This window comes from Oncorhynchus mykiss, chromosome 14 (genome assembly GCF_057628025.1).
Source record: "Oncorhynchus mykiss isolate SJ-2025 chromosome 14, ASM5762802v1, whole genome shotgun sequence".
Taxonomy (NCBI): domain Eukaryota; kingdom Metazoa; phylum Chordata; class Actinopteri; order Salmoniformes; family Salmonidae; genus Oncorhynchus; species Oncorhynchus mykiss.
In genome coordinates, this window is record NC_143035.1 from 28,299,647 (window position 1) to 28,360,594 (window position 60,948).

Here is a 60,948-nt window from a genome sequence, read left to right on the forward strand (position 1 = left end):
TGTTACATATGTCTGTTACAGTAATGACACAAAGCAAACTACCCTATATAGAAAGGGACAGTCTGAGAAAACCCCTGAAAACCCCAGTTTTCTGCTTTCACCTAATGGGTGAAGTTTGAACTGGGAAAAGGGAAGCGGATTCTAGATTTTTGCCAAAGGGCAACGTTTACCTGGGGCTACTATAGTGTGAGGATATAACTTCCAACTGAACAAGCTCACAGGGAGAGAATCAGCATTCAAGTACCAAGATTTAAAACAACCATTGAACATCCTATAATTGATTTAGTGTTAAGCTCCCAGTGAGAAAGACGAGATGAAGTCAACTGCTGGAGGAAGTTAACTGAAGGAGTGGAGGTGACTAAAATAATGTTGCTGTTTTAGTCTTTGTATCTAACTCATTCTCTCTCTCTCTCTCCAATTGAAGTGCTCTATTGGCATATGTTAACATTGCCAAAGCAAGTGAAGTAGACGATAAACAAAAGTGAAATAAACAATACAAATGTACATAAATTATTACACACAATATTACACGTTCCAAAATAATAAAGACATTTCAAATATCTTATTATGTGCAAATAGTTTTTACAAAGGTGTTTGTTCTTCACTGGTTGCCCTTGTGGCAACAAGTCACAAATCTAGCTGATCTAATACAGTATGGCCATACATTTGGCAGGAGGTTAGGAAGTGCAGCTCAGTTTCCAGCTCATTTTGTGGGCAGTGTGCTCATAGCCTGTCTTCTCTTGAGAGACAGGTCTGCCTACGGTGGCCTTTCTCAATAGCAATGCTCACTGAGTCTGAGCCTGTACATAGTCAAATCTTTCCTTAAGTTTGGGTCAGTCACAGTGGTCAGGTATTCTGCCACTGTATACTCTCAGTTTGGGGTCAACTAGCATTCTAGTTTGCTCAGTTTTTTTGTAAATTCTTTCCAATGTGTCGAGTAATTCTTTTTTTTGTTTTCTCATGATTTGGTTGGGTCTAATTGTGTTGCTGTCATGTTCTGTGTGGTATATTTGTGAATAGAACCCCAGGACCAGCTTGCTTAGGGCCTCTTCTCCAGGTTAATCTCTCTGTAGGTGATGTCTTTGTTACGGAATGTTTGGGAATCGCTTCCTTTTAGGTGGTTGTAGAACTTAATGGCTCTTTTCTGGATTTTGATAACTAGCAGGTATCGGCCTAATACTGCTCTGCATGCATTATTTGGTGTTTTACATTGTACACGGAGGATATTTTTGCAGAATTCTGCATGCAGAGTCTCAATTTGGTGTGTCCCATTTTGTGAATTCTTGGTTGGTGAGCGGACCCCAGACCTCACAACCATAAAGGGCAATGGCTGATATGACTGATTCAAGTATTTTTATCCAGATCCTAATTGGTATGTCCAATTTTATGTTCCTTCTCCAGGTTCATCTTTCTGTGGGTGATGGTGATGATCAATTTGTATAGCAGACCCTCATGCCAAATTGAGTCAAAAGCATGAGAAGTCTTTATCTTTGTTATGTTTGTTAGTCGAACAAGGTGTACAGGGCGAATATGTGATCTGTCGTACGGTAATTTGATAAAAAGACAATTTAGCATTTGGTCAGTATATTGTTTTCATTGAGGAGATGTGCAAGTCTGCTGTTAATGATAATGCAAAGGATTTTCCCAAGGTTGCTGTTGACGCATATCACATGGTAGTTATTGGGAGCAAATGTATTTCCATTTTTGTGGATTGGGATGATCAGTCCTTGGTTCCAAATATTGGGGAAGATGCCAGAGCTGAGGATGATGTTAAAGAGTTTTAGTATAGCCAATTGGAATTTGTGGTCTGTATATTTTAACATTTCATTGAGGATACCATCAACACCACAGGCCTTTTTGTGTTATAGTGTTTGTATTTTGTCATGTAGTTCATTCAATGTAATCGGAGAATCCAGTGTGTTCTGGTCATCTTTAATAGTTCATTCTAAGATTTGTATTTGATCATGTATATGTTTTTGCTGTTTGTTCTTTGTTATAGGGCCAAAAAGATTGAATAAGTGTGACATGGTTAGGTTGAACCCAGGTGCAGAGAAGAGACCAGACGAGGAATCAGTGGTTAAGGAGAAATATAATACTTTACTGAGAAACGGTAGCCACAGGATCACAGTACACTAGAAAAAACAAACACTAAGTCTCAAAAACTCACTCAGGAAACGAACGCACACGGTAAACAATTACATTTTCTGCAAATCATAAAACACACCTCTTTTAACACACCCCCCCCCCCTTCTAGGAGTGGCTTCAGCTGTGGAGCCAGGGCAACCACCATGTAGTTGGTTGAAGTACCGAACAAGTCCCCAATCCAGGATGTCCCGGGCAGGCACCCATGTCCGCTCCTCAGGGCCATAGCCCTCCCAGTCCACCAGGTGCTGCAGGGTGCTTCGAACCCGACGAGCCTCCAACAGACCTCGGACATTGTAGGCTGGGAGACCATCAATAAGTCGAGGGGGCAGAGGGGCAGGTGTGGGAGGGAGAGAAGGGACTGGTTCTTACCAGCCTGAGATGGGAGACATGGAAGGATGGACAGACCCTAATAGACCTGGGAAGCTGGAGACGATAGGTGACCGGGTTGATTGATGCGACTCGGGATCTTGAATGGTCCTACGTAACATGGAGCGAGCTTCCGTGAGTCTACTTTTAAGGGAAGATCACTGGTGGACAGCCACACCTGTTGCCCAGATCGGAGGAGCCGAAGAGGCCTTCGGTGCCAGTTTGCCTGATGTTGGTGTTGGTCAGAGGAGAGGAGCGGAGCAAGGAGGATCTCACTCTGATCCAGGTGCGGCAACATTGTTAAATGAACGCCTTGGCTGATGGCACCCCCGCTTCGGCCTTTTGTTCAAGAAACAGGGGGAACCGAAATGACACTCAAACGGCGACAGTCCAGTGGAAGAGTTTGGCAGTGTGATCATACTCCACCCAGACATGTAACTTGCTCCAGTTGCTGGCCTGGGTGGAGACGAAACAGCAAAGGAACTTCTCCAGCTCCTGGTTGGCCCGCTCCATTTGCCCATTCGACTGTAGGTGGAATCAGGAGAGACTCACTGATGGCCCCAACAGGGAGCAGAAGGCTTTCCAATACTGTGCAACGAACTGGGGCCCACAATCCGAGAAAATGTCCTGGGGAAGTCCGTGTAGTTGAAAGACATGGCTAATCATGTTATCAGCCGCCTCCTTCGCTGAGGGCAACTTGGGTAAGGCAATGAAATGGGATTCCATGGAGAACCGATCAACAACCACCAGGATAGTGGTAAGCCCTTGGGATGGAGGTAACCCTGTGAAAAAGTCTACGGACAGGTGGGACCAGGGACGGTTGGGGATGGGCAGAGGGTGGAGCAACCCAGCCGGTTGCTGTCATGAGGACTTGCTTTGGGCACAGGTAGAACAGGCCAGAACAAAGGATCTCACATACTCAATCATGTTGGGTCACCAGAATTTCTGACTCAGGAACTCCAGTGTCCGATTAACCCCTGGATGCCCAATTAATTTAGAGGAGTGTCCTCATTGTAGTTGTCGGGAATGGGCTGATCGCGGAACATAAAGTCTGTTAGTGTCTCCCCCGCTGGGGTCAGGTCTGAATACTTCATATAACAGGGGCCACAATGCGGGAGCTAGGGATGATGGGCTCAGAGTCCTTCTCCTCTTTAGAAACATTGTGTTGGCGGGGAGGGCGTCTGCTTTCTGATTCTTGGATCCTGGGAGATAGGCTAGTGTGTAATCGAACCTGTTAAAAAACAGCCTTGCGAGCATTCAACCTCTTGCCTTCTTGAATGTAGACCAAGTTCTAATGGTCCGTCCAGATAACAAAAGGATGAGGTGCCTTTGGAATGAAACTTGGGTATGTGGAACTCACACTTCTCTAGCTTGACATGAAGTTGGTTCTGCAGGAGGCGTCTCAGGACTTGGCGGACATGCAGTATGTCTTCCGGAAGGGTGTCATTGACCAATGCTTGAAAGACTGCCAGTGAGTTCGAAAACCGAAGGGCATGACTAAATACTCATAGTGACCACTAGGGGTGTTAAAGGCAGGTTTACACTCATCTCCCTCCCTGATTCTCACCAGATTGTAAGCATTGCGGAGGTCCAGGTTGGTGAAGAATTGGACCCCTTGGGCCAACTCCAAGGCAACTGACATCAGGGGTAGGGGGTAACGATTCTTGATCGTAATCTGGGTTCAGCTCTCTGTAATCCATAAAAAGCATGCAGGCCTCAATCCTTCTTACCTATGAAGAAGAAGCCTGTACCAGCTGGCGATGTAGAGGGGCGAATGAAACCTGCCTCCAGCAACTCCCGCATCTAATTGTCCATGACTGCTGCTTCAGGAGGGAATAAAGAGAGTAGGAGCTCTATGGCACAGTCGTATGGACAATGGGGGTAGAAGGGTGGCGGCTTGTCTCTTACTGAATGCCTCCTGGAGGTCGAAGTATTCGGGAGGGAGAGTGGAGAAGTCTTGATCTTCAATGGATTCAGGAGGACACTGCAAGGCTCTTGGTGGGGGTCTTAGACATTTAGTCTGGCAGTCCTTACCCCAGTCTAGTAGGTGTCCCGTGGACCAGGAGAATAGTGGGTTATGTAACGCTAGCCAGGGGTACCCTAGGATAAGGGGGTTCTCGGGAGCAGTGATCAAAAGAAAACTAAGTCTCTGAGTGGTTCACCCCAACCTGCAGTAGAATGGGCTTGGTCTGATATTCCACCTGACCGGAGTCAATGGGCCGTCCATCGAGGGCTTGAATCTGCAGAGGGATGGGACACTTCATGCAGAGGGATGGGACACTTCATTCTCTATGTTTTTGGTTGGATAGGTTTCTCAATTTCTTTCTTAGGTTTTTGCAATCTTCATAAAACCACTTTTTATTGTTGTTAATTTTCTTCAGTTTTCTGTTTGAAATGTTTTGATTTGATAGGGAAGCTGAGAGGTCAAAAACACTGTTTAGGTTTTCTACTGACAAGTTTACACCTTCACAATTACAGTGAAGCGTTTTGTCCAGGAAGTTGTCTAAAATGGATTGAATTTGTTGTTGCGTAATTGTTATTTGGTAGGTTAATACACTACTTTCCTTCCATCTATAGCATGTCTTAATATTATTCAGTTCCTTTGTCTTGAATGCCTCATGATTGAGTATTGCTCTGTTCAAGTAGACTGTGATTTGGCTATGATCTGATAGTGGTGTCAGTGGGCTGACTGTAAACTCTCTGAGAGACTCTGGGTTGAGGTCAGTAATAAAGTAGCCTACAGTACTACTGCCAAGGGACGAGCTATTGGTGTACCTGCCGTAGGAGTCCCCTCGAAGCCTACTCTTTCTCTCTGTGTGTGTTTCTAATGCATCCTCTCTTCCTCTCCTCTCTATGTCTCTCTCTCCACCCCTTATCCCCTCTTTCTCTCCAAACACCAACCCTTTCAGTCTCTCGCTCTCTCTTGAATAAAACCCCCCAGAATATATTCATATTCAGGAGGCAGCTTCTGAACCATCACACCGGTGGAATGTAAATTGATTGGTTGTCGCCGGGCGGAGTGGCAGAGGAGGGTGAAGGGGAAGAGAGGGTTGGGGTGGCGTAGCGGGTTCCATTGTGTGGTGTTTTTTTTAAGTCATGGCATTTTTAGATGATTATACTAATCCACCCCACCCAGGACCTCTCAGCCCCTCAGACCCTTTATCGCTCCTCCAACACACTCTGTCACTCATTAAAAGGCAATCACAGGCGACCAACTCTAACAAACCTTAAAGCTAAAGGGAAGATGAAGGGGGGAAGTGAGAGGGGGGAGATTGGGAGAGAGACAGAGAGAGAGAGAAAGAGAGGGCGAGAGAGAGAGAAATTACAGTTGGTCGGTCATCCAGCGTTCCTTCTCTTCTGAACGTGACACGAGGAACATAAATGTTCTTTCTAATCACTTCTGTTGGAAAACATGTTTAAGAATCTCTTGGTCGTTTTCGTTGTTTTGTTAATCCGTGTTAACAGGCTGTCCTTTAAATGAAAGGGAGGGATTATAGGAAACGTATGGTTGGGGTTTAAGGCAGCTGGTTGCACGTTGATTGTTTTTACTAGGCTTCTGAAACTCACTTGCATTGCACTTTTGAAGTCTCAGAGATTCAGACAATTTCTAAGCTGACTCACCCTGAGCCAAACACCTGAGAGCCAACCAACACCTCTTGATCTTGAAATCCCACACACACACACTGAAGTCCTGGCGTTAGACACACACACATGCAAGCACGCAAGCACCTCTGTCCCCCCTACCACTAGTCTAGTCCTCTAAAAAACTCTGCCTCCCCCTACCACCAGGCTACTCCTCTGCCTCCTCTGACTAACTCAGACTCCTGCAAACAGCACAATATATTCCCTATATATTGCACTACTTTTGACCGGAGTCCATATGCACTATATAGAGAATAAGGTGTCATTTGGGACTCTACTACAGATCAGATCCCCAATCAATCAATCAATTGTATTGATAAAGACCTTTTTACATCAGCCGATGTTACAAAGTGCTGTACAGAAACCCAGCCTAAAACACCAAACAACAAGCAATGCAGATGTAGAAGCACAGTGGCTAGGAAAAACTCCCTAGAAAGGCAGGAACCTAGGGAGAAACCTAGAGAGGAACCAGGCTCTGAGGGATGGTCAGTCCTCTTCTGGCTGTGCCGGGTGGAGATTATAACAGTACATGACCAAGATGTTCAAACGTTCATAGATGACCAGCAGGGTCAAATAATAATCACAGTGGTTGTAGAGGGTGCAACAGGTCAGCACCTCATGAGTAAATGTCAGTTGGCTTTTCATAGCCGAGCATTCAGAGTTAGAAACAGCAAGTGCGGTAGAGAGAGAGAGTCAAAAACAGCAGTTCCGGGACAAGGTCAGGGTTCCATAGCCGCAAGCAGAACAGTTGAAACTAGAGCAGCAGCACGACCAGGTGGACTGTGGACAGCAAGGAGTCATTAGGCCAGGTAGTCCTGAGGCATGGTCCTAGGGTGCATGTCCTCCAGGAGGGAAAGAAAGTGGGAGAGGGAGTGGGAGAGAGAGAATTAGAGGGAGCATACTTAAATTCACACAGGACACCGGATAAGACAGAAGAAGTACTTAAGATATAACAGACTGACCCTTGCCCCTCGACACACAAACTATTGCAGCATAAATACTGGAGACTGAGACAGGAGGGGTCGGGAGACACTGTGGCCCCGTCCGACTATACCCCGGACAGGGCCAAACAGGCAGGATATAACCCCACCCACTTTGACAAAGCACAGCCCCCACACCACTAGAGGGATATCTTTAACCACCAACGTACTACCCTGAGACAAAGCTGAGTATAGCCCACAAAGATCTCCCCCACGGCATGAACCCGATGGGGGCACCAAACCCGGACAGGAAGATTTGCAGGATGCTTTACTGTTGGCATGACACAGGACTGATGGTAGCGCTCACCTTGTCTTCTCCGGACAAGCTTTTGTCTGGATGCCCCAAACAATCGGAAAGGGTATTCATCAGAGAAAATGACTTTACCCCAGTCCTCAGCAGTCCAATCCCTGTACCTTTTGCAGAATATCAGTCTGTCCCTGATGTTTTTTCTGGAAAGAAGTGGCTTCTTTTCTGCCCTTCTTGACACCAGGCCATCCTTCAAAAGTCTTTGCCTCACTGTGCATGCAGATGCACTCACACCTGCCTGCTGCCATTCCTGAACAAGCTCTGTACTGGTGGTGCCCTGATCCCGCAGCTGAATCAACTTTAGGAGACGGTCCTGGTGCTTGCTGGACTTTCTTGGGCGCCCTGAAGCCTTTTTCACAACAATTGCACCACTCTCCTTGAAGTTCTTGATGATCCGAAAAAAGGTTGATTTAGGTGCAATCCTACTGGCAGCAATATCCTTGCTTGTGAAGCCCTTTTCGTGCAAATCAATGATGACGATACGTGTTTCCTTGCAGGTAACCATGTTTGACAGAAGAATAATGATTCCAAGCACCACCATCCTTTTGAAGCGTCCAGTCTGTTATTCAAACTCAATTAGCATGACAGAGTGATCTCTAGCCTTGTCCTTGTCAACACTCACTCCTTTGTTAACGAGACAATCACTGACATGATGTCAGCTGGTCCTTTTGTGGCAGGGCTGAAATGCAGTGGAAATGTTTTTGGGGGATTCAGTTCCTTTGCATGGCAAAGAGGGACTTTGCAATTAACTTCAATTCATCTGTTCACTCTTTATAACATTATGGAGTAAATGCATCATACAAACTGTGGTTGTAGACTTTGTGAAAATGTATATTTGTGTCATTCTCAAAACTTTTGGCCACGACTGTACAACCATCAAGATTAATTGTCAGGTCCAACAAAATATCTCTTTGTTTCTTGGGACCTAGAACTAGCATCTCTGTTTTTTCAAAGTATAAATGTAAAACATTTTCCACCATCCGCTTCCTTATGTCTGAAACACAGGTTTCCAGGGAGGGCAATTGGGGCTTGGTCTGACGCCATCAAAAGGTAATTTTCCACCTTCACGAGTGCAGTCTCAGTGCTATGATGGGGTCTAAAACCAGACTGAAGTGTTTTGTATACATTGTTTGTCTTCAGGAAGGCAGTGAGTTGTTGTGCAACAGCTTTTTCAAAAATTGTTGAGAAGAATGGGAGATTCGATATAGGCCAATAGTTTTTTATATTTTCTGGGTCAAGGTTTGACTTTTTCAAGAGAGGCTTTATTATAGCCACTTTTAGTGAGTTTGTTACACACCCGGTGGATAGGGAGCCATTTATTATGTTCAACATAGGAGAGCCAAGCACAGGAAGCAGCTCCTTCAGTAGTTTAGTTGGAATAGGGTTCGTTATGCAGCTTGAAGGTTCAGAGGCCATTACTATTTTCATGAATGTGTCAAGAGATATAGGATAAGAAATCTTGAGTGTCTCCCTTGATCGTAGGTCCTGGCAGTGTTGTGCAGAATCAGGACAACTGAGCTTTGGAGAAATACACAGATTTAAAGAGGAGTCCGTAATTTGCTTTCTAATGATCATGATATTTTCGTCAGTTCATGAATTTATCACTGCTGAAGTGAAAGCCATCCTCTCTTGGGGAATGCTTGATTGTTCTTATTCTCCTCAATTAAGTTGGAAAAACAGGATGTCGTTTGATGTAACCGATTAATGTACTGTACTCTTTCCTCAGTCTTTCTGCCTGTCTGTCTGCCAAAGGCTTAGGAAACAGTACAGTAAATTTATGGAAATGAAATGCATTAAAAATATGGAGTTGGAGAGCAGTTATCATAGAGTGTGATTCAGAGGTCTCTGAGACCTCTCTCTTTCTCTCTCTCTCTCTCTCTCTCTCTCTCTCTCTCTCTCTCTCTCTCTCTCTCTCTCTCCCCTTCCCTCTCTCTCTGTGTGTGTGTGTGTGTGTGTGTGTGTGTGTGTGTGTGTGTGTGTGTGTGTGTGTGTGTGTGTGGTCTTCAAGCGCTCACAGTCTCACGTCAGAATTAGAAGTCCATGTTTTTCATGGACATCAAAATTCAAAGTGTTTACTGTCAAGTTTAGGCATTAACTATGAATTTTTAGGTTAGGCATTAGCGCTGAATGATTAAGGTAAGGGTTACGTTTTGGGATAGGCTTAAAACAAAAATATCAAAAACAACTTTATATGAATGGATTCGAATATGCAACTTTCAACCATCCACCATCCCCATCCACAAAGCCCCAGCAAAACTGAAACCTACTTGAAGGTAACAGCACTCACTGTTGCCCCTAGTGGCCCGTTTTTATGTCATCTCCCAACGTCCTCAGACATGGATGGATGCGGAATACTGACTTGTATGACGGGTGACCTGGCTGGTACGGTAGGCAGGCTCAGTGCTCAATGTGCCCATGGATGACAGAAATCCTTCCCTATGTTCCCCAAATCCCCCACAGGGAGGAAAACAGACTGGACAGATTGTGTGTGTTGTGTTTCAGTCCAGGCTGTGCTTACTGGCTTTGGTGTGTGTGTATGGTTTATTCCAAGGATTTTGAGAGTGTGTATTCTTCTAGTTCTGAAGAGTTCCAAAGTGTGTGTGTGCATCACGTTCTCAGGCTTTGAAAATATTGTGTTTTGTGCAGCTTGTTCCAGAATTTAAGAGAGAGTACTAGATTTGACTGTTATCATATGCCTCCTCTAGTGTCCTGCAATGCTGGTAAAGCACACACACACTCACACCGCCAGCTCCATCTCCACGACAACAGCGAGACAAAACAATGCTCAAGGAGAAAGACCACAGAGCTATGTGATAATGAAAAGTGTCCACTCTGATAACATGCAGGGGGAGAGACAGACAATCAGATTCCAAGTAGGACAGATATCTTTGTCCTGTTGTGTATTCATTGGAACTGTTTGTTTTTTGGGCATATCCCAACTCTCCCTGAGACACCATCGGAGAGTGGAATCAAGACCAGGTTTTGCAATTATTAACAGCGACCCTGAAGCAATTAGGGTTAAAGGCACATTGACACATTTTTCACCTCGTCAGCTCAGGGATTCAAACTAGCAACCTTCTGGTTACTGGCCCAACACTCTAATCGCTAGGATATCTGCCTTTGGTTAGATACCAGCAGGAGAAAAGTAGCCAATCACATACCAGGTAGGAGAAAGGTAGCCAATCAGATACCAGTTAGGAGAGAGATAGCCAATCAGATACAAATAGAAGAGAGATACCTACTCTTACACAACTATCAGAAGTCCTATCCATTCATCCAGACTAGGCAGGGAGGCTCACTGGGTCCACCCAAACAACCATCACTCAAATCTCTTTTACTCAAACCAAACATAAGCAAACACATATCACAAACCCATAGCCTATTAACAGAGTATGCCAAAGCTACCACAACAAGGGTGAAAGAGAAATGGGGGAGGGATCTTGGGACCCAGATCAGAGAAGATCAATGGTCTGAAATGAATTAGCAATCCCAAAGAGTTTACATTAATACAAGATACAAGCTCTGTCAGTACAAATGTATTTATAGATCGTATATAACACCTTTAAAAATGACTCCTCTCCACCCTGGGGCGGCAGGGTAGGGTAGGGTAGGGCAGGGCAGGGTAGCCTAGTGGACTAGTAACCGGAAGGTTGCAAGTTCAAATCCCCGAGCTGACAAGGTACAAATCTGTCAATCTGCCCCTGAACAGGCCCACTGTTCCTAGGCGGTCATTGAAAATAAGAATTTGTTCTTAACTGACTTGCCTAGTAAAATAAAGGTAAAATAAAAATAAAACACTGCCCTCACTGTAAAGCAGACACAGGAACTCTATAATATCTGACATGAGCCAGCCATAAACATTAACAGTGGCGGCTGAAGATTGAAAATATCCTTCACAGGCAAATTGAACTCCCATGAGGACAATCCTTGATGATCTGTCCAATCTACATCTCACTTCTCAGAAAATAAAGCATTTCTTTAGCCAGAATCAATGTCTGTGGCTCGGCGGAAATCTAATTGCCATAATAAAAAAATCCCCATCAAAATCCGTCTGTTTAAGCTAGAGATATTTTTTTCATGGGCTTGTGTCTCAATCTCCCGCATTGGCCGATGTCAACCTTCCACATCTGGGGTGGAAGGTGGCAGAGCCACAGCAGTGTTTGTCAGACCAGGAGACATCACGAAAACGTCTGTAGCATCTGAATGGCTTGGCCAACAAACTAAAATGAAAAGATGAGACTCTCATGAACACAATGGTGTTCTCCATTTTGCTCTACAAATCCCACAAGTGTCACAGGACTCGTCTGAAGGTAACCCTGTACCGGTACCGCTGATGCGCCAACTTCTGTCGTCAATCCAACTGTTGTACCCCATCAGAACCCCCAAAAATGCTTGTTTTACTCCGATGTTTGTAAACAAAGTAAATGTAAACACTAAATAGACTCAAAACATGGTTAAACTATAATTGTGATGTCATTGACGGTCAGTCCTTGCATCCATAGCTCTGTCTATGAATTTGAGACCAGGCTCATCCCTTTGATATTGTTTGAACTGCTGATATATTTTTTAAATGTATACTCCTGTATACTCCTGAAATTGAAAATAAAATAGCTAAGTGTCCTTGGTATGACCATCTTAAAACAATTCCATATGTTAGCTCAGTAGAAACCCAGGCCCTTAGATCTTAAAGGGGTGGAACCATAAGGATCCTCCTACTATCACTCAATGGATTAATGAGGTCCGTTTTTGCATGCCACTAGAAAAACATGACAAAGGACATGCAAGGTAGTCCTTTCACAAGCCCTGAGATCCCTGGTTAGAATACATAGAGTCATTATAGAGACTTACTAGTGGGTAATGTACGTGTGTGTAGTATGTGATCTGATGTAGCATCTAGAATGGTGTGTTTGTATATGTATTCAGGCATTATTGTATGATATAATTGTGTGATGCATCTATATGCTGTGTGTTGTTTTGTCTCATTGATTGTTGTGCTGGTAATGTGGAAAAACAACATATCAAGTCACACCCACATAAATAGAATGACCAATCATTGGCTTGAATGGGGACGCCTGTTCTATTCATTCTATTTATAGAGTCATACCAATGTCTGATACCTTCGGGTTAGGGTTATGGTTACGGTTGAAGTTGAACTGGGGTGTGGACATGAAGCTAGGGTTACGTTTAACCATTTCCCTGCCCATAACCTTAACCCAAACCCTTTTGTCTGGTTACTTCCTGGTTCAGACAGAATAACTTCCAAAGGAAAACCTAACTAGACTCTTTCTGTTCTCCCTTTGTTATAGGGTTTACTGTAATAACCAAGCCAAAGGCTCAACTGGAAACATTATCTGGGGAACAGGTAGGGGGGAATAGAGAAAAAGGGAGGGAAAGAAAGAGGGAAAGAGTGAGAGAAGGAAGTGAAGTGAAGAGCACTAGCAGCCAGCTGTCTCTCAGCAGGAGTTCACTCAGCCAATCAGTGAGCTGATCAGATGACATCACATCCCCCGCAACGACACAGCTTCCTGTGTCACCCATCCTCCGTCTCACCACGGGGCGGTCCAACTGGCATCAAGACATTCTCTTTCTTTCTCTTCCCCAGTGACAGGTTTGTGACGGAGCTGTGGAGCTCCATCAACCACAAAGGGGAACAAAGTTTGAAGAGTTTTCCACCTGAGTAGAGTTTAAATTCCCCCCAGGGAACAAGTCATAAATCTTAGCTGTTAAAAAAGACGTTTCAAGTTTGACACCCAATGCACAGTGTTTCCTAAAGAAGTTGTCAGAGTTTGTTGCAGCTTTTTTTCACCTGTCTGTGGAGAGGAAAGGAGAAAGCGAGAGGAGAGGAGAGGAGAGGAGAGGAGAGGGAAAGGAGAGGAGAGGGAGAGGAGAGGGAGAGAAAGGAGAGGAGAGGGAGAGAAAAAGATCATTGGGGAAAAAGATCATTGAATTCCTCTCGGGTCTCTCTGAGTCTCTGTAGTTCCCTGATTGCCTCCATCAGTGTGTCTGATTACTCTGTTCCCTGAGCTGTAGCAGAACGTGGTGTTTGATATGTTTACCCTCTCAGAGACACATATAGAGACCGAGGGAGGATGGGTGCTGAGTACTCCAGGGTTTATCACAGAGACCGAGGGAGGATGGGTGCTGAGTACTCCAGGGTTTATCACAGAGACAGAGGGAGGATGGGTGCTGAGTACTCCAGGGTTTATCACAGAGACAGAGGGAGAATGGGTGGTGGGTACTCCAGGGTTTATCACAGAGACAGAGGGAGGATGGGTGCTGGGTACTCCAGGGTTTATCACAGAGACAGAGGGAGGATGGGTGCTGGATACTCCAGGGTTTATCACAGAGACAGAGGGAGGATGGGTGCCGGGTTCTCCAGGGTTTATCACAGAGACAGAGGGAGGATGGGTGCTGTGCACACCAGGGGGTTTATCACAGAGACAGAGGGGGGATGGGTGCCGGGTTCTCCAGGGTTTATCACAGAGACAGAGGGAGGATGGGTGCTGTGCACACCAGGGGGTTTATCACAGAGACAGAGGGAGGATGGGTGCTGTGCACACCAGGGGGTTTATCACAGAGACAGAGGGAGGATGGGTGCTGGGTACTCCAGGGTTTATCACAGAGACAGAGGGAGGATGGGTGCTGGGTACTCCAGGGTTTATCACAGAGACAGAGGGAGGATGGGTGCTGGGTACTCCAGGGTTTATCACAGAGACAGAGGGGGGATGGGTGCCGGGTTCTCCAGGGTTTATCACAGAGACAGAGGGAGGATGGGTGCTGTGCATACCAGGGGGTTTATCACAGAGACAGAGGGAGGATGGGTGCTGGGTGCTCCAGGGATTATCACAGAGACAGAGGGAGGATGGGTGCTGGGTTCTCCAGGGTTTATCACAGAGACAGAGGGAGGATGGGTGCTGTGCACACCAGGGGGTTTATCACAGAGACAGAGGGAGGATGGGTGCTGGGTACTCCAGGGTTTATCACAGAGACAGAGGGAGGATGGGTGCTGTGCACACCAGGGGGTTTGTCACAGAGACAGAGGGAGAATGGGTGCTGGGTACTCCAGGGTTTATCACGGAGACAGAGGGAGGATGGGTGCTGGGTTCTCCAGGGTTTATCACAGAGACAGAGGGAGGATGGGTGCTGGGTTCTCCAGGGTTTATCACAGAGACAGAGGGAGGATGGGTGCTGTGCACACCAGGGGGTTTATCACAGAGACAGAGGGAGGATGGGTGCTGGGTACTCCAGGGTTTATCACAGAGACAGAGGGAGGATGGGTGCTGTGCACACCAGGGGGTTTGTCACAGAGACAGAGGGAGGATGGGTGCTGGGTTCTCCAGGGTTTATCACAGAGACAGAGGGAGGATGGGTGCTGGGTTCTCCAGGGTTTATCACAGAGACAGAGGGAGGATGGGTGCTGGGTACTCCAGGGTTTATCACAGAGACAGAGGGAGGATGGGTGCTGGGTTCTCCAGGGTTTATCACAGAGACAGAGGGAGGATGGGTGCTGGGTACTCCAGGGTTTATCACAGAGACAGAGGGAGGATGGGTGCTGGGTTCTCCAGGGTTTATCACAGAGACAGAGGGAGGATGGGTGCTGTGCACACCAGGGGGTTTATCACAGAGACAGAGGGAGGATGGGTGCTGGGTTCTCCAGGGTTTATCACAGAGACAGAGGGAGGATGGGTGCTGGGTTCTCCAGGGTTTATCACAGAGACAGAGGGAGGATGGGTGCTGTGCACACCAGGGGGTTTATCACAGTGTTGTAGGGATTATACAGCAGAGAAACAAGCCACCTTTATCAGTGCTTTACCCTCACATATGCAAACACACACACGCACGCAGACACACTCAGCATCCTGTCAAATCATTCTAATCCCTAGCGCCGCATAAAAAGGGCAAAGAGTGCCACAGAAAACACACAGATTTGTCAAATTGAGCTCTCGCTCTCTTCCACTGTCTCTCTCTCCCTCGGTCTCTCTCTATCTCATCCCTTCATTCATACCTCCGTACACACATCTTCCTGTATTAGCTTAGTACAAATTGTCTCTCAAAACATTTCACACTTCAAGGACAAAGTTCGTTCATTTTCTAATTGATATTCCTGCTCTCCACTTTGTTTTCCTCTCACCTATCAGCTCTCTGTTCCTATAGCAACTAAGTGGCACTCAGTGTGTGTGTGTGTGTGTGTGCACATGCGTGTGTGAATGGTTTCGTGCTTGACTGACTCTTTAGATGAAGAATACACAGTGTAAGACCTTATTGTCATCCCTTTTTCTCATTTCTGATTGGCACCAAGGAAATTACATTTGTTTTTTTGCTTCTGATGATTTGTGGAATTTTGACACCTGCTCCATCAGACACACAGATAACTGTGTGTTGTTCAACGTTTATTTAGCCATTATTTAACTAGGCAAGTTAGTTAAGAACAAATTCTTATTTACAATGACGGCCTACCCGGACGACGCTGGGCCAATTGTGCGCCGCCCAATGGGACTCCCAATGACAGCCGGATGTGACGTAGCCTGGATTCAAACCAGGTACTGCAGTGACGCCTCTTGCACTGAGATGCAGTGTCTTAGACCACTGCGCCACTCAGGAGCACAATGTACAGGCAACCAGGTGAAAAATCCCAACAGCAATGCTCCCAGGTAGAGAAATAGAGGCTGCGAGAAGAGCCCTGTGGCTTCAAGCTATTTGGAGTGGGAGATGTGGTAAATGTGGGGACCCGTATGGAAAACATTTCATCACAGGTACGACCTAACTTGTTTAGTATAGTTTGTAACTCCACTCACTCATGTCTAGGAGGTGAGAACGGTAGGGAGACGCCATGTTGAAAGGTCCTCTTCAGACATGCTGTACTGTTCTTAAATGTACTAATGTAATTGACTAAAACAAGCAGACAAGAAAATTGTGTTTGAAAAAGGTCAAGTTTTTGCTGTGAGCCAATGGAGTAACCTAGGTAACCATGGGTTTCCTTCCCCCAAAGGCGGGAGGGGCCGCAACATTCTATCTAATACCAACTGGGACTATGCCCAGAAAGCTCAAGGCAATAATATAGTGACATTCTCCCATTCACTTTGGAAGTATTTTCTGTTGAAATAGATTTGCATACATGTTTCTGTCTCATACACACTTGAGCCACACACACAACCTAGTATTGTTTTAATCAGCTTGCCTTCAGTTGTCTGTAAGGTACCCTGGGCTGGTACACTTCATGAAAAATGCACTGCAAGTGGTTTGATTTGGCTTTATGTTGACTCTCTTGAAGAGAGCTAGCCAGTTTGTAGTCCCAAAACCGGAAATAAGCTACATCTGGTTCATTCAGCTATTCCTATGGGGAAAATTAATGGGGAAAGAATATCGTTTTGGAATAAACACCAAAAATGAAGTTAACACACGCATTGATTGACCTTCTACGTTTTATTCTATGAGGTAATGTCAGTCAGTTAACATTACTTTCATGATTTAGGGAGTCTTTATGTGCTCTCTGTGACTGCTTTTATTACATAAATAGTTAAAAATTCACAAAAAAGTCATGTTAGCTGAGGAAGATTATATCATAGAACAAAAATGATATGTATAATATCTCCTAATCCTGTGTTTACCAGACTTTACCATGGAGGAGTTAATGCTTACAAAAAGACGCCATTACTACTGCTCTCTCTTGAACAACTGTTCTCTTCAACAGAGTAATTCGCTCTACTTCCTGTTCCATAGAAGAACTCCAGCTGTCCATCCATAGCTACACACTGACCCCTGGTGGGGGCTTTGGTCATTACATCTGTATACATTTTAGAGAGATTCAAACATAATAATAATAATAATAATAATAATATGAAATGCTATTTAGCAGACGCTTTTATCCAAAGTGGATTATAGGCATGCGGGAAAAGAACACACTAAAATGGCAAGCGCCACACTCTACCAACTGAGCTACAGAGGATATACACCGAGTGTGCAAAACATTAGGAAAGACCTTAATATTGAGATGCACCCCCTTTGCCCTCAGAACTGCCTCAATTCGTCAAGGGGATGGATTTTATAAGCTGTCAAAAGCATTCCACAGGGATGCTGGTCCATGTTGACGCCAATGTTACCCACAGTTGTGTCAAGTTGGCTGGATGTCCTTTGGGTGGTGGACCGTTCTTGATTCACACGAGAAACTGTTGAGCATGAAAAAAGATCTTGGGAATAATAGAATGACTCTACTCCACTTCCTGATGGATCCATAAATGTACGATTGACTTTATTTAAGCCATTGGCTCCTATCAGGAGCATAGGCAATTGACCAATGTCCTCACTCGGATCAAGGCAAGATTTTCCAGGTTACATCAGTCGATGCCACTCAACTATCTCTGCCTGGATGTCTCCACTCCAAGGGTTTCTGGGTAACATTTGATTGCCAATCATCAAACTATCATTCAAACAAACAATGAATCAATCAAATTTATTTAAAAAAAACATAACATACAATTTCATTTGAAAAACTTTATTTATAATATTAACATTTGAAACATCATCCAGGGATATTTGAAGCAAATAAATCCATAAAGTATTGTACGGTTCTTCACCGGTTGCCAGGCAGCTTGTACACAGCAGAACAAGGGTGTATAAATATCAACTGTTTAGACAGAGTAGTGTAGTAGGCTAGAATGGCTTCCTGGCCAATACCTTTCCTCTATCATTTAATGTATATATCTCATTCGATAGAACTACACTGGCCAGAGAACACTAAATTAACTGAAGTCTCTGATGATGACTTGTGTCCTTATGTGTCAAAATCATTCCCAATCATTGGTTCTGATCCAATATCCACACTAGTGTACTAGCTACTTAGTATGAAGCAACGTAGTATGGAAGCAGTACAACACACCTGTCTATGTGTACCTACACAACTGAACATTCCTGTCTGTGTGTACTTACACAAGTGAACATTCTTGTCTGTGTGTACCTACACAAGTGAACATTCCTGTCTGTGTACCTACACAAGTGAACATTCCTGTCTGTGTACCTACACAAGTGAACATTCCTGTCAGTGTACCTACACAAGTGAACATTCCTGTCTGTGTACCTACACAACTGAACATTCCTGTCTGTGTGTACCTACACAACTGAAAATTCCTGTCTGTGTACCTACACAAGTGAACATTCTTGTCTGTGTGTACCTACACAAGTGAACATTCCTGTCTGTGTGTACCTACACAAGTGAACATTCCTGTCTGTGTGTACCTACACAAATGAACATTCTTGTCTGTGTGTACCTATACAAATGAACATTCCTGTCTGTGTGTACCTACACAAATGAACATTCCTGTCTGTGTGTACCTACACAAGTGAACATTCCTGTCTGTGTGTACCTACACAAGTGAACATTCCTGTCTGTGTGTACCTACACAAGTGAACATTCCTGTCTGTGTGTACCTACACAAGTGAACATTCTTGTCTGTGTGTACCCACACAAGTGAACATTCCTGTCTGTGTACCTACACAACTGAACATTCTTGTCTGTGTGTACCTACACAACTGAACATTCCTGTCTGTGTGTACCTACACAAATGAACATTCTTGTCTGTGTGTACCTACACAAGTGAACATTCCTGTCTGTGTGTACCTACACAAGTGAACATTCCTGTCTGTGTGTACCTACACAAGTGAACATTCCTGTCTGTGTGTACCTACACAAGTGAACATTCCTGTCTGTGTGTACCTACACAAGTGAACATTCCTGTCTGTGTGTACCTACACAAGTGAACATTCTTGTCTATGTGTACCTACACAAGTGAACATTCCTGTCTGTGTGTACCTACACAAGTGAACATTCCTGTCTGTGTACCTACACAAGTGAACATTCCTGTCAGTGTACCTACACAACTGAACATTCCTGTCTGTGTGTACCTACACAACTGAACATTCCTGTCTGTGTACCTACACAAGTGAACATTCTTGTCTGTGTGTACCTACACAAGTGAACATTCCTGTCTGTGTGTACCTACACAAGTGAACATTCCTGTCTGTGTGTACCTACACAAATGAACATTCTTGTCTGTGTGTACCTACACAAATGAACATTCCTGTCTGTGTGTACCTACACAAGTGAACATTCCTGTCTGTGTGTACCTACACAAGTGAACATTCCTGTCTGTGTGTACCTACACAAGTGAACATTCCTGTCTGTGTGTACCTACACAAGTGAACATTCCTGTCTGTGTGTACCTACACAAGTGAACATTCCTGTCTGTGTGTACCTACACAAGTGAACATTCTTGTCTGTGTGTACCCACACAAGTGAACATTCCTGTCTGTGTACCTACACAACTGAACATTGTCTGTGTGTACCTACACAACTGAACATTCTTGTCTGTGTGTATCTACACAAATGAACATTCTTGTCTGTGTGTACCTACATAAGTGAACATTCCTGTCTGTGTGTACCTACACAAGTGAACATTCCTGTCTGTGTGTACCTACACAAGTGAACATTCCTGTCTGTGTGTACCTACACAAGTGAACATTCCTGTCTGTGTGTACCTACACAAGTGAACATTCCTGTCTGTGTGTACCTACACAAATGAACATTCTTGTCTGTGTGTACCTACACAAGTGAACATTCCTGTCTGTGTGTACCTACACAAGTGAACATTCTTGTCTGTGTGTACCTACACAAGTGAACATTCCTGTCTGTGTGTACCTACACAAGTGAACATTCTTGTCTGTGTGTACCTACACAAGTGAACATTCCTGTCTGTGTGTACCTACACAAGTGAACATTCCTGTCTGTGTGTACCTACACAAGTGAACATTCCTGTCTGTGTGTACCTACACAAGTGAACATTCCTGTCTGTGTGTACCTACACAAATGAACATTCTTGTCTGTGTGTACCTACACAAGTGAACATTCCTGTCTGTGTGTACCTACACAAGTGAACATTCCTGTCTGTGTGTACCTACACAAGTGAACATTCCTGTCTGTGTGTACCTAAACAAGTGAACATTCCTGTCTGTGTGTACCTACACAAGTGAACATTCTTGTCTGTGTGTACCTACACAAGTGAACATTCCTGTCTGTGTGTACCTACACAAGTGAACATTCCTGTCTGTGTGTACCTAAACAAGTGAACATTCCTGTCTGTGTGTACCTACACAAGTGAACATTCAAAAGAAAGAAAAAAAGGGAAAGGAGAAAGTCTTTTTTTATTTTTATGATGAATAGTCGGACCAAATAACATGGATACCACTGCTGTCAATTAGAGAAAACAGGTCATGCAGATCTATTATACTGTGCAAGAATAGAAGTCTTCTTCTCCAATAATAAATCATTCGGGAGAGGGGAGTCGCCTCAATCAAGGACAAGTCAACTGTAGTCAATTTCCACCCAGTTGTTCATTTTAATAGTCAAGTCTGGTTCCTGGATAGAGCACAGACACTGATCGCTACCTGTTCTCATGTACATCATAATCACCTATGAGGATAAACCATGCAGACTTCTGCCTGTTCCTGATCAAAGTCCCTTTGAGTTGAATTAGCCAGGGGAATTCAAGATGGCCGAAGTGTAAAGTGATCAATGTTTTTGATTGGACCTCAAGTCTTTATGTTTCCATCGGCAAACAATCAGCTGAAGACGTCTATACACACTTCCTGTACATGTCTGACAGCCAGTGATCTGTAGTGATCCAGTCAAAATCTGAGCTTTAGAGTCGGTCTACATTGGACCTCATGATCGTTGCTGTATTGCGCATATTCAGAAAGCTGCTGTGGGTTCTAAGGTTCTGTGTGGGTACTGAACTGAACATAGCCGGTCAGATTGGATTTTACTTAGATGACCCGTCTAAACCAGCTCCAAAAGCGGTTTTCAGGAGTGTCAGCATCAACCACGTCCAACTGAACCAACTGAAGCCAAACTAACAAAAGGCAGGCCTTCCTCAGCGATGTTAGAGGGAAACATGGGCCACCAGGTTAAATGTTTGACTTATCCCCTGAGGTCAGAATAACCTAGGGCCGAGGCCCGGCCTGCCCGTGACCAACCATCCGTCCATTTGTCTGTCTGTCTGTCCTTTGGAGGGGTATCGTCGTGCGTAATGTCAGGCCTTTAAATGTGCCCCTCCAAAATCTAGCACACACACACACACACACACGTCAGTCCAATCACAGAGGGTTATTATCTATATTATAGCTACACTACTGTAGTCTATAAACAGGCGAGTTACAATGCTGAGTCACCTGTCTGTGAAAAACGATATGAGGTCAATCTAATGTGTCAGGTGGTAGCTGGTCCTTCACTGTCCAGCGGATAGAAAACATGGGGAATTCATTTCATCTTAATAAACATTTCATGACTGAATCCAACTAAATCTCTAAATAAAAACACACAATAACAGTATCTATGGCACAATTATTATAGTAGAAAAACACAGCTTGTGTACGTTTTCACCCAGTTCAAGCCTGTCTGTTAGTAAATCATGTTAAGATTTGCAGTTTCAACATTCCATGGAATGTGGCACTAATAAACTCAAAAAAGAAAAACAACGTTTGTCTATTTATTCCCTTCTGCTCAAACACAAAATGCTGCCTCCTAGTGGATGGCCAGGCACTGTAGTCCCCAACACTAGTGGTGAGAGGGCCACATGGGTAGGGGGCGCTACAGGGGGCAGAGGGTGGTGTGAGCCTGGGATGGGCTAGGGAGGCAACTCCTTTCTGTCCTGCCTGTGGGTGTGAAAGCTACCAGACCTGGGTTAAAGGAAATATTATTTGATTTATTTATTTCCAAACACTTTGAACGATTGACTGAGACTGATGGACATGGTGTGCACTTTTGGGACTATTGCGTCAGGCAAAATCACTAAAGTGCAACTCAAGCATTTGAAAGAAAACCCATACTATTTAAACTCAGGAGTGGTAGCTTTCATATTACACAGGTAGTCTCTTCAATACACACACACACACCTCTACTTTCCAACAAAGCATCAACTTGTTTGTGTTGTCAGAGGGAGGACTGCTATCCAAAGACTGTTTACATACAGGAAGCTGCTGTAGGGAGAACGGCTCATCATAATGTCTGGAACGGAGCTAATTAAACGGCTTCAAACACCTGGAAACCATGTTTACTGTTTTTGACACCATTCCACTGATTCTGCTCCAGGTATTACCACGAGCCCATTCCCACCAATTAAGGTGCCACCAGCCTCCTGTGCATACATACATATGCATGTGTACAGAACAACACACCTGTTTACACATGTGTAGAACAGCTAAGCTGTACCACCTGTCTGTCTTTTTCCACTTTATGTAACAAAGACCTGGGACTGAATCCCAAATAGCACCCTATTCCCTATATAGTGCACTACTTTTCACCACAGTCCTATTGCGGCCCTGATCAAAGGGAGTGCACAATGAAGTGATTAGGGTGCCATTTGGGATGGAACCCTGTTCAATACATCTTCAAACACTAAAGAGAAGGCAGGCTTCAGCAGCTTTAATTCACATTACTCTGAAATATTATTATTTTCACCCAGGCGGCGCCTTCTTATGTTTCAATGTTTCATAATAGATCATTACTGCAATAACACACTAATATTACATCCTACTCAATATTAGTAACAAGGCAGTAAAGATACAGTAACTGCAATAGTAATTATACTGTAATGCTTAGTCACTCAAAATGGCTGCTGACTGTGTTTGTCACAATATAGTAGCTTCCCAAGGTTTTAAAGAACCCCCCAAAAATACAATATGATTATTATAAACTATATATAACTTTAACCCAAGCCTTATAAATAGCATATTGTGCGCTACCCAGGAAATCAAGTTGTCAGCTCTGTCAGACTGAACCATCTGTGTCACTTTTTTAAATAGCTTTTCTTCAAGCACTTTACAGCCATAGTAATCAGATCATCTGATTCTGAGATGGTTGGTTATATCATGCATGGGGGTCAGTTGCCATGGCAGTGTTCTTTATGCTTGGCTGATAAGGGAAATAGTGAGAAAATGGACACCTAGTGGTTATCTGAGATATTACCACCAGGTTTGCATCCCTTGGCAAGAATCAGAACAGTTTGAGTTTAACCTTATACTGCAGGGGTGTCACACTTATTTTGCCCTGGGTGCTGATGGACATGGTGTGCAACGAGGTCCGGAAGGCCGCAATGAAAATGTGTTCCATTTCTTTGCCGTCAAAATTTATAAGAAATAGTCCAATATATCCAACGTTAGTGACTGTCTATCTTTAATTTGAGTGATTATTAGCGAGCTGGACACAAACAAGAAACAATATAGTTTCAAGTATTTCAAGCTAGTTTCACCCAAAAAGCACCTTTGATTCAATCTGATTTTTACCTATGATGTATCTACGAACAAACACATTATTCATGTAAGTGATAAAACAATCTCTTTCTGCTCTTGGCCAGGTAAAATGGGTTCAAGCTAGGACATATGATCTCCATGGCGACAGGCTCTAAACCTAATAACATCTTGCTGAAGATACAGGGGTGGGGAGTGGGCCTGACAGGTAGTGTATGTGGGGTCTGTGTGTGAGTGATATATTAGTGGGTGTGTGTGTGATGTTTCACGTTATCCAGTCTGTAGAGCTGATCCTCTCCTCTGTGTAGGGTACTGGATAAGCGGCAGAAAGCCCAGTAAACCTGTATCCCTTTATCTCCTCCTCTTCTCTAGCTCTGGGAGAAGTACTCCAGAACCATGCGCAGGTGTCCCAGGCGGTCGTTGAGGGAGGGCAGGGACAGGACGGTCGTCTGGTAGGCAGGATCCAGCTGGAGAACTGACAACAACCACCAACACCACGCTGGACCGTTGTTGGAAGCCTGATGGAGAGAGACAGGGAGATAAAAAGGAGAGAGAGAGAGAATGGGGAGATACAGGGGATTTTCGATACTAGATGAGTGCTGGTCTGGAAGTGATCGGCAAGGTCCATGTGTGTGTGTGTGTGTACCTGTATGTTGTTATCCTTGTCAGGCATGGTTCCATACTGTCTGCTGATCTGTTCTCTGAGCTGTGTGTTGAGGAGTGTGTACCAGTCCTGGGCCTGCTCATACACACTGTCATGGAGGCTCTGCAATAGCTCCAACTCTGACCCCTCAGCCTAGAAACAAAGGAGGAGATTCTCAATGCAAAATACAATAGATTCTCTTCTCTTAAGCAAAAAGGGTCGTTAACCTATGGTTGAACCGACTCAACTTAGCTCTGGGATGTTTAGATAAGGCAGCGAGGGTTTTCCTGGGTTTTCCATGATCTGAAACTGTCTTTTAAACAGTGATGGATGAAGGTGACCATTCCAGAAGTTAATCTAGATAAGTGTGTGTCTGGAGTGAGCGTGCTAGTGGGTTGGAATGAACTTTTCAACTTTGTTGTGTCCTGGTTGATAGTTTATAAAACGTTTTTTCCTCCTATGACGTCATATGTTGTATATAAACTGTTGTTCGTTACATGGCAGCGTGCTCCGAGAATAAATACTATTATCTAATTTTGATAAGACTGGTCTCTGTCTATTTTATGCAAATAAGAATCTTACATATTCTCATAAAATAGACTAAGTGAATTCAATTAATGAAAACATATTGGAATTATGAAATTATAATAACAATTGGTGACAGAAGCACCAGATCATCAGCAAACAGTAGACATTTGACTTCAGATTTTAGTAGGGTGAGGCCGGGTGCTGTAGACTGTTCTAATGCCCTCACCAATTCGTTGATGCATAAAATTGGGGGGGAAACGCATAGTAACAGCACACTTGTTTGTGTACATGGATTTTATAATATTGTATGTTTTTCCCCAAAACCATTTTCCATCCATTTGAATAGCAGACCCTCATGCCAAATTGAGTCAAAAGCTTTTTTGAAATCAACAAAGCATGAGAAGACTTATGTGTGTTAGTCGAACAAGGTGTGCAATGTGAATATGTGGTCTGTTGTACGGTAATTTGATAATTAATACAATTTAGCATTTGCTCAGTACATTGTTTTCATTGAGGAAAAGTGCAAGTCTGCTGTTAATGATGATGCAGAGGATTTTCTCAAAGTTGCTGTTGACACATCCCATGGTAGTTATTGGGATCAAATCTGTCTCCACTTTTGTGGACTGGGGTCATCAGTCCTCGTTTCCAAATATTGGAGAAGATGCCAGAGCTGAGGATGATGTTAAAGAGTTATAGTATAGCCAATCTGAATTTGTGGTTTGTATATTTGATAATTTCATTGAGGATACCATCAACACCACAGGCCTTTTGGGGTTGGAGGGTTTGTATTTTGTCCTGTAGTAATGTGCTTGGAGAATCCAGTGGGTTCTGGGAGTCTTTAATAGTTGATTCTAATATTTGCATTTGATCATGTATATATTTTTGATAGAGGACCAAAAGGATTGGAGAAGTTGTTTATCCGTGCATCTCTATTTGGGATAGATGACTCGCATTGGTTTTTCATTAGTGTGTTCCAATATTCCCAGAAGTGGTTACATTCTATGGATTCTTCAATTACATTGAGCTGATTTCTGACGTGCTGTTCCTTCATTTTCTGTAGAGTAATTCTGCATTGTTTTAGTGATTCACCATAGTGAAGACGTAGGCTCAGGTTCTGGTTTATCAATTCCTGTCTAAGGTTTTTGCAATCTTCCATCAAACCATTTGTCATTGTTGTTCATTTTCTTAGGTTGCCTGCTTGACAATTTTTGATTTGATAGGGAAGCCGAGAGGTGAAATATACTGTTTAGGTTTTCTACGGACAAGTTTACACCTTCACTATTACAGTGAAACATTTTGTCCAGGAAGTTGTCTGAAAGGGGTTGAATTTGTTGTTGCCTAATTGTTTTTTGGTAGGTTTCTACACTACTTTCCTTCCATCTATAGCATTTCTTACTATTATGCAGTTCCTTTGGCTTTGATGCCACGTGATTGAGTATCTCTTCAAGTAGACTGATTTTGCTGTGATCTGATAGTTGTGTCAGTGGGCTGACTGTGAACACTCTGAGAGACTCTGGGTTGAGGTCAGTGATAAAGTAATCTACAGTACTACTGTCAATGGATGAACTATAGGTGTACCTACCATAGGAGTCAACTTGAAGCCTACCATTGACTATGTACAGACCCAGCGTGTGACAGAGCTGCAGGAGTTGTGAACCATTTTTGTTGGTTGTTTTGTCATAGTTGTGTCTAGGGGGGCATATTTGGGAGAGAATGCTGTCGCCTCCAGGTAGGAGTTTGTTCTGAGTGTCAGGTTCTTGTCCAGTTGTGGAATTTACTAGGTCGCCACAGAGTAGTACATGTCTCTGGGCTTGGAAATGGTTGCTCTCCCCTTCTATGATGGAGAAGCTGTCATCGGGGGGGGGGGGGGGGGGGGGAATATTGCTAGCACACAAGGACATTTTTCTCTGTTGAGATAAATTCCTTATTAATTTCTAGCCAGATGTAAAATGTTCCAGTTTTGACTAATTTAATAGAGTGGGTTGGGTCTACTCTACTACTATACCAAATTAGCATACCCCCTGAGTCTCTTCCTTGTTTCACACCAGGTAGTTTGGTGGATGGGACTACCAGCTCTCTGTAACCTAGAGGGCAACCAGTGGGTCCGTCTCCTTTATACCATGTTTGTAGTAGGATAACAATTCTCTTTAGGCCAAAGGCAGATGACCTCAGAACTTGTATGTTCCAGGATGACATGGTAAAAGTTTTGGATTCCATTGTGTCTAGTGTTGTTTTCATGTAGTTTAGGCTCTGACCTTTACAGTAGGTGTGAAGAAAGCATGCTGAGCCTTTAGTGCGCGAGCACACACACACACACACACACACACACCTCTAAGGTATGCCTGGTTGAGCACTGAGCATTGCTTTTACAAACTGTTGCTTGGAAACAGGCCAAGTACCAGAAAAACACTCACTGAACAACTAGCTAATAAAATAGCATTTGTAACCTTCCCCTGGAGTGTTAAATTCAACCAAAACTCTGCATTCACAGGGGTCATCCAGGGCCAGGATTAGGTTAGAACAACCTGTGATAACTTACCTTGTGGTCCTGCATGTATTCTATATCAGCAGTGTGGTATCTAGCTCTCTTCAGTGTGTGTGGGATTGTACCTTGTGGTCCTGCATGTATTTTATATCAGCAGTGTGGTATCTAGCTCTCTTCAGTGTGTGTGGGATTGTACCTTGTGGTCCTGCATGTATTCTATATCAGCAGTGTGGTATCTAGCTCTCTTCAGTGTGTGTGGGATTGTACCTTGTGGTCCTGCATGTATTCTATATCAGCAGTGTGGTATCTAGCTCTCTTCAGTGTGTGTGGGATTGTACCTTGTGGTCCTGCATGTATTTTATATCAGCAGTGTGGTATCTAGCTCTCTTCAGTGTGTGTGGGATTGTACCTTGTGGTCCTGCATGTATTCTATATCAGCAGTGTGGTATCTAGCTCTCTTCAGTGTGTGTGGGATTGTACCTTGTGGTCCTGCATGTTTTCTATATCAGCAGTGTGGTATCTAGCTCTCTTCAGTGTGTGTGGGATTGTACCTTGTGGTCCTGCATGTATTCTATATCAGCAGTGTGGTATCTAGCTCTCTTCAGTGTGTGTGGGATTGTACCTTGTGGTCCTGCATGTTTTCTATATCAGCAGTGTGGTATCTAGCTCTCTTCAGTGTGTGTGGGATTGTACCTTGTGGTCCTCCATGTACTCTATATCAGCAGTGTGGTATCCATCTCTCTGTCCTCTCTTCAGGACCCTGAAGCGACTTCCTCCCACACAGTCCACATACGAGCGGCCGTCAGGCAACACCTCTAGGCTATGAATCTCCAGCATACAGCCGTAGTCTGCAAATCTGGAGAACACACAGAGACACACAGACAGAGTTGTTGGAAGCAAGCTGAAAGAGTTATGTGAAAGACAATCAGATCCCCAGCACAGTGTGGCTCAGCATAGTAGTGTAAAAGGGGAAGAGAGTCAGATACACTCAGGGTTCATTTTCATACCAGTATTTTCAGATTGTATACATCACGACCCACCCTTTTCCATGTTCGTAGCTGCACATGCCAAACTTCCTGGTGCCCGTCTCCATGCATCGTCTCATCATGAGGCGATAACGAGGCTCGAAGATGTGGAGAGGACAGGGCACGCCCGGGTACGCCACCGTACACACAAAGATAGGGATGTCCTTAGTTAGACTGGGGGATGGAGGGAGAGAAACAGAGAGCGAGACAGAAAGCAGAAAGAGTGACAGAGGATGAAAAAAAGAGAGGATACAGAGAGACAAATATATATTTAAATCAGGGTAACAGTGGTGTTGAGGAGATGTGTATTTGATACACACAGTCAAAAGTTTGGACTCACCAACTCATTCAAGGGTTTCTTTATTTTTACTATTTTGTCAAATAATAGTGAAGACATCAAAACTATCAAATAACACATGGATTCATGTAGTAACCCAAAAATGGTAAAACAAAGTAGCCACCCTTTGCCTTGATGAAAGCTTTGCACACTCTTGGCATTCTCTCAATCAGCTTCATGAGGTAGTCACCTGGAATGCGTTTCAATTAACAGTTGTGTCCCCTGTTAAGTTATTTTGTGGAATTTCTTTCCTTCCTAATGCGTTTGAGGCAATCAGTTGTGTTGTGACAAGGTAGGGGTGGTATACAGAAGATAGACCTATTTGGTAAAAGACCAAGTCCATATTATGGCAAGAACAACCCAAATAAGCAAAGACAAACGACATGCCATCATTACTTTAAGGCATGAAGGTCAGTCAATGCAGAAAATGTCAAGAACTTTTTGCAGTCGTAAAAACCATCAAGCTCCATGATGAAACTGTCTCTCATGACAACCGGCACAGGAAAGGAAGACCCAGAGTTTCCTCTGCTGCAGAGGATAAGTTCATTAGAGTTACCTGCCTCAGAAATTGCAGCCCAAATAAATGCTTCACAGAGTTCATGTAACAGACACATCTCAACATCAACTGTTCAGAGGAAACTGTGTGAATCAGGCCTTCATGGTCGAATTGCTGCAAATCAAATCAAATGTTATTTGTCACATACACATGGTTAGCAGATGTTAATGCGAGTGTAGCGAAATGCTTGTGCCACTACTAAAGGACACCAATAATAACAGACTTGCTTGGGCCAAAAAAACACAAGCAATGAACATTAGACCGGTGTAAATCTGTCCAATGGTCTGACGAGTCTAAATTTGAGATTTCTGCTTCCAACCGCTATGTCGTTGTGAGACGCAGAGTAGGTGAACGGATGTTCTCCGCATGTATGGTTCACACCGTGAAGCATGGAGGAGGATGTGTGATGGCGTGGGGGTGCTTTGCTGGTGACACTGTCAGTTATTTATTTAGAATTCAAGGCACACTTAACCAGCATGGCTACCACAGCATTCTGCAGCGATATGCCATTCCATCTGGTTTGCACTTTGTGGGACTATCATATGTTTTTCAACAGGGCAATGACCCAACACACCTCCAGGCTGTGTAAGGGCTATTTGACCAAGAAGGAGAGTGATGGAGTGCTGCGTCAGATGACCTGGCTTCCACAATCACCCGACCTCAACCCAATTGAGATGGTTTGGGATGAGTTGGACCGCAGAGTGATGGAAAAGCAGCCAACAAGTGCTCAGCATATGTGGGAACTCCTTCAAGACTGATGGAAAAGCATTCCAGGTGAAGCTGGTTGAGTGAATGGCAAGAGTGTGCAAAGCTGTCATCAAGGCAAAGGGTGGGTTCTTTGAAGAATATAAAATATATTTGGATTTGTTTAACACTTTTTTGGTTACTACATGATTCCATAGGTATTATTTCATAGTTGATGTCTTCACTATTATTCTACAATATAGAAAATAGTAAAAATAAACCCTTGAATGAGTAGGTGTCCAAACTTTTGACTGCTACTGTATAAATATTTCAGATTTGCTCTTGTCCAGCAGCTGGTGTTGTTGCCTTGTGCGGTGCTTTGCCAATAACCTCACGGTCACAACGTCTACTCTCTACTGTATGAGGAGCCTGATGCCCGATGCCCGTTGCCATGGTTACCATTAAGGTTGCCAACTCGACCCCAAGCTCATTCTGTCGAGCATATGATAGCCAATCAACAAGTTCACGTTTCAGTCTTATTTCATTCAGGCATTAAGAATTTCTACCAAAATAGTTCCAAAGCTCAGTTTACAGGCAAGGGCCAATTTTGGTAGCCTGGTTAAAGTAGACTGAACGCTGCACTCAAAGATGAAACATAGAGAAATCAGATTGGGTGCCAGGTTACCGTTGTGGGAAACTCTAGAACAAACCGACCTCCGTTTACCCCTGGTTACAGTGCGTCAGCGACAGGACTCACTTGGATAGTTCGGCCATCTCAGTCTCGTGGACCTGCTTCCTCTCATCCAGCTGCAGGGGGAAGAGGTGAGACATGATCTCCTGCAGCAGCACCGTGGGGTTGTACTTCCTGTTCTTAAAGTACTACACAGGAAAGAAGAAGTGATTCCGCATTATTGGGAAGAAAAGTAACAAATAAGTGCATCCCAGTTAAAGCGATCTCCCTTGGGTTATAAACATGATAGCGACATAAAAACAGGACAAGCAGACCTTCCATTGCAATTGTTTCATTATGATGTTACATACAATGTGTTTCTGATTGAGTCCATGTACACAGACAAAGGCTCTAGTTATGTAATAGTGTACAGACAGTGTCTTGCAAAAGTATTCAGGCCGCTTGGATTTCTTTACAAAGTGGGATTCAAATGTATTTCATTGTAATTTTTTGTCAACAAACTGCACAAATTACTCTGTCAAAGTGGAATAACTATTCTATTCTTCTAAAGATTGATAGAAATGAAATAACTCAAATATAGTTGTTGTATAAGTATTCATCTCCCTAAGTCAATACATGTTAAAAACACCTTTGGCATTGATTACACCGGTGACTCTTCTTGGGGAAGTATATAAGAGCTTTGCCCACCTGGATTGAGCAATATTTGACCATGATTCTTTAAAATAAATCTTCAAGCTCTGTCAAGATGTTGAGGATCATGGCTAAACACCAATACAAGTCTTGCCACAGATTTTGAAACAGATTTAAGTCAAAACTGTAACTTGGCCACTCAGGAACATTCACTGTCTTCTTGGTAAGCAACTCCAGATTTGACCTTGTGTTGAAGGTTATTGTCCTGCTGAAAGGTGAATTCCTCTCTCAGTCTCTGGTGTAAAGTAGACTGAAGCAGGTTTTCCTCTAGGATTTTGCCTGTGCTTAGCTCCATCCAGTCATTTTTATCCTGAAAAACTCCAAGTATTTGCCGATATCAAGCATACCCATACCATGATGCAGCCACCACCATGCTTGAAAATAAGGAGGCAGATACTCAGTGATGTGTTGTGTTTTCCCATAAGGACTTTGCATTTAGGACAAAAAGTGTATTTTTTAGTAGTATTACTTTTGTACCTTACTGCATACAAGATTCATGTTTTGGAATATTTTATTCAGTATTTTTGTATTATTATTTTCACTCTGTCATTTATGTCATTATTGTGGAGTCACTACAATGTTGATCCATCCTCAATTTTCTCCTATCATAGCCATTGGACTCTGTAGCCATTTCAAAATCAACAATGGCCTCATGGTAACATCCCTGAGCAGTTTCCTTCCTGTCCTTCAGCTCAGTTCAGAAGGATGACAATATCTTTGAAGTGTCTGGGTGGTTTAATACATCATCCACTGCATAATTATTCACCTAACCATGCTTAAAGAGATATTCAATGTCTGATTTGTTATTGTTACCCATCTACCAATCACTGGCCTTCTTTATGAGGCTTTCCAAAAGCTCCCTGATCATTGTAGTTGAATCTGTGTAAGGGACCTTACAGAAGTAATTTAGGCTTGCCTAAACAAAGGGTCTGAATACTTATGCAATGACTATATTTTAGTTATTAAGGTTTTATTTATCTTATACTAAAAAAAACATCTTCCTCATCTACATTACATAGTATTTTGTGTTGATTGTTGACAATAAATGTGAATACTGAATATTTTTGCAAAGCAATATAGTTACGTAAGCCCTAGTTACGTAGGCCATAGTTACGTAGGCCATAGTTACGTAGGCCATAGTTACGTAGGCCATAGTTACGTAGGCCATAGTTACCTCCTGTAGTGGCTGTTTGCAGAGGGGGCAGCGGAGGTTGTGGTCTAGGCTTCTCTCGAGGCAGGTCCTACAGAAGGTGTGTCCACAGGGAGTGGTCACTGGCTCATAGAACAGCCTGTAGAGGTACAGCATTAAGATCAGAGTACAGCACAAGTTTCTCAACAATAACACAGTACCACAATACTCCACAGGATGTACCACTTATGGAAACTACTAACCTGATACAGAGGGGACATTCAAAGTCAGACACAGTGAGGACACTCAGAGATTCTCTTCTGTCCAGACGGCAGCCTCCTGAGGGAGACAACATAGAACCAATATCAACCATCTACATGTCTCTTCTCTCTTCCCGTATGTGTGTGTGTGTGTGTGTGTATGTTCTATGTACCCCTGCTGTGCCTCTCCTCCCTCCTCCTCATCATCATCTCCTCATCATCCTCAGCTGTAGGGAGGAAGGACACGGCCTGACAGAGACTGAGACAGCACTCAGTACTGGTCCCATGTTTCACCTTTGGCCCTGTCTCCAAGTCTCCTCTCCTGTCCCCGTCTGCCCCCTCCACCTGAGGGTATCGGAAGCTTTTGTTGAGGCAGTGTGTGTGGCTCTCAGGGAAGAGGATTGTGATGGGGGGGCAGTGGCCTCTGAGGTACTCTGAGACCACCTGGAGGATCTGGGGCACCTCCTCAGGCACTGACATGCCCTCCGTCTCCAGAATCTGACCAGGGAAAACATACACACAGATCAATCTATCCATCCATCCATCCCATCCATCATTTAAAAACATTATAGTGTTACTTCATAATACACGTTCCATCATTATAAACTTATCCCACAACAAAATTCATCCTACAACATCAGACGTGGCTTTAATCAATCAATCCATCAACCATTCATTTAGAAACCCACAACTTGCTGAATATTTCAAAATGACTAGGCTGAACATGTAAATGACTAGGCTGAACATGTAAATGACTAGGCTGAACATGTAAATGACTAGGCTGAACATGTAAATGACTAGGCTGAACATGTAAATGACTAGGCTGAACATGTACAGTGCCTTGCGAAAGTATTCGGCCCCTTGAACTTTGCGACCTTTTGCCACATTTCAGGCTTCAAACATAAAGATATAAAACTGTATTTTTTTGTGAAGAATCAACAACAAGTGGGACACAATCATGAAGTGGAACGACATTTATTGGATATTTCAAACTTTTTTAACAAATCAAAAACTGAAAAATTGGGCGTGCAAAATTATTCAGCCCCCTTAAGTTAATACTTTGTAGCGCCACCTTTTGCTGCGATTACAGCTGTAAGTCGCTTGGGGTATGTCTCTATCAGTTTTGCACATCGAGAGACTGACATTTTTTCCCATTCCTCCTTGCAAAACAGCTTGAGCTCAGTGAGGTTGGATGGAGAGCATTTGTGAACAGCAGTTTTCAGTTCTTTCCACAGATTCTCGATTGGATTCAGGTCTGGACTTTGACTTGGCCATTCTAACACCTGGATATGTTTATTTTTGAACCATTCCATTGTAGATTTTGCTTTATGTTTTGGATCATTGTTTTGTTGGAAGACAAATCTCCGTCCCAGTCTCAGGTCTTTTGCAGACTCCATCAGGTTTTCTTCCAGAATGGTCCTGTATTTGGCTCCATCCATCGTCCCATCAATTTTAACCATCTTCCCTGTCCCTGCTGAAGAAAAGCAGGCCCAAACCATGATGCTGCCACCACCATGTTTGACAGTGGGGATGGTGTGTTCATCTGTGTTGCTTTTACGCCAAACATAACGTTTTGCATTGTTGCCAAAAAGTTACATTTTGGTTTCATCTGACCAGAGCACCTTCTTCCACATGTTTGGTGTGTCTCCCAGGTGGCTTGTGGCAAACTTTAAATGACACTTTTTATGGATATCTTTAAGAAATGGCTTTCTTCTTGCCACTCTTCCATAAAGGCCAGATTTGTGCAATATACGACTGATTGTTGTCCTATGGACAGAGTCTCCCACCTCAGCTGTAGATCTCTGCAGTTCATCCAGAGTGATCATGGGCCTCTTGGCTGCATCTCTGATCAGTCTTCTCCTTGTATGAGCTGAAAGTTTAGAGGGACGGCCAGGTCTTGGTAGATTTGCAGTGGTCTGATACTCCTTCCATTTCAATATTATCGCTTGCACAGTGCTCCTTGGGATGTTTAAAGCTTGGGAAATCTTTTTGAATCCAAATCCGGCTTTAAACTTCTTCACAACAGTATCTCGGACCTGCCTGGTGTGTTCCTTGTTCTTCATGATGCTTTCTGCGCTTTTAACGGACCTCTGAGACTATCACAGTGCAGGTGCATTTATACGGAGACTTGATTACACACAGGTCGATTGCATTTATCATCATTAGTCATTTAGGTCGACATTGGATCATTCAGAGATCCTCACTGAACTTCTGGAGAGAGTTTGCCGCACTGAAAGTAAAGGGGCTGAATAATTTTGCACGCCCAATTTTTCAGTTTTTGATTTGTTAAAAAGGTTTGAAATATCCAATAAATGTCGTTACACTTCATGATTGTGTCCCACTTGTTGTTGATTCTTCACAAAAAAATACAGTTTTATATCTTTATGTTTGAAGCCTGAAATGTGGCAAAAGGTCGCAAAGTTCAAGGGGGCCGAATACTTTCGCAAGGCACTGTAAATGACTAGGCTGAACATGTAAATGCCTAGGTTGCCTTCTGTGACATTGCATTTCTAAAACGTATCCAACCTCAGATAACCTGAGGTTAGCCTACAACTGACCCTATAACTGTAACCGGTCCTCTAACTGACCATTTAGCATTTATGTAGAAGTGTTTAAATTGACTGATATTGTCCCATATCATATCCTTTTCTAGCATAGATGACCCCTCGCCTTAGTTGACCTGACACAGATAAGTGTTAGTAGATCGTCTGACAGTGTTCCATGACATATCATAGCATTTACAATGCTAGCCTGTCCTTGAATAACCCCACCCAGTCAGTCATCCTTGTTCTTGGTATACTGTTCATCAGGGGTGGATGTTATATGGCCCCCAAGCCAGATTCATTCCACGAGTCCATTCAATCCGGCCCAGGGGAGGTTTGAGGATTTTTTTTAACCTCCAGGACACTCTTGAACGTCTAAAACTAGGTAGAAAGCATGTAGAAACACTAATGGATCAATACATTTTCAAATAACTTTTTCTGGCCCGCAAATTGCTTTTGAAAAACAGATCTGAATTTTGAAATCCGATGTGGTCCTCGGGCTGAAATCATTGCCCACCCCTGCTGTATATAAAATCAGCAAAAAAAGAAACATCCCTTTTTCAGGACCCTGAAATCCAAATAACTTTGCAGATCTTCATTGTAAAGGTTTTAAACAATGTTTCCCCATGCTTGTTCAATGAACCTGTGGAACGGTCGTCAAGACACTAACAGCTTACAGACGGTTGGCAATTAAAGTCACACTTATGAAAACTTAGGACACTAAAGAGGCCTTTCTACTGACTCTGAAGAACACCAAAAGAAAGATGCCCAGGGTCCCTGCTCATCTGCGTGAACGTGCCTTAGGCATGCTGCAAGGAGGCAAGAGGACCGCAGATGTGGCCAGGGCAATAAATTGCAATATCCGTACTGTGAGACGCCTAAGACAGCACTACATGGAGACAGGACAGACAGCTGATTATACTCGCAGTGGCAGACCACGTGTCACAACACCTGCACAGGATCGGTACAGCTGAACATCACACCTGCGGGACAGGTACAGGACGGCAACAACAACTGCCCGAGTTACACCAGGAACGCACAATCCCTCCATCAGTGATCAGACTGTCCGCAATAGTTCTGAGAGAGGCAGGACTGAGAGGCAGGTCCTCACCAGACATCAACAGCAACAACGTTGCCTATGGGCACAAACCAACCGTCGCTAGACCAGACAGGACTGACAAAAAGTGCTCTTCTCTGACGAGTCACGGTTTTGTCTCAACAGGGATGAGTCAGATTCACGTTTATCGTCGAAGGAATGAGGGTTACACCGAGGCCTGTATTTTGGAGGTGGAGGGCCCGTCATGGTCTGGGATGGTGTGTCACAGCATCATCGGACTGAGCTTGTTGTCATTGCAGGCAATCTCAATGCTGTGTGTTACAGGGAAGACATCCTCCTCCCTCATGTGGTACCCTTCCTGCAGGCTCATCCTGACATGACCCTCCAGCATGACAATGCCACCAGCCATACTGCTCGTTCTGTGCATGATTTCCTGTAAGACAGGAGTGTCAGTGTTCTGCCATGGCCAGCGAAGAGCCCAGATCTCAATCCCATTGAGCACGTCTGGGACCTGTTGGATCGGAGGGTGAGGGCTAGGGCCATTCCCCCCAGAAATGTCCGGGAACTTGTAGGTCCCTTGGTGGAAGAGTGTGGTAACATCTCACAGCAAGAACTGGCAAATCTGGTGCAGTCCATGAGGAGGAGATGCACTGAAGTACTTAATGCAGCTGGTGGCCCCACCAGATACTGACTGTTAGTTTTGATTTTGACCCCCCCCCCTTTGTTCATGGACACATTATTCAATTTCTGTTAGTCAGATGTCTGTGGAACGTTCAGTTTATGTCTCAGTTGTTGAATCTTGTTAGGTTCATACAAATATTTACACATGTGAAGTATGCTGAAAATAAACACAGTTGACAGTCAGAGGACGTTTCTTTTTTTGCTGAGTTTAGTATACAGTACGTGTTGAGATTGTCTAACACTGTTCCAAGGCATCCCATTCCTTAAAGCATTCCTAGAAGCAGCAACTACCACCCATTCCTTAAAGCATTCCTAGAAGCAGCAACTACCACCCATTCCTTAAAGCATTCCTAGAAGCAGAAACTACCACCCATTCCTTAAAGCATTCCTAGAAGCAGCAACTACCACCCATTCCTAGAACCTTAACTGACCCCATACAGTCATTCAGCCAGGCAGTCACTGACACACTAAGCTAGTGAGACTGAATGAGCCAGTGAAGCAGTCAGGCAGACAGTCAATGAGTAGAAAACAGTCAGTCAGTGAGACTAACTCGAACAGTGAAACAGCCAGTAAAGCACAGTCAAGCCGACAGTCAGTAAGGGAAAAATAGTCAGTAAGTAACTGGACCAGTGATTGGTAAACAGTCAGTAAATGAGCCAGTTGGTAAATGAGCCAGTCAGTGTTGGCTATAGCTACTGACCTTTTTAATCTGGCTCTTGGCAGGAGTGAAGTCGGACTGTAGCTTGAGACAGCGGTGAAACTGGATCAGGGCTTCAGACTGACGACCCATCTCCAGTAATACATTACCTTTACGAAAGAAACCCTGGGGAGAACAGACAAGAGAATACTGGATGAGAGAGAGACTTAGATATAGAGAGAGACGGAGAGAGAAAGACCCAAAGAAATCAGAAACATAGACATCGTCATCCTACAAGAAACATGGTGGAGGAGACGGACCCACTGGTTGCCCTCTAGGTTACAGAGAGCTGGTAGTCCCATACACCAAACAACCAGGTGTGAAACAGGCAGGGGGTATGCTAATTTGGTATAGAGCAGACCTAACTCACTCTATTAAATTACTCAAAACAGGAATATTTTATATTTGGCTAGAAATTCAAAAGGAAATTATCTGAACAGAGAAAAATGTCCTCCTGTGTGCTACTTATATCCCCCCACAGGAATCCCCATACTTTAATGAAGACAGCTTCTCCATCCTGGAGGGGGGAATCAATCATTTCCAGGCCCAGGTAAATGTACTAGTCTGTGGTGACCTAAATGCCAGAACTGGACAAGAACCTGACATCCTCAGCACACAGTGGGAAAAACACCTACCTGGAGGTAACAGCATTCCCTCCCCCATATGCCCCCCTAGGCACAACTATGACAACACAACCAACAAAAACGGGTCACAACTCCTGCAGCTCTGTCACACGCTAGGTATGTATATAGACAATGGCAAGCTTCAAGGGTACTCCTACGATAGGTACACCTATATAGCTCATCTCTTGGCAGTAGTACTGTAGACTACTTTATCACCGATTACAACCCAGAGTCTCTCAGAGCGTTCACTGACACAACTATCAGATCATAGCAAAATCAGTCGACTACTTGAACAGAGCAATACTCAAATCATGAGGCATCCAAGACAAAGGAACTGTATAATATTACAAAATGCTATAGATGGAAGGATAGTAGTCTGGAAACCTACCAAACTTTAGACAACTTCCTGGACAAAAACATTCCACTGTAATAGTGAAGGTGTAAACTTGGCAGTAGAAATTATTATTTAAAATTTTACCCCTTTTTCTCCCCAATTTCGTGGTATCCAATTGTTTAGTAGCTACTATCTTGTCTCATCGCTACAACTCCCGTACGGGCTCGGGAGAGACGAAGGTTGAAAGTCATGAGTCCTCCGATACACAACCCAACCAAGCTGCACTGCTTCTTAACACAGCGCGCATACAACCCGGAAGCCAGCCGCACTAATGTGTCGGAGGAAACACTGTGCACCTGGCAACCTTGGTTAGCGCGCACTGCGCCCGGCCCTCCACAGGAGTCACTGGTGCGCGATGAGACAAGGATATCCCTACCGGCCAAGCCCTCCCTAACCCGGACGATGCAAGGCCAATTGTGCGTCACCCCACGGACCTCCCGGTCGCGGCCAGTTACGACAGAGCCTGGGCGCAAACCCAGAGTCTCTGGTGGCACAACCACTGCGCCACCCGGGAGGCCCCCGGCAGTAGAACATTTTAACAGTATATTTGACCTCTCAGCTTCCCTATCAAATCTAAACATTTCAAACAGAAAACTAAAAACAATAACAAATTTGATGAAGAATGCAAAAACCTAAGAAAGAAATTGAGAAACTAGTCCAACCAAAAACAGACCCAGAAAACCTGAGCCTACACTATGATGAATCACTAAAACAATACAGAAATACACTACGGAAAAAGAAGGAACAGCACGTCAGGAATTAGCAATGTAATTGAAGAATCCAAAGACTAACCATTTTTGTGAAAATTGGAAAACACTATATAAACTACAATACAAAGAGTTATCTATCCAAAACAGAGAAATATGGGTAAACCACTTCTCCAATTGTTTTGGCCTTATAACAAAAACATAGACATGATCAAATATAAATCTTAGAATGAACTATTAAAGATGACCAGAACACACTGGATTCTCCAATTACATTGAATGAACTACAGGACAAAATACAAACCCTCCAACCCCAAAAGGCCTGTGGTGTTGATGGTATCCTCAATGAAACGATCAAATATACAAACCACAAATTTCAATCAGCTTTACTTAAACTCTTTAACATCATCCTCAGCTCTGGCATCTTAACCAATATTTGGAAACATGGACTGATCACCCCAATCAACAAAAGTGGAGACAGATTTGATCCCAATGACTACCATGGGTTATGCATCAACAGAAACCTTGAAAAAATCCTCTGCATTATCATTAACAGCAGACATGTACATTTCCTCAGCAAAAACAATGTACCGAGCAAATGTCAAATTGGCTTTTTACTAAAACTACCAAACCACGTATTCACCCTGCACAACCTAATTGACAAACAAACAAAACAAAGGCAAAGTCTTGTCTTGCCATGCTTTGTTGATTTCAAAAAAGCTTTTGACTCAATTTGACATGAGGGTCTGATGTACAAATTGATGGAAAATGGTGTTGGGGAAAAACATACAACATTATAAAATCCATGTACACAAACAGGTTTGCGGTTAAAATTGGTGACCTATTATGACAACAACTGATCTGAAAACACAGTAGACTATTGAGCTGTACCCATAGATGACAGATCATTAAAGGGGAATAAACAGTGATATTAAGGGAAAACGTAGAAGCTGCAGCAGGCGTATAGACACCTAGGCAGGCCCGATTCAGTTACACCAGAAGATACTGTAACCTCGCTCCTGGTATGGTCTGACTTTCTACTTTTAAACTCTGACAAAACAGAGATGCATGTTCTAGGTCCCAAGAAATAAAGAGATCTTCTGTTGAATCTGACAATTAATCTTAATGGTTGTACAGTCGTCTCAAATAAAACTGTGAAGGACATCGGCGTTACTCTGGACCCTGATCTCTCTTTTGAAGAACATATCAAGACTGTTTCAAGGACAGCTTTTTTCCATCTACGTAACATTGCAAAAATCAGAAACTTTCTGTCCAAAAATGATGCAGAAAAATGTATCCATGCTTTTGTCACTTCTAGGTTAGACTACTGCAATGCTCTACTTTCCGACTACCCGGGTAAAGCACTAAATAAACTTCAGTTAGTGCTAAATACGGCTGCTAGAATCCTGACTAGAACCAAAAGATTTGATCATATTACTCCAGTGCTAGCCTCCCTACACTGGCTTCCTGTGAAGGCAAGGGCTGATTTCAAGGTTTTACTGCTAACCTACAAAGCATTACATGGGCTTGCTCCTACCTATCTCTCTGATTTGGTCCTGCCGTACATACCTACACATACGTTACGGTCACAAGACTCAGGCCTCCTAATTGTCCATAGAATTTCTAAGCAAACAGCTGGAGGCAGGGCTTTCTCCTATAGAGCTCAATTTTTATGGAATGGTCTGCCTACCCATGTGAGAGACGCAAACTCGGTCTCAACCTTTAAGTCTTTACTGAAGACTCATCTCTTCAGTGGGTCATATGATTGAGCGTAGTCTGGCCCAGGAGTGTGAAGGTGAACGGAAAGGCTCTGGAGCAACGAACCGCCCTTGCTGTCTCTGCCTGGCTGGTTCCCCTCTTTCCACTGGGATTCTCTGCCTCTAACCCTATTACAGGGGCTGAGTCACTGGCTTACTAGGGCTCTTTCATACCGTCCCTAGGAGGGTTGCGTCACTTCAGTGGGTTGAGTCACTGATGTGATCTTCCTGTCTGGGTTGGTGCCCCCCCTTGGGTTGTGCCGTGGGGGAGATCTTTGTGGGCTATACTCGGCCTTGTCTCAGGATGGTAAGTTGGTGGTTGAAGATATCCCTCTAGTGGTGTGGGGGCTGTGCTTTGGTAAAGTGGGTGGGGTTATATCCTTCCTGTTTGGCCCTGTCCGGGGGTGTCATCGGATGGGGCCACAGTGTCTCCTGACCCCTCCTGTCTCAGCCTCCAGCATTTATGCTGCAGTAGTTTGTGTCGGGGGGCTAGGGTCAGTTTCTTATATCTGGAGTACTTCTCCTGCAATCTCCGGTGTCCTGTGTGAATTTAAGTATGCTCTCTCTAATTCTCTCTTTCTTTCTCTCGGAGGACCTGAGCCCTAGGACCATGCCTTAGGACTACCTGACATGATGACTCCTTGCTGTCCCCAGTCCACCTGGCCGTGCTGCTGCTCCAGTTTCAACTCTTCTGCCTGTGATTATTATTATTTGACCATGCTGGTCATTTATGAACATTTGAACATCTTGGCCATGTTCTGTTGTAATCTCCACCCGGCACAGCCAGAAGAGGACTGGCCACCCCTCATAGCCTGGTTCCTCTCTAGGTTTCTTCCTAGCTTTTGGCCTTTCTAGGGAGTTTTTCCTAGCCACCGTGCTTCTACACCTGCATTGCTTGCAGTTGGGGGTTTTAGGCTGGGTTTCTGTACAGCACTTTGAGATATCAGCTGATGTACGAAGGGCTATATAAATTAATTTGATTTGAAATTTGATTTGACATAGCACTCTAATAACATGGTGTTTCTTACCTCTGACCAGTTGGGGTGAACGCAGCAGAGGTCTTCCAGGTCCCTCAGGGCATCAGAGAAAAGTCTCAGTCCCATATTGGCTTCCGCTCTCCACACCTTTAGACTCACATCACCAGGAGCTGGGCGAGGGAGGGAGGGAGGGAGGGAAGGAGTGGGAGGGAGTGGGAGGGAGGGAGGGAGGGAAGAGATAGTTCAATATAATTAACAGTGATCACTATCAGTGATTGTAGTATGACAGTTTCCCAGTCAGAATTGGTTTAGTTCGATTTGCCCTTGCAACTGCAATGCATAGGGAATATTAGATAACAAAAACCTGAAGTGACATGAGCTCAACCCAACTTCATTCTTGCTACAAATTGCACATCTGATCTCATACCCTCACCTTCCCTCCTCCCCCAAGACCAGGTATGCTACCTACTAGTTTTACAGCGAAGCCTGCAGAGTATTAATATAATGTGATTATGTGTATCAAAACAATGGCACAGCAGGGTTGCATTAAAACCAGAAATGCCATGCATAGTCCTGTGTGGTGCGTAGAAACGGTTATTTATGCAAAGTGTTTGGTGCACGGACACCCCCAGTATGACAAACCAGACAGAAAAGCAGTTAAACTACTGGTGGGTGGAGGAGAAAGACTCGTCACAGACTTACTCTTATAGGAAGTTGTTTCATTCTCTGTTGATCCACATTGAATGTAACGACAGACCATTAGTATGAGCCTTCACTATGAAACATAACTCCCTCACACCTCTGCATGTCTGTTACACGTTACTACCAATCTGATCTCAGCACCCAGAAACAAATCAGCCGCAGGATAAGGCTGTCACGAGAGTCACGACTCCAAACAGGGGGGAAAACCAGCAATGACAAAAATGCACCACAAGAAAGACAAGGAAACTGTGCCTATCACCTCAGGAGTAACCCTGGTCACCTTCCTAAACACTGCTGTGCTTCTCTGGCGGAGTGTCACGTGTGAAGACTACTGGCATTACTGACCAGCCATAGCAAAGAGGAACATTAACGAAGACGCAGGCACGCACGTGTGTCACCCACTCACAACAGATTACATGTCACTGGACCCAGTGTTACAGAAGTCTGGCTGAGTTGTTTGTGTACATTGATTTTATTATGTATGTTTTTCCACCAAAACAGCTTTCTATCAATTTGTATAGTAGACCTTCATGCCAAGATGAGTCAATTTGTATAGTAGACCTTCATGCCAAGATGAGTCAATTTGTATAGTAGACCTTCATGCCAAGATGAGTCAATTTGTATAGTAGACCTTCATGCCAAGATGAGTCAATTTGTATAGTAGACCTTCATGCCAAGATGAGTCAATTTGTATAGTAGACCTTCATGCCAAGATGAGTCAATTTGAGCCTCTGACCTCAACCCCATCGAACACCTTTGGGATGAATTGGAACTGCGACTGTGAGCCAGGCCTAATCGCCCAACATCAGTGCCCGACCTCACTAATGCTCTTGTGGCTGAATGGAAATAAGTCCCAGCAGCAATGTTCCAATATCTAGTGGAAAGCCTTCTCAGAAGAGTGGAGGCTGTTATAGCTGCAAAAGGGGGACCAACTCCATATTAATGCCCATGATTTTGTAATGAGATGTTTGACGAGCAGGGGTCCACATACACTACATGACCAAACGTATGAAAGCTCAGGGTGAGCAACCTCAGTTTCTTTAGGCAATGTTGGACCACTGTGACTGCAGTACTGCCTCCCACCCACCATGTGGCTCTTATGTGACAAGGCTATGGGCTACAAGAGGGAGTGCATGCCAGGCAGTGGCAATCTCGGTGGGGCAAACTCAACAAAAATAAAAATGTTGATACATGCCAGCAAAGCCACTACATAACACAACACTAAACAAGAGCACTGAGCTTTTACATTGCTTGCAAACTGATACTTGACACGTAAATGCCAAAAAAGCACGCAAAACAAGCACACAAAAAATATATATATATTTTTAAACAGGTGGGGCTCAATGCCTTGAATGACGGGTCGCCAATGATGCCAGGTCACTACACCACTAGCATATTATAGCAGTTCCAACAGTATTTTATTTAACCAGGAAAATACCGTTTTGCAAGGGGGGCTTGATTGTGTAGTCTATATTGCACTGAAGACAAAATCATTTCATCTAAACACATTAACATATAGGAATGAACTTCAAGTGCGTTTTTATGTGTCAGTATGATCATTTTATTTCATACGTCTTGGCTGGAGGTTTTTCGGGCAAATAGCTGTTTATGGTAAATTTACGTAATTAGGGTCGTGTGGGGCTTTTATAAGTGGGTGGATTCCATTTTATACAACGAACATACACATTTGATCATAGGTCTGTCCTGCAGCCTACTCGAGGGTTGCATAAGGAGATGTCTTCCCCAAACGTGCTCAAGTTCACACATTATTTTTAGGAACCTACCTAGTCGTATCCCTTCATTCGCGATGCGTAAAGCTTCTGTGAACTCGCTGGTTTTGAGTTTCTCCAGAATATGACACTTTATCCTCGTCTCTTCTGGGCAGCACTTCTCAATGACACTGAATAGTAGGATGTTGTTCTTGATGTTTTTGGCGTCTCTCTGTTTAAATATTTCCTTGCAGGCTGGACACCCGGATGACAAGTAGTTCCCCAGGCAGCTCCGGCAGAACGTGTGACCACAGGACATGGTGGCCGGTTCACACATGAGGAACAGGCAGATTGGGCACTCAAGTAGATCCATGGTGGCACAGTTGAGGGGTTATGTCACCACCGCCGGTCCGTGAGCAGTTTGAGTCCCTATCTAATCACCATCTAAGCAACGACAGACACTCTTCTCCGATTAACATGACCTGACTGCTAGACTCTCTGATTTAGTAAACAAAGGCTAGCGGAACCCAAGATCCAACCATAAAGACCTTAGTCTAATTCCAACTGACAAAACCCTTCCGATTCATTCACATGCGTTTTCCAAGCATAAAGTATTTGGTTTGGAACAACACCACGTAACGTCTTCTCTTTCCTGGCATCATGATGAACAGAAGGTCCGATCGTCTCTTCGCGGCTGGTTGTCTTCAACTCCGAGATCCATCAACACTAGACCAATATTGGGTCAGAATTTTAACAACGATTCCTTGAATGTTTCTGCCCAACTCTTACTGTAAAAGCACAGCCGGGAGAAGTAGGCTTCCTGCTCTGATGCGCATCGTGTGGATAGAGCTCGAAAAAGCCCAAGCCACACAGTGTAAGGCTTACCTTACATAAATAAAGATCATGTGACGGGAACGCTGGGTATGCTATTGGTGGACAGACCCGAGTCCCGCCCTGTTGTGAAACCGATTTCATAACACGCTTTTACTCCGACTGCTAGTGGCTTTATATATTTCTCGAAAATCATAAAACGCGCACCGACAAGTTACTAATCTCCAAACGCTATTATAATGACCTGGGCCGCTCTAGTGATCTAAATACAGGGAATCTGCCGCCTGCAGAAACATGATGTGACAGAAACACGTGAAACGTTTTTTTTTTCTGGCGTCTCTTCATTCAGGCTCATTAACTGCCTTTAAAAGAAATAGCTGATATGGCTGACTTGCTTAAACAAATGTGGTTTCTACTGACAATTGAGATGTACAAACTATGGCGTAAGGGGACGACAAGCAGATACGAGAAAATCCGTAGTTTCCATTAAGACATTAATGAACGAGATAGGACCGACGTGGTCAATATAACTATTTGTTCAGCAACATAATTCAGAACATGGGCCATTCTTACAGTATTCTCCCTGTAAATCAGAACCATAGGATAAATGAAGGGGGCATACTCTGGGATGCTGGCCTTCTAGGCAGAGATCCTCTGTCCAGTGTCTGTGTTCTTTTGCCCATCTTAATCTTTTATTTGCCAGTCTGAGATATGTATTTTTCTTTGCATCTCTGCCTAGAAGGCCAGCATCCTGGAGTTGCCTCTTCACTGTTGACGTTGAGACTGGTGTTTTGCAGCTACTATTTAGTGAAGCTGCCAGTTGAGGACTTGTGAGTTGTCTGTTTCTCAAACTACACACTCTAATGTACTTGTCCTCTTCCACAGTTGTGCACCGGGGTCTCCCACTCCGCTTTCTATTCTGGTTAGAGTCAGTTTGCACTGTTCTGTGAAGGGAGAAGTACACAGCATTGTACGAGATCTTCAGTTTCTTGGACATTTCTCGCATGGAATAGCCTGCAGTTCTCAGAACAAGAATATAGACTGACGAATTTCAGAAGAAAGTGCTTTGTTTCTGGCCATTTTGAGCCTGTAATCGAACCCACAAATGCTGATGCTACAGATACTCAACGAGTCTAAAAAAGGCCAGTTGTATTGCTTATTTAATTAGCACAACCGTTTTCAGCTGTGGGGTTTCTACTGATCAATTATTCATTAAAAATGCTAAACTTGGATTAGCTAACACAACGTGCCATTGGAACACTGGAGTGATGGTTGCTGATAATGGGCCTCTGGTTGCCTATGCAGATATTTCATAAAAAATCAGCGGTTTCCAGCTACAATAGTAATTTACAACATTAACAATGTCTACACTGTATTTCTGATCAATTTGATGTTATTTTAATGGACATAAAATCTGCTTTTTTTTTCAAAAACAAGGACATTTCTAAGTGACCCCAAACTTTTGAACTGTAGTGTACCTATATTGATATATATATATATATATATATAGAGTACCAGTCAAAAGTTTGGACACACCTACTGATTCTAGGGTATTTCTTTATTTTGTAGAACAAAAGTGAAAACATCAAAACTATTAAATAAAACATATGGAATCATGTAGTAACCAAAAAAGTGTTACACAAATCAAAATATACTGTATATTCTTCAAAGTAGCCACTCTTTGCCTTGATGACAGCTTTGCACACTCTTGGCATTGTCTCGACCAGCTTCACCTGGAATGCTTTTCCAAAAGTCTTGAAGGAGTTCCCACATATGCTGAGCGCTTTTCTTTCACTCTGCGGTCCAACTCACCCCAAACCATCTCAATTGGGTTGAGGTCAGGTGATTGTGGAAGCCAGGTCATCTGATGCAGCACTCCATCACTCTCCTTCTTGGTCAAATAGCCCTTACACAAGCTAGAGTTGTATTGGGTCATTGTCCTGTTGAAAAACATGATAGTCCCACTATGCGCAAACCAGATGGGATGTTGCTTAAGTGTGCCTTGAATTCAGTGTCATCAGCAAAGCAACCACACACCATCCCACCTCCACCTCCATGCTCCACGGTGGGAACAACACATGCGGAGATTATCCATTTACCTAATCTGCGTCGCACAAAGACACGGTGGTTGGAACCAAAAATCTCACATTTGGACTCATCAGACCAAAATACATATTTCCACCGGTCTAATGTCCATTGCTCGTGTTTCTTGGTCCAAGCAAGTCTCTTCTTTTTGTTGGTATCCTTTAGTAGTGGTTTCCTTGCAGCAATTTGACCATGAAGACCTGATTCACGCAGTCTCTTCTGAACAGTTGATGTTGAGATGTGTCTGTTACTTGAACTCTGTGAAGCATTTATTTGGGCTGCAATCTGAGGTGCAGTTAACTCTAATGAACTTGTCCTCTGCAGCAGAGGAAACTCTGGATCATTTCCTACGGTGGTCCTCATGAGAGCCAGTTTCATCATAGCGCTTGGTGGTTTTTGCGACTGCACTTGAAGAAACTTTCAAAGTTCTTAAAATTTGCCAGATTGACTGACCTTCATGTCTTAAAGTAATGATGGACTGATGTTTCTCTTTGGTTATTTGAGTTGTTCTTGCCATAATATGGAATCGGTCTTTTACCAAATAGGGCTATCTTCTGAATACCACCCCTACCTTGTCACAACACAACTGATTGGCTCAAACACATTAGGAAGGAAATAAATTCCACAAATTAACTTTTAACGGGGCACACCTGTTCATTGAAATTCCGGGTGACTACCTCATGAAGCTGGTTGAGAAAAGGCCAAGAGTGTGCAAAGCTGTCATCAAGGCAAAGGGTGGCTACTTTGAAGAATCTAATTTTAAAATATATTTGGATTTGTTTAACACTGTTTTGGTTACTACATGATTCAATGTGTTATTTCATAGTTTTGATGTCTTCACTATTATTCTAAAATATAGAAAATAGTAAAAAAAATAAAGAAAAACCCTTGAATGAGTAGGTGTGTCCAAACTTTTGCAAAAATAGATTTACAAAGAATATATATATATATATATATATATATATATATATATATATATATATATATATATATCACATTTACATACGTTTTTAGACCCTTTACTAAATACTTTGTTGAAGCACCTTTGGCAGGGATTACAGCATTGAGTCTTCTTGGTTATGACACTACAAACTTGATCTGGCTGGTTCACTCAAGGACATTTAGAGACTTGTCCCGAAGCCACTCCTGCGTTGTCTTAGCTGTATGCTTAGGGTCGTTTTTCTGTTGGAAGGTTTACCTGGCACCACACCGTCAGAGTGCCTAACTCCTCTCTGTAGGCCATCTCAACGTTACTGGTAATCAGGCCTACTACTGTTGTGTCGTCAGCGAACTTGATGGAGATGGAACTGTGTGAGGCCATGCTGTCGTGGGCATACAGGAGGGGGCTGAGGACACACCTTTGTTTGGCCCCCAGGGTGAGGATCAGTGTGGGCACCTGGCCCAGACATAGAGGAGAGCTGGGACGAGTGGAAAGCTGGGACAAAAAAATAAACGAGGCGAAAATAATTAACAGATCAATTTTCTCAGATAACACAGAAGCTAGAATGTATTGAAGTCCAGCATGTTCCTAAGTTTTGTTTTCATTCATTTGTATGATATAGCCCATTTTCACTGCACCAGTTTAAATTAGCCAGAGATAGTTTTGAGGAGATGGGATACTCCATTGGAATCGTATTAATGGCCATTGTCTACGTTGCCCATGCGTCTTCAATTGGCCACACGGTGCATTATGGCCTATTCTGGGACAAGGTGAGCTCTCCTTTAAGTAGTGAATGGGAGTCAATTGGGCGCTATCTCAAAAACCCAACATTAGCATGAATATCATGAACCAGAAGTACACTACAAATCTTTTCCGAGATTTGAGATAAATCACATGATCTCTGTGATATTCTATAGGTTTGTAAAAGTGATATTACATACTTTCAAGGACAATAGGAAGGTTTCTGAACATTTGCCACGTTCAAAACAACTGGGAACTCTGTACTCGGAAATCTTAGACTTCCGACTTTAGTGCATTCAAGACAACTGTAAACTTGGGGAAAAACAAGCTCCGACTGGGAAAAATTATTTTGAACGATCATCCAACTCGGAATTCCAAGTACGGAACTCTGGCAACTTTCTAGAGCTCCGACATTCCGAACTGACATTCACTGATGTCATGATTACATCTCATATTTCTCTGAGTTCCCAGTTGTCTTGAAAGCACCATCCTACCCTGACTTTGAGAAGGGATTGCGTGGTGATTGGTCGACAGTCTGCTGGGTGAAGCATAAAATGGTTCATGTAAGGGTTAATGTAAGAGGTAGGTGTTAGGGTTACTCACTGAGCACACACCTGGTTGAATCAATGTTGTTTCCATGTAATTTCAAAGATATTATGTTGGACAAATGTGGAATAGACGTTGAATTGACATCTGTGCCCAGTGGGTAGGGAAGGGACGTCCCAAAGCTCATTTTAGTTTTCCTGAATTCTTACGATATAGCCTATTTTGACTTTGTGCCTGTGGTAACTAGTGGAAACCCCCATGTTCCCCCACTGTCAGCCACTGGGCTTCCTCTCATCACCACATTTGGTGGTGAATGAAAATGCCAACCCAAAGCTTCATATTTATACGTGCAATGAAACATCTGTCTGTGTTAACTGTCTGTGTTAACGAGGCAACACTCCATTTAACTCCTCCTCCACATTTACTGGATTGGCTGAACAGTGCAGAAGAGACCCTCCCCTGACAGGTTTTTTTCTTATTTTCAAGACGTCTGTGCCAGGGTTTGTCACAAATCACCACAGCCACAAAGCCAAAATTGGGCTATTGTCAAATTTCATGAAAAATAAAATTGGTTTCGGTCTTAATTTAAGGTAACGGTTAGTAATAAGGTTAGCAGTGTGGTTAAGGTTAGGTTGAAAACCTGGGATGCTGGTGAGGGGAGGACGGCTCATAATAATGCGCAAATGGATACCGCTCCAGCCATTACCATGAGCCTGTCCTCCCCAATTAAGGTGCCACCAACCTCCTGTGATTTAAAATGTAATAAGAGAAATGATAGAAACAGGCGCGGTTTATGACTTTGCAGCTGTGACAACCCAACGACCTGTGCTGTTGCCAGAGGATCTTTTGTTTCTTTTACGCCTGCTAGGTTAGACCATGCACCGCCTTCACCCAATCTGGATTTGTCCAAATAATCAACGGCACAAACCCCAAACAGGAACAACTGCTGCTTGTAATCACATCATTCTGTGAGCCTTGACATGTTCTCACCGTTTCATCTGTCCATGAGTGATTGTGCAACAAAAAACATATTAGATGATTATTACAGCCTACTTGGCATTCCTTTAAACCCAACAAATATATGTGTTTTATAACAGCAGGGCAGGCTAAGTTGGCATCCCCATATAACCCAAATCAAATTGTATTTGTCACATGCGCCGTATACAACAGGCGTAGATCTTACAGTGAAATGCTTACTTACAAGCCCTTAACCAACAATACAGTTTTAAGAAAAAAAAGTGTTACAAGTATTTACTAAAATAAACTGAAATAAAATAACAAATAATTAAGGCGCAACAATAAAATAATAGTAGCAAGCCTACATACAGGGGCACCGGTTCCATGTACAGTTCTTCAGCTAGCTCCCCCTCCTCGTCCTACAGTAGTCTAAATAAAGCTGTAAACTCTCTGACCTTTCCCCCTTTGTTCTCCATGGCACAGGTAACACACATTATGTATGTCAGGGTTAGCCTAATTAGGGTTTAATCCCTGGTCCATCACAACACCTTTCCAGTTTTGGGGTAAATCACTGGGCGTGTGTCTCTGGCCAAGATAAGGGTTGTGTTTTAAATGGCACCCTATATTTTTGATTGAACCTTTTATTTAACTAGGCAAGTCAGTTAAGAACAAATACTTATTTACAATGACGGCCTTCCCCTGCCAAACCCTGACCCGGATGGCGCTAGGCCAATTGTGCGCCGCCCTATGGGAATCCCAATCACGGGATTCAGCCTGGAATCAAACCAGGGTCTGTAATGACACCTCTAGCACTGAGATGCGGTGCCTTAGACTGTTGCGCCACTCGAGAGCTATTCCCTATATTTGGCACTACATTTGACCAGGGCTCTGCACTATGTAGGGAATATGGGATCTGGTCAAAAGTAGTGCACTATGCCATTTGGGACGGGAAAAAAGGGATTGGAGCCATCCCTACAACATGCAGGTAGGTAGGCCAATAAGGCCATTTATTTAAAGACCGACATATCTAAACATAGTCAATCTGATGATAGGACACCCAGCCTTTAGCCCAGGTCAGCCGTAGCCAACTCTCCTCCTGGAAAGCTGAGCTAGCCTACTTGGTGTGCAGGTCTTTGCTCCAGACCAGTGCTAATACAACTGATTTAGCTAATCAATTGGGTTCCTCAGTGCCTTGATTAGCTGAATCATTGAATCAGGTGTGTTAAAGTAATCTCGGAACAACAGCCTTCCCACCTAGCATCTACAGACCCACATAATGCATCCCCTATGTCTTTCATAGACGGTCTAGGATTCTATAGCAACCACTTGAAAATGTAGGCCTCTCCTGACTTGAGTAGGAGTTCGATATCTGGGGCAGTAGTGTTGTTTTGATTGCTCTGCACAAAGACAGGGCCGACTGGTTAGGTAATGTATTGTGCTTTCTGTTTCTGTTGAAATAAAACATGCCTGATGTGACTACAGACTTCACAGACATGTTGAATCAGAGATAGTAGTATCTAGGCTACATTAAATACAGAAAAACAAGGCAATTATTTCCCAACGAGTTTTGTTATTGAACATGTTTTCATAACACAGGAATGGAAATTCAGATTCACATTTCACGGGCAGCAGTATATCTGTCCTCATTGATCCAAAACGAACACCACATCAATTCAATGCTTGTATGTATGCCGTAATAAGGGAATTAGAATCCTCCTAGGGGTTCAGTGTATCTGTCTGTCTATGGGACTAATGTACTAACATACTCAAATCAGTGGAGGCTGTTGGGAGGAGCTATAGGAGGACGGGCTCATTGTAATGGCTAGAATGGAATCAATGGAACGGTATCGAACACAAACAAATGGAAACCACGTTTGACTCCATTCCATTAATGCCATTCCACCCATTAGTGCCCTCCTGTATCTCATCCCACCAGCCTCCTCTGACTCACACCTTATCTTACACAACAAAGGCTTGCCTGCAGTACTAGCTCACCCCATGTTCTATAAGGTTTCAATTTCTTCGTCTGTCACCACCAATGAGCAATCTCACGTTACTGCATGTTTTAGTAGTTACATAGCACAGACCTAGTCATGCACTATGTAAATTATCCCAGTAATTGAATGGGCAAATCCCCATTTCAGCAGCAGTGCCTTCTTTAGGGTACAGGGCACTGTGTTGCCAAAAGGTTTGTGATTTACCCACTAAATTGTTGGGAGCATTTACATAGTGTGAGACTATTTCTATACAGTTTACTCTGGCTCAGTCAGCACCATCTACTAAAATGTTTGGGTGTGTACCAGCTCATGCTGTTCACTAGGCTAGGGGAAACTTCATCCCGGAGCGTGTCTATGTCACAACACACTAACCTCTGTCTCTCTCCAGCCAAACAGTGACAGAGACTAGGGTAGTGTAGCACACCTCTGACTGAGACATTAGCTCACATTGCTACAAGTATATAAGCTTACATAGCAAGCTGCTACACAAAGCTTCACAGACTAAACCCTTTGTCTAACAAAGACTGTTGCAGTATCACTGACATTTAATCACATTAGGTTATGACATGTGAATAGAGTTCAGGTTTGATCATAGTGCAAGATCTTTTCAGCATTCTTAGACTACATAGTGTAATGCAGTGATTCAGCTCCTAAACATGTTGTTTGTTCGTTCACACACGGACTCATCTAAGGTATGAAATATAACTAAGTAGAAAAGTGGTTTCTAGCCAGGAATCAGTTTTAAGACAACCTGAAAGGAATCAGCAGGACCCACTAGTGGTATAATACAACCAGTCTTAGATTAAAACTAAAAAAAGGGTGGTAGGCCTAATTGTCTAATACCATGATAGTGAAAATCAATCATATAAAATAGAATTACTCAATTATGTTACAGGACTTGGAAGTTGCTTTATTAACTTATCAAATTATGAATTTTAAAGAGCATCCAAACGTTAATGATAGCCCAAAACAATTCTGAACAAGGAAGGTGTTTATATTGTCCATGACACTTCATAGTCCATGAAAAATACTATAAAACTGCACAGCATATGTGATCAGAACTAGATTAAGCATACGGCACAATTAAACAGACCAATAACAGCAATAAAACAAACATACCAAAACAAGAGAAACCTATATTCAGCAAGGTGAATCATTTTGATTCTGAACATTACATATAGAAATATAATGAAGAGGACTCAATTCACAACAGACAATCTGTTTTACAGAACACATTTCTATCTGAACGTTCTTCATCATTACAGCCTTCTATAGAGACCCCAGGCCTAAATACAAAACTCAGGCAATCTCGTCGATAATACTACACATTGCTGCATCCTTGTCCCATACTCTATCCTTCTTAGCAGCACCACCCATGCTTTTGTCCTGTTGTGGCCCAACAGCCATACAGCTAGCCCCAGCCTCCTCCACTTCCATGGGCTCAGTCTTTAGCCTGACGGCCAACCCCAACGCTCCACCACCCCTCGCCCCATCCCCTACCCCACTCGAGGCCTCAGTCTGCAGCAGGTCATCGGGCAGGGAGGCCAGGCATCCCTGGATCATCTCCATGACCCTCTCCAGATGTTTCTGGAACCTCTCTGCAGTCTCCAGGCGCTGTCTCTTCTGCACTTCCATCATCACCCTCAAGGTCTCTCTGGCCTGGTGCGGACGGTACTCATTGATCAGATGGTGCATGTGGACAAACAATAGCTTCAGGTCCTCCAGCTTCTCCTCTCTCTTTATACTGCCAGGGCTCTTGATCAGGATGTCCAGGAGATCCAGGAAATTCACCAGGATGGACATGTTGAGCTTCTTGAGCTCCCGTTTGTGGTGAAACTGCATGGGGTGGAGCCGCTCGATGCCCTGGCTCTCCAGCGGTCGGATGATCAGGTCGTCACACTGGAACTGGTTGCCGAACATCATGTAGGTGTCTCGGATGGGAGGAGGGGGTTTGGGGGCGAGCCCCTTGCGGATGTTCTCCTCAGTGTACTCCTTGATGTACTGCATGGGAGGGGGAGGTAGGGCACTCACCTGCTGTGGTTCACCCATGGTGGAGGCCTGGATAGAGGAAGATGGGATGACATTTATTATAGCCTCCCACATTACTTCATCTTCCCACTTTGCCTTTATAGATGTCTTGTCATTGATAACAAATAAGCTGGGGAAAGAACCTGATGGCTATCATCCTGCTGATTTACAAAGAACATGGCTTACCTCTCTATATAGACTGTATTATCAAAGATATTTATGACTAGGACAATTTATAGGGTTCCCCTATTAATCTGGTAATAGTAGCTAGCTAGTAGCTAGCTTTGTGAGATACCCACCTTCTAGACGCTCATGCGTGACTACCTGGCTAGCTAATTAGCGTAGCTAGAAGTGTGTAGGCCAGCTGGACTACGTTGTCTAAAGGTAACCTGCTGAGCAAGGGGGACTAATGCGCTAGTTACAAGCCTACAAACGGATTGTGAACAATCTAGCTAGCTACAGTATTTTCAGTTGATTCAGTATCTAGCGAGCTAACGTTAGCTAGCTAACATGCGAGCTTGGTAGACTTGGAAGTCATTTCACAACAAGGAATGATACAAAGGCAAAACATACCTTTCTATCGCGTCATCAATTACTGCATTTAATATAGACTGAATTCGCCACCACAACTAACGTTATAGCTTTTCACAAGAAATGTGTTTGCACGACTTCGCTTCTCGTTTCCCTTTCATGCCCCTGTCATCCCATCCCATTGGTTGGATTTTTGTTTGACATGATTTGTTAGCAGTGCGGATTGGCCAGTTTCTCGTCAGTAATGCACGATTTGATTGGTTTTCACAGACTGGCCGCTTCATTTGATGTATTTTGGCAAGTTTCTTTAAGTGTTTCATCCAACACACTTGTACAATGTAAAGGTTTGTAACAAAGTGGCGTAAGAGAGGTCGAAAGTGCGATGTTCAATCTGACATAAATGAATGTCTCATTGTGATGTTCAACATACAGGTAGGTAACTGCCATAATAAAGGAAACACCAACATAAAGTGTCTTAATGGTCCAATGCAGCTGTTTATTTAAGTGATAATGTCCGATAAGCAGATGTTTGTAGGATTTACTGGCATGGGTGTTTGTCTCCGGCCGGCAAACCCTGACAATATATCCTCTAAACACCGGCTTCGAGGGCATTATCACTTTTACACAACGGGTTACCAACATATTCAAATAATGATTTACATATTTTAATTAAACACGCTATTTTATAAATGTATTCATACAATTTCATCTTTCCACAATATTTAGTCCCGAAACAAATCTAGGGTTTCTACCGACTGGTCGTTCGTTCTATCGCCTGAGAATCAAACCTGTCGTTACGTCTTTTTTTTCGGTATATATGTGTAACTGTATAACTTTAGACCGTCCCCTCGCCCATTCCCGGGCGCGAACCAGGGACCCTTTGCACACATCAATAACAGTCACCCACGAAGCATCGTTACCCATCGCTCCACAAAAGCCGCGACCCTTGCAGAGCAACTGACTTGCCTAGTAAAATGTAAAAAAAATACAAATTAAACAGTGCCATCCGTTTTGTCACCAAAGCCCCATTCACTACCCACCATTGCGACCTGTACGCTCTCGTTGGTTGGCCCTCGCTTCATACTCGTCGCCAAATCCACTGGTTACAGGTTATCTTCAAGTCTCTGCTAGGTAAAGCCCCGCCTTATCTCAGCTCACTGGTCACCATAGCAGCACCCACTCATACCACACGCTCCAGCAGATATATCTCACTGGTCACCCCCAAAGCCAATTCCTCATTTGTTCGTCTTTCCTTCCAGTTCTCTGCTGCAACCGACTGGAACGAATTGTAAAAATCTCTGAAGCTGGAGACTCACATCTCCCTCACCAGCTTTAAGCACTAGCTGTCAGAGCAGCTTACAGATCACTGCACCTGTACATAGCCCATCTGTAAACAGCCCATCTATCTACCTACCTCATCCCCATACTGGTATTTATTTATTTATTTTGCTCCTTTGCACCCCAGTATCTCTCTACCTGCACATTCATCTTCTGCCAATCTACCATTCCAGTGTTTAATTGCTATATTGTAATTACTTCGCCACCATGGCCTATTTATTTCCTTAACTTACCTCATTTGCACTCACTGTATATAGACTTTTTGTTTTCTTTTGTTCTACTGTATTATTGACTGTATGTTTTGTTTATTCCATGTGTAACTCTGTGTTGTTGTATGTGTCAAATTGCTACGCTTTATCTTGGCCAGGTCACAGTTGCAAATGAGAACTTGTTCTCAACTAGCCTACCTGGTTAAATAAAGGTGAAATAAAAAAAATAAACAACACCAAACAATACATAAATTGCACTATAACAGTGACAAACTGTCACACCCTGGTCAAAGTATTTTGTGTTTATCTTTATTTATTTGGTCAGGCCAGGGTGTGGCATGGGTTTTTGTATGTGGTGTGTATTTATGGGGATTGTAGCTAGTGGGGTGTTCTAGCTAAGTCTATGGCTGTCTGAAGTGGTTCTCAATCAGAGGCAGGTGTTTATCGTTGTCTCTGATTGGGAACCATATTTAGGCAGCCATATTCTTTGAGTTTGTCGTGGGTGATTGTCCTTTGTGTTCCTGTCTATGTGTTTTTCACCAGATAGGCTGTTTTAGGTTTTCGTTACGTTCATCACGTTCTTTATTTTGTAGTGTTTGCATTGATTCGTGTTTTACGTTTGTTCATTAAAACATGGATCGCAATCTACACGCTGCATTTTGGTCCGACTCTCCTTCTCATCAAGAAAACCGTTACAGAATCACCCACCACAAACGGACCAAGCAGCGTGTCAACAGGCAGCAACAGCAGCGTAAAGAGGAATGGACATGGGAGGACGTTTTAGATGGCAAGGGCTGTTACACTTGGGAGGAGATACTGGCTGGAAGAGATCGCCTCCCATGGGAACAGGTGGAGGCACTTAGGAGAGCAGAGGCAGCCGGAGAGAGGAGCCGGCGATATGAGGGAACACGGCTGGCAAGGAAGCCCGAGAGGCAGCCCCAAAAATTTCTTGGGGGGGGGCTAACAGGGAGTATGGCTAAGCCAGGTAGGAGACCTGGGCAGACTCCCTGTGCTTACCGGGGGGCTAGAGAGACCGGACAGGCACCGTGTTATGCAGTGGTGCGCACGGTGTCTCCAGTGCGGGTGCATAGCCCGGTGCGGTATATTCCAGCTCCGCGTGTCGGCCGGGCTAGATTGAGCGTCGAGCCTAATGCCATGAAGCCGGCTCTACGCAGCTGGTCCCCAGTGCGTCTCCTTGGGCCGGCTTACATGGCACCAGCCTTGCGCTCGGTGTCTCCGGTTCGCCTGCATAGCCCAGTGCGGGCTATTCCACCTCGCCGCACTGGCAGGGCGACCGTGAGCATTCAACCAGGTAAGGTTGGGCAGGCTCGGTGCTCAAGACCTCCAGTGCGCCTGCACGGTCCAGTTTTTCCAGTACCACCTCCACACCCCAGCCCTCCGGTAGCAGCTCCCCGCACTAGGCTTCCTGTGCGTGTCCTCGGCCCAGTACCACCAGTGCCAGCACCACGCATCAGGCCTACAGTGCGCCTCGCCTGTTTAGCGCTGTCGGAGCCCTCCTCCTCTCCAGCGCTGTCGGAGTCTCCCGCCTGTTTAGCGCTGTTAGAGCCTTCCTTCTCTACAGCGCTGCCGGAGTCTCCCGCCTGTTCAGAACTGCCAGTTAGCATAGAGCTGCCAGTTAGCATAGAGCTGCCAGTTAGCATAGAGCTGCCAGTTAGCATAGAGCTGCCAGTTAGCTTAGAGCTGCCAGTTAGCAGGGAGCTGCCAGTCTGCAAGGAGCTGCCAGTCTGCATAGAGCTGCCAGTCTGCATGGAGCTGCCTGTCTGCAAGGAGCCGCCAGAGCTGCCTGTCTGCAGGATGCCGCCAAAGCTGCCAGTCTGCAAGGAGCCGCCAGAGCTGCCAGTTAGCAAGGAGCCGCCAGAGCTGCCAGTTAGCATGGAGCAGCCAGGGCCGCCAGTCAGCATGGAGCAGCCAGGGCCGCCAGTCAGCATGGAGCAGCCAGGGCCGCCAGTCAGCATGGAGCAGCCAGTCAGCATGGAGCAGCCAGTCAGCATGGAGCAGCCAGAGCAGCCAGTCAGCATGGAGCAGCCAGTCAGCATGGAGCAGCCAGTCAGCATGGAGCAGCCAGTCAGCATGGAGCAGCCAGAGCTACCAGTCATCATGGAGCAGCCAGTCAGCATGGAGCTGCCAGTCGACCAGACTCTTCCAGAGCTGCCAGTCGACCAGACTCTTCCAGAGCTGCCAGTCGACCAGACTCTTCCAGATCTGCCAGTCGACCAGACTCTTCCAGATCTGCCAGTCGACCAGACTCTTCCAGATCTGCCAGTCGACCAGACTCTTCCAGATCTGCCAGTCGACCAGACTCTTCCAGATCTGCCAGTCGACCAGACTCTTCCAGATCTGCCAGTCGACCAGACTCTTCCAGATCTGCCAGTCGACCAGACTCTTCCAGATCTGCCAGTCGACCAGACTCTTCCAGATCTGCCAGTCGACCAGACTCTTCCAGATCTGCCAGTCGACCAGACTCTTCCAGATCTGCCAGTCGACCAGACTCTTCCAGATCTGCCAGTCGACCAGACTCTTCCAGATCTGCCAGTCGACCAGACTCTTCCAGATCTGCCAGTCGACCAGACTCTTCCAGATCTGCCAGTCAGCCAGGATCTGCCGAAACCACCAGCCAGCCAGGTAGATTCATCTCACTCCTGAGCTTCCCCTCAGTCCCGAGCTGCCTCAGTCCCGAGCTGCCCCTCAGTCCCGATCTGCTCCTCAGTCCAGTGGGGTTCTGGGTGAGGACTACTAGGCCATGGTCGGCGGCGAGGGTGGACTATCCAGGGACGCGAGGAGAAGGGACTAAGACATTGATTGAGTGGGGTCCACGTCCCGCGCCGGAGCCGCCACCATGGACAGACGCCCACCCGGACCCTCCCTATTGTTTTGAGGTGCGTTCGGGAGTCCGCACCTTAGGGGGGGGGTTCTGTCACACCCTGGTCAAAGTATTTTGTGTTTATCTTTATTTATTTGGTCAGGCCAGGGTGTGGCATGGGTTTTTGTATGTGGTGTGTATTTATGGGGATTGTAGCTAGTGGGGTGTTCTAGCTAAGTCTATGGCTGTCTGAAGTGGTTCTCAATCAGAGGCAGGTGTTTATCGTTGTCTCTGATTGGGAACCATATTTAGGCAGCCATATTCTTTGAGTTTGTCGTGGGTGATTGTCCTTTGTGTTCCTGTCTATGTGTTTTTCACCAGATAGGCTGTTTTAGGTTTTCGTTACGTTCATCACGTTCTTTATTTTGTAGTGTTTGCATTGATTCGTGTTTTACGTTTGTTCATTAAAACATGGATCGCAATCTACACGCTGCATTTTGGTCCGACTCTCCTTCTCATCAAGAAAACCGTTACACAAACGGTGCCCACAAACTGTTAGGTCCTGCGTAAAAGCTTTTTTTTCCAGCACCATGGAGTGAATCCTTACCACTGCTACACTTCACTATCAGCAAAGCCTTGTCTGGCAGCGATTCAGCCTCATTTACTGTCTTTAAAAAAAAACATAGCTGATATGGCTGACTTGCTTAGACAAATGTGCTTTCTATTGACAATTGAGATGTACAAACTATGGCATAAGGGGATGATGAACAGATAAGAAGCATTCCGTAATTTTGATTAAGACATTAATGAGTGAGCTAGGACAGACGTAGTCAATATAACTATTTGTTCAGCACTTTTGAAATGTACAGCGACAGAATTCAGAACATGGGCGTTCTTACAATATTCTCCCTGTAAACCAAGTCAGAACCTTAGGACAAATAAAGGGGGCATATAAGCAGACAATGAAAGCTCTTACAATATTTAATGATTACATTTCTTTAAAACAGGCTATAGGCTACATGTGCACCACCAAATCAGAAAAGTAGGCTAAGTTATGAGGGGGAAAGGGACCAAATTATTATGGTGAGGCACATGGGCTACTAACAGCTTACTAAACAACATACATTTTCTGGATTTATGGAGCTTTCAAGACAATTGGGAATTCGTTTTAAAAAAACAAGGTTGAATCATGACGTCAGTGATCTTCAGGTTGGAGCTTGAGAAAGAGGCCAGAGATCCTGACTTGGAAATCCTGGATGACTGTTCAAAATGTATTTTCCCTGTCAGAGCTCATTTTTTTTCCCTGTTCCCAG

General features: G+C 44.1%; 2 protein-coding genes across 2 annotated transcripts; both read right to left on the reverse strand.

Moving 5' to 3' along the window:
• Positions 1-20,617: 20,617 nt before the first annotated feature.
• LOC110489096 (LON peptidase N-terminal domain and RING finger protein 1) lies at positions 20,618-45,507 on the reverse strand. Its single transcript, XM_021561670.3, has 11 exons — positions 44,687-45,507; positions 42,252-42,370; positions 37,746-37,868; positions 32,938-33,262; positions 32,768-32,843; positions 32,550-32,664; positions 30,752-30,873; positions 28,433-28,591; positions 28,086-28,248; positions 24,383-24,532; positions 20,618-24,254 (listed from the first exon to the last, which is right to left on the reverse strand). The coding sequence occupies exons 1-11, from the start codon at positions 44,982-44,984 to the stop codon at positions 24,105-24,107; spliced, it is 1,800 nt and encodes a 599-aa protein (XP_021417345.2). The 5' UTR covers positions 44,985-45,507; the 3' UTR covers positions 20,618-24,104.
• An 8,085-nt stretch (positions 45,508-53,592) lies between these two features.
• Positions 53,593-55,471, reverse strand: med7 (mediator complex subunit 7). The gene is made up of 2 exons (XM_021561671.3): positions 55,310-55,471; positions 53,593-54,766 (listed from the first exon to the last, which is right to left on the reverse strand). The coding sequence occupies exon 2, from the start codon at positions 54,755-54,757 to the stop codon at positions 54,008-54,010; it is 750 nt and encodes a 249-aa protein (XP_021417346.2). The 5' UTR covers positions 54,758-54,766; positions 55,310-55,471; the 3' UTR covers positions 53,593-54,007.
• Between the last annotated feature and the right edge of the window lie 5,477 nt (positions 55,472-60,948).

Coding starts and splice junctions, on each gene's coding strand:
- LOC110489096 (XM_021561670.3), bottom strand. CDS start 44,984: ATGGATCTACTTGAGTGCCCAATCTGCCTGTTCCTCATGTGTGAACCG. Junction 37,869..42,251: donor TTCACCCCAACTGGTCAGAG/GTAAGAAACACC, acceptor TGTTCTCCCCAG/GGTTTCTTTCGTAAAGGTAA. Junction 33,263..37,745: donor CCAAGAGCCAGATTAAAAAG/GTCAGTAGCTAT, acceptor TTCCCTGGTCAG/ATTCTGGAGACGGAGGGCAT.
- med7 (XM_021561671.3), bottom strand. CDS start 54,757: ATGGGTGAACCACAGCAGGTGAGTGCCCTACCTCCCCCTCCCATGCAG.